This window comes from Tachysurus fulvidraco, chromosome 3, assembly GCF_022655615.1.
Source record: "Tachysurus fulvidraco isolate hzauxx_2018 chromosome 3, HZAU_PFXX_2.0, whole genome shotgun sequence".
NCBI classification, from domain to species: Eukaryota; Metazoa; Chordata; class Actinopteri; order Siluriformes; family Bagridae; genus Tachysurus; species Tachysurus fulvidraco.
The window spans coordinates 31,913,265-31,983,387 of NC_062520.1; the positions used below are offsets into that span (position 1 = coordinate 31,913,265).

General features: G+C 41.1%; 9 protein-coding genes across 10 annotated transcripts; 8 read left to right on the plus strand and 1 right to left on the minus strand.

The window, feature by feature from the left end:
- The first annotated feature begins 7,937 nt into the window (after positions 1-7,937).
- Positions 7,938-11,142, plus strand: LOC113663723 (C-C chemokine receptor type 5-like). The gene is made up of 2 exons (XM_047810750.1): positions 7,938-8,219; positions 8,615-11,142. The coding sequence occupies exons 1-2, from the start codon at positions 8,189-8,191 to the stop codon at positions 9,667-9,669; spliced, it is 1,086 nt and encodes a 361-aa protein (XP_047666706.1). The 5' UTR covers positions 7,938-8,188; the 3' UTR covers positions 9,670-11,142.
- Positions 11,143-13,161: 2,019 nt separating this feature from the next.
- Positions 13,162-15,041, plus strand: LOC113663724 (C-C chemokine receptor type 5-like). The gene is made up of 2 exons (XM_027179147.2): positions 13,162-13,230; positions 13,519-15,041. The coding sequence occupies exons 1-2, from the start codon at positions 13,212-13,214 to the stop codon at positions 14,562-14,564; spliced, it is 1,065 nt and encodes a 354-aa protein (XP_027034948.2). The 5' UTR covers positions 13,162-13,211; the 3' UTR covers positions 14,565-15,041.
- Positions 15,042-19,870: 4,829 nt separating this feature from the next.
- LOC113663705 (C-C chemokine receptor type 4-like) lies at positions 19,871-22,055 on the plus strand. Its single transcript, XM_027179101.2, has 2 exons — positions 19,871-20,110; positions 20,240-22,055. The coding sequence occupies exons 1-2, from the start codon at positions 19,966-19,968 to the stop codon at positions 21,286-21,288; spliced, it is 1,194 nt and encodes a 397-aa protein (XP_027034902.2). The 5' UTR covers positions 19,871-19,965; the 3' UTR covers positions 21,289-22,055.
- Positions 22,056-25,955: 3,900 nt separating this feature from the next.
- Positions 25,956-28,088, minus strand: LOC113662727 (C-C chemokine receptor type 5-like). The gene is made up of 2 exons (XM_027177801.2): positions 27,998-28,088; positions 25,956-27,635 (listed from the first exon to the last, which is right to left on the minus strand). Exons 1-2 carry the CDS (start codon positions 28,077-28,079, stop codon positions 26,629-26,631), a joined length of 1,089 nt encoding a protein of 362 aa, XP_027033602.2. The 5' UTR covers positions 28,080-28,088; the 3' UTR covers positions 25,956-26,628.
- A 637-nt stretch (positions 28,089-28,725) lies between these two features.
- LOC113662755 (C-C chemokine receptor type 1-like) lies at positions 28,726-30,608 on the plus strand. The gene is made up of 2 exons (XM_027177843.2): positions 28,726-28,841; positions 29,204-30,608. The coding sequence occupies exons 1-2, from the start codon at positions 28,760-28,762 to the stop codon at positions 30,166-30,168; spliced, it is 1,047 nt and encodes a 348-aa protein (XP_027033644.2). The 5' UTR covers positions 28,726-28,759; the 3' UTR covers positions 30,169-30,608.
- Positions 30,609-35,127: 4,519 nt separating this feature from the next.
- Positions 35,128-36,856, plus strand: LOC113662733 (C-C chemokine receptor type 5-like). The gene is made up of 2 exons (XM_027177808.2): positions 35,128-35,288; positions 35,652-36,856. The coding sequence occupies exons 1-2, from the start codon at positions 35,261-35,263 to the stop codon at positions 36,698-36,700; spliced, it is 1,077 nt and encodes a 358-aa protein (XP_027033609.2). The 5' UTR covers positions 35,128-35,260; the 3' UTR covers positions 36,701-36,856.
- Positions 36,857-37,017: 161 nt separating this feature from the next.
- LOC113662730 (C-C chemokine receptor type 5-like) lies at positions 37,018-40,245 on the plus strand. 2 transcript variants are annotated; one of them, XM_047811786.1, is made up of 3 exons: positions 37,018-37,611; positions 38,481-38,593; positions 38,841-40,245. In XM_047811786.1, the coding sequence occupies exons 2-3, from the start codon at positions 38,587-38,589 to the stop codon at positions 39,887-39,889; spliced, it is 1,056 nt and encodes a 351-aa protein (XP_047667742.1). In that variant the 5' UTR covers positions 37,018-37,611; positions 38,481-38,586; the 3' UTR covers positions 39,890-40,245. The 2 variants fall into 2 exon arrangements, with proteins under 2 accessions (XP_047667742.1, XP_027033605.1); XM_027177804.2 differs by having other exon boundaries at positions 37,018-38,593.
- An 8,445-nt stretch (positions 40,246-48,690) lies between these two features.
- Positions 48,691-50,791, plus strand: LOC113662734 (C-C chemokine receptor type 5-like). Its single transcript, XM_027177809.2, has 2 exons — positions 48,691-48,927; positions 49,426-50,791. Exons 1-2 carry the CDS (start codon positions 48,900-48,902, stop codon positions 50,469-50,471), a joined length of 1,074 nt encoding a protein of 357 aa, XP_027033610.2. The 5' UTR covers positions 48,691-48,899; the 3' UTR covers positions 50,472-50,791.
- A 5,469-nt stretch (positions 50,792-56,260) lies between these two features.
- Positions 56,261-58,723, plus strand: si:cabz01093077.1 (C-C chemokine receptor type 4). Its single transcript, XM_027177802.2, has 2 exons — positions 56,261-56,502; positions 57,202-58,723. Exons 1-2 carry the CDS (start codon positions 56,477-56,479, stop codon positions 58,232-58,234), a joined length of 1,059 nt encoding a protein of 352 aa, XP_027033603.1. The 5' UTR covers positions 56,261-56,476; the 3' UTR covers positions 58,235-58,723.
- Positions 58,724-70,123: the final 11,400 nt, after the last annotated feature.

Sequence of the window (70,123 nt, forward strand, 5' to 3'; positions counted from 1 at the left end):
GAATAGTGCTATAGACTACTAAACTATGGCAAACTTCTAAATTACTATTCTAACATTAATGAAGTATATCTAAAATCTCCATGTGCACATTCCATGACAAGATAAACAAGATAATAAATATACAAAATGGAATAAAGAACATTTTAATGCTTAACTAATGATTTCATAAAGAATCAGGAAATAATGAAGCATGTGCATTAGTGTTTGAGAAAAGTCTGTGAATATATTTAAGGTGACATGGGCTAATGCTATATCCATGTCACAATGCCAGTGACAGCAGCATCTGACTGAAATCTGGCTCTATAGTTACAAACACATAACAATTGATTTCCCTGGATTGCTCTTTTTACAGCTACCATGTAACGGAGATGGTTGCAGTTACAAATGACACCAAGGTAAAAGAAGCAAACAATCTGGCGAAGATTCAGGACACTTTCTATAATAGGCTCTAAAATTCTCCACCACAGAATATGAACTTCTGTACCGCTGATTATTTTGTCCAGGTCTAATGAAATATGATAGACTGGCTGAGTTTGTGTAGTACAGTATGCTTGCATTTGTGCCATATTATCCATACATTTACAGTATTAGCCCCATGTGCACTAAATGGACTAATCTTCACATCCATATGTGGTTCTTTCCCAAACTGATGACACAAAGTCGCAATCACAAGCATTTCAGCATGACAATACACACGAAATGAGCTCCATGAAGACCTGGTTTGCCAAGAAATCTGTTGTAGAAGAACTTCGAATGGATTGCACAGAGCTAACCATGCTAATGTGATCCAAACCTCATATTCTGAGCTGTCTGAATTGAAGTGAGCTGATTGTGTCCAACGTCATACATACAGTGTTCGAGCTACCTTCTGGAGCAGCCAGAGTGCAGTTAATTTGACAGCTCCATAACTGTACCAATAGAGGACACTGTAACACCATACTACGTTCACTTATGTAATAATCTTTGGACTAGTCAGCACAGTCATCCTGTGCCTTAAAGGGGCAGGTGGTAAAAAATCATCCTAATGCACTAAAATTTCACAACAGAAGTAACAGCTTTTAACCCTGCACTTAAAACTGGTTCTACAGGTAGAGGAACGTTCTACACTGGTGATTTAGAAGAGGCTCTGAAGCTTTTGTAGTGTTAACCCCACGTTAAGGCACCGGTGTGAAGTGAAACTAAACAGAATGTGCCAGATGTCACGTGAAAACCAGGACGTAGCAACACTTTGGCAAAAATTGCTCAGACGTTAGAGTCATGCAACACAGTAAACATCACAGATGTGCCGCTGTAGTGAGGGGGAAAGATGAAACATTGAAAAAACAGCAGAGACCGGATCAGATCGGATATCCCAACGGCTCGGGCCCTCACTCGTTTATGTGGCTAAACATGGAGGAACTTCGCTAAATTTGGGCTGATTGACAAAGTACAGTTCAATTGACTGTATTTCAGATGAAAAACAAGTCATTTTAATTACTTTCTCTCCAGAATTTGGTCCCGGGGTCCCTAAGCCACAGGACACCAATCGTATGTGCCCCCCAACACCACAGCTCATACAACACAACTGGGAGCATCGTGACTGTCAGAAGCACCACCACCACACACGAAGTCACTACTCTCGCTGTAGCTGGCACCCAATTCTGAGTGGAAATAAACAATTAGGGATTTAGACAAGCACACACACACACACACACACACACACACACACACACACACACTACAATTCAGCACAACATGTGCCACCGACAAAATAAATAACATCTACATAAAAACTCATTATGTTTATATAAAAGGTTATATTAAAGCACCATCATTTCTATAGCAACAACAAACGAGGTACTGATTACGTCACCACCGTCTGTAATTCCAAAAAAAAAAGAAAGAAAAGTTTGTGGACTTCAATGGGAGAATATAATGAATTCATTAATTATTCAAGTGATTACTATGTACGCCATTGTGGCTGCATATGACATGCCATGTGTGTGTATGTGTGTGTGTGTGTGTGTGTGTGTGTGTTTACAGCCCGAAGCAGAAAGAAGCCTTGTTGAAAGCTTGATTCCAGGTACAAGGGCATGATCAAACTTGCATGGATTTTTCTTGCTGTTTTGACAGCGCAATGTGTTTTATTAAGACACTTACCAGTAAGACATGTGACAGAACAAGGTGACTGTGTTAAATGTAGATTAAAAACTCATCTCTTTAGTCAGGCGTACACATAATACATCCCATAATATCATGCACCAGTACATCAGACCTGCACATTTTTATGAACAGCAGATATGTTAATCCCTTTCCACTGCTTCTGTCTTTGTACCTATCCCGAGGCATCCAGACACTGTACCAGCTCCCAACGTCCTCTGTGGGACGAAGCCTTTGGACGTCCACTGAGCCGAGGCCGACTCTAAGAATCCTGAGACATCTCCAGTTAGACTCTGTGGTACTCAGGAGATCAGAAGTCCTTGAACCTTACACCAATACAACATTTAACTGACTATATATTACAATCACACCCCCAGTGTCACCCATATGAGGATGGGTTCCCCCTTGAGTCCGGTTCCTCTCAAGGTTTCTTCCTTTACCAATTTAAGGGAGTTTTTCCTTGCCACTGCTGCCTGAGTCACCTCAGACTTGCTCATAGGGGGATAAATACATACACACTGTGAACTATATACAACTAATAATAATCTAGAATTTTTATTCTGTTAATTCTTATTTCTTTTTGTCACGATGTGACACGGTGAGACAAAGGCGAGTGAGGATCCAAATGCAGTTTAAGGTTTTTAATAAACAAAACACAAACAAACAGGCAGGCAACGCGGAACAAACAGGAAACGGGAACATGGACATGCACACACCAACAACGACCAACCACATTGAAGTGAACAGACAGAGTATATATGGTGAACGAGAACCAATCACAAAACAGAGACAGACAAGGACTAAGACAAAACACCTGGGGAAGAGATTGAATGTAATTAGTGTCCATGGTAACAGATAGGTGGGCGGGGTCAACAATTAACATCAGGGAGAGACGGCAGACAGAAACAAGGGGAAAACACAGACAGACACATTACAGAGCCCCCCCCCTACGAGCGGCTTCCAGACGCTCCCAAGTCCACAAAACCCAGTTCAGGCGGGTGGAGCGAAGGCGCAACCAGGGTGGGAGGGCGGGTCGGGTTCGTGTAGTGGTGGCGCCCGCCGAGCAGGAGGCCGGGGTGGCGCCAGCCGAGCCGGAGGCCAGGGCGGCGCCGGCAGAGCAGGAGGCCAGGGCGGCGCCGGCAGAGCAGGAGGCCAGGGCGGCGCCGGCAGAGCAGGAGGCCAGGGCGGCGCCGGCAGAGCAGGAGGCCAGGGCGGCGCCGGCAGAGCAGGAGGCCAGGGCGGCGCCGGCGGAGCAGGGGGCCAGGGCGGAGCCGGCGGAGCAGGAGGCCAGGGCGGAGCCGGCGGAGCAGGAGGCCAGGGCGGAGCCGGTAGAACAGGAGGCCAGGGTGGTGCCGGAGGCAGAGCCAGAGACCAGAGCAGGACCGGAGACCAGGGTGGTGCTGGAGGCGGAGCCGGAGGCCAGGGCGGAGCCGGCGGAGCAGGAGGCCAGGGCGGAGCCGGCAGAGCAGGAGGCCAGGGCGGAGCCGGTAGAACAGGAGGCCAGGGTGGTGCCGGAGGCAGAGCCAGAGACCAGAGCAGGACCAGAGACCAGGGTGGTGCTGGAGGCGGAGCCAGAGACCAGAACGGAGTTGGCAGCCAGGGTGGTGCTTTGGGCCTATGAACAGGGACAGGAGGTAGAAGGGCTGGCAAGTCCAGCGAAGCAAAACACAGGAAAACAGAAACATGCATAGGTTCAGGCCAGGCAGAAAGTTCAGGTAGTTTGGGTGTCATGATGTCGACCGCGTTCTCTGACTCAGTCATTTCGGTCGACCCGGCTGAGTCGGCTGGTTCCGTCAGCTCGGCCGGTTCCTTCGACCCGGTCGGTTCCGTCGACCCGGTCGGTTCGGCAGGTTCCGTCGACCCGGTCGGTTCCGTCGACATGGTCGGTTCGGCAGGTTCCGTCGACCCGGTCGGTTCGGCAGGTTCCGTCGACCCGGTCGGTTTGGCAGGTTCCGTCGACCCGGTCGGTTCCGTCGACCCGGTCGGTTTGGCAGGTTCCGTCGACCCGGTCGGTTCCGTCGACCCGGTCGGTTCGGCAGGTTCCGTCGACCCGGTCGGTTCCGTCGACCCGGTCGGTTCGGCAGGTTCCTTCAACCCGGTCGGTTCGGCAGGTTCCATCGACCCGGTCGGTTCGGCAGGTTCCATCGACCCGGTCGGTTCCGTCGACCCGGTCGGTTCCGTCAGGTTCCATCGACCCGGTCGGTTCCGTCGACCCGGTCGGTTCCGTCAGGTTCCATCGACCCGGTCGGTTCCGTCGACCCGGTCGGTTCCGTCAGGTTCCATCGACCCGGTCGGTTCCGTCGACCCGGTCGGTTCCGTCGACCCAGTCGGTTCCGTCAGGTTCCATCGACCCGGTCGGTTCCGTCGACCCGGTCGGTTCGGCAGGTTCCATCGACCCCGTCGGTTCCGGCGACCCGGTCGGTTCGGCAGGTTCCATCGACCCGGTCGGTTCCGGCGACCCGGCTGGTTCCAGCAACCCGGCTGGTCCAGCTGGCGGCTTAGGGATGCCGGCCGCCCGAGCCGACCTCATCGGGGTATCCGCCAGTTTGGAGACCAGTCGGTTAGCACGGACCTCAGCCGAGCTCGCCGGTACGGTAGCCATGGGAACTGGCTCAATCACGGATGTGCACGGGACTGGCCTGGGCGGAGGCACTGTGGAGCATTCGGGCGTCCGTGGCTGATTCCACTCTGTGGCCCACGGATCCCGATGCTCGCTGCCCCCCCCCCAAAAAATACTTACGGCCGGCTTCTGTCTCTACAGTGCTCAAGGTTAGCGTGGACCCGTCCAGGAGCAACGCCAGGTTGACGAACTCCGAGAATGTTTTGATCTCCCGGGTAGACGGCATCAGATACCGCAGTATATCCCTTAGTCCATGCATAAAAATGTCTTTTAGGGCCTTCTCCTCAAAGTTGACCTCATTGCATAGGTCCACGAATACCTCCGTATACTCCTCAACTGGGGCGTCCTCCTGACGTAGACAAAACAGGAGTTCTGCTGGATCCATTGGGGGTTGGTCGTTCTGTCACGATGTGACACGGTGAGACAAAGGCGAGTGAGGATCCAAATGCAGTTTAAGGTTTTTAATAAACAAAACACACAAACAGGCAGGCAACGCGGAACAAATAGGAAACGGGAACATGGACATGCACACACCAACAACGACCAACCACATTGAAGTGAACAGACAGAGTATATATGGTGAACGAGAACCAATCACAAAACAGAGACAGACAAGGACTAAGACAAAACACCTGGGGAAGAGATTGAATGTAATTAGTGTCCATGGTAACAGATAGGTGGGCGGGGTCAACAATTAACATCAGGGAGAGACGGCAGACAGAAACAAGGGGAAAACACAGACAGACACATTACAATTTTATTATTTGTTATTTCCTTTATCATTAATTATGTTTACCTTCTGCTCTGTGTTTATGTTCTGTAAAGCTGCTTTGAGACAATGTCTATTGTAAAAAGCGCTATACAAATAAAATTGAATTGAATTGAATTGTGTGTAACAGTAACTGTAAGTGTAAATGAAAGACAGAACAGACTGCATTTCTAATGTCGGCTTCTAAAGTCATTTCTAAATACTTGATTCTGTTCCCAGCAGAAGCACAAACACCATAATCCTAGTTACCAGAAGAACACGATCATCGTTAAGAACCCGATTGTTAAATCCAATATTATTTGGACAGTTCAATTTAATTCAATACAAGTTTATTTGTATAGCGCTTTTTACAATTGACATTGTCTCAAAGCAGCTTTACAGGAACATAAACACAGAGCAGAAGGTAAACATAAGGAATAATATAAAGAATTAATATAATAAAAAATTCAAGATTATTATTAGATATATTTAGTTCATAATGTGTTTGTATTTATCCCTAATGAACAAGTCTGAGGTGACTCAGGTGACTGTGGGGAGGAAAAACTCCCTTAGATGGTAAAGGAAGGAACCTTGAGAGGAACCAGACTCAAAGGGGAACCTCATCCTCATCTGGGTGACACTGGGGGTGTGATTATATAACCTCATCCTCATCTGGGTGACACTGGGGGTGTGATTATATAACCTCATCCTCATCTGGGTGACACTGTGGGGTGTGATTATATAACCTCATCCTCATCTGGGTGACACTGGGGGTGTGATTATATATATACAGTCTGATAAATGTTGTAGTGATGTAAAAGATCACATGGAGTTCACATCTCATCTTTAGTAACACTGAATCTAACCGGAGCTGGTAGATCTGTAGATGTCTCAGGATTCTCTCAGAGTCGGCCTTGTCTCAGTGGTCCAAAGCAGGTCTGGTGTACTGGTGCATGATAATATGGGATGTATTATGTGTACGCCTGACTAAAGAGATGAGTTTTTAATCTACATTTAAACTGGGAAAGTGTGCCTGAGCCCCGAACACTATCAGGAAGACTATTCCAAAGTTTGGGAGCTAAATAAGAAAACGCTCTACCACCTTTAGTAGACTTAGATATTCTGGGAACTAGCAGAAGCCCTGAGTTTTGTGATCTCAGAGAGCGTGAAGGATTGTAACGTGTTAGAAGACTAGTTAGATACATGTGAGCTAAACCATCAAGAGCCTTGTACGTAAGTAGCAGCAGTTTGTAGTCAATTCTATACTTAACAGGTAGCCAGTGTAGAGATGATAACATTGGGGTTATATGGTCATACTTTCTTGTCCTAGTGAGAACTCTGGCAGCTACATTTTGGACTAACTGTAACCTATTTATTAAAGATGCAGGACAACCACCTAGTAATGCATTACAATAGTCCAGTCTAGAGGTCATGAAGGCAGGAACTAGCTTCTCAGCATCAGATACAGACAGGATGTTTCTCAGCTTGGTGATATTTCTAAGGTGAAGAAGGCTGTGTTTGTAATATGGTGATATGAGTTTAAAGACAAGTTGCTGTCTAATATAACACCGAGGTCTTTCACTGTCGAGCTACTAGTAACAGTACATCCCTCTAAATGGGAGTTAAATTGTGAGAGTTTCTGTGCATTGGTTTTTGGACCTATGAGTAGTATTTCTGTCTTATTAGAGTTTAACAACAGAAAGTTGCAGCTCATCCAGTCTTTTATCTCTCTAAGACACTGAGTTAATTTGGACACTGTGGCTATTTCATCTGGTTTTGATGAGATATATAACTGTGTGTCGTCAGCATAACAGTGGAAAATAATCCCATGTCTTCTAATAATGTTCCCTAATGGAAGCATGTATATCGAGAAAAGCAGAGGTCCTAGAATTGATCCTTGAGGGACCCCTTAATTAACTGGTAATAAACTGGAGGATTCACCATTTAATTCTACAGAATGGTATCAATCAGGCAGGTAGAACAGAAAGGCTTTGGAAATGTTTGACTTATTTCAGTCACCCACCCAAAGAATGGACTTTTTAAAAAATGCTGTATATTAAAAGGAAACTATTAATCATAAGCATTAATCATAAGCTGTTGTAAATGACTCTTTAATCATGTTTTCCCGGAATGGATGGATACTTGGCTATTGAAGATTTCCTTATTATTCTGTGGAGCTTCCTGATTCAACATGTACTTATCAGTTCAGTGGAAATCACTTATGGGAATAGCGGCTGATGTGAATCATCAGTTCCAGATAAGTGAAAAAACTGAAACACGAATGAATGAACCATTCTTATGCACATCTCGGTACACAATTCAATCGTTTATATCTCTTTTGTCTAGTTAATTGATTGTTTTTCTTTAAAACTTGTACAACTTGTTCCTTATAAGAAAGCAGCAGGGATGAGAGCATTGATACCGTCATTCATTTGAATTTATTATTATATTTGGGTATTCTTGGATATGTTATTTTCTAAAAGATATCATTAGAATCACAGTGTTCTTGTTTATTTTCCTGCTAAAACGATCACAATCAGTACATAAAAAGACATAAGCATGGTTACAGACGTCTGTAGTGTGACTAGGACGAAGCCCCACCTCTACAGCACAAAAGCTCAGGACGGTGTTATATCACTACACACAGCCTTCTTTCACACTCACAACTCGACTGATTAATCATGGCAGAGGTTTCAGAGAGCACAGAGACATGTAAGTGCATGTATTTTTTTAATATGATCAGCAGTTTTAAACTTATTACCGAGTGTCTAAAAACTTTGCTAACTGTGTTCAAACTGTGTTGCTTTTAGTCTTAAAGTACTACACATTACTGTACCAGTACAAATCAGTACCAAATTACTACAGAGATCCTTTGAAATCGTTACAGAATCAGATCGAATTTCTTCATTTTATTCTCTCGTGTTATTGTTTGCACTGATGCTAGTTTTCAGTCTGGTTACATCTCTACATTTGTGTTACAGAATATCTATTGCTAACTATAGACATTTTTCTAGTACAGTAATAAAAAAAGTTTTCTTTTCTGTTATTATCAACTTGTACATGCAGAAATCGTGCAATAAGTGATTTGTTTTTTTTTTCATAATCAGCTGGAAACTATTCTGCTTACTATAACATAACTCCGGAAAATTTCTCACCCCACAACATCAGCAACATAATTGCCTTCAGCAGAGTCTTCCTCCCTACACTCTACAGCATCGTCTTCATCGTGGGGTTCATCGGCAATGGCTTGGTGTTGTGCGTCCTGGTCAAGTTCCACAAAATGTACAACATGTCAGATGTGTGTCTCTTCAACTTGGCGCTTTCAGACCTCCTCTTCCTTCTCTCATTACCTTTCTTTGCTCACTATGCTGCCATGACTCAGTGGACCTTTGGGAACTTCATGTGCCATACAGTGACGGCATTCTACACGCTGGGATTCTATGGAAGCATCTTCTTCATGATCCTCATGACCATTGAGCGCTACAGTGCCATTGTCCACACCAATAACTCTCTCTTCTCTAAGCACCGGTCTGTCAGAGCTATCATAGCCCTAGTTTTGTTTATGTGGACACTTAGCCTGGGAGCTTCTCTGCCAAACATCATTTTCTCACAAGTGAAGAATGCATCAGTGGGATGGACATGCAAAGAGGAATATACAGAAGGAACAAAGTGGAGGTCATTCTATTACATGGAGCTGAACATCCTTGGCTTAATTATTCCTCTGTCAGTGATGGTGTTCTGCTACTCGCGCATTATCCCTATCTTAATGAGCATTAAGTCTCAGAAGAAACACAGAGCTGTCAGGCTCATTCTGGTCTTGGTCAGTGTTTTCTTCCTCTTCTGGACACCTTACAACATCGTCATCTTCCTGAAGTTCCTGCAGTGTCTGGGTTACATGAGCACTCGTGAGCGGTATCGGGACCTGACCATGGCTATGCAGTGGGTGGAAACCATAGCGTTCTGTCACTGCTGCCTCAACCCCATCATCTACGCCTTTGTTGGGCAGAGATTCAGGAATTTATTTCTAAGGATCCTAAAAGAGTGGTTTCCTCTTTGCTTTGGTCGCTTCAGAACAACTGAAAATGATTTCTCAATAAGGACGAACAATACGTTCTCCAGATTCTCAAAGACTTCCAGAACAAACTCAAAATCAAAACTGTAAACTCTTTCGATCAGGAAAAACAAAACAAACAAAGAAACCATGCATAAAAATATTACTCAGGCCTGTTAGAGTATGTTGGCATTATAGTTTAAATGTTATTTACTCTGTTCATTCTACAGAGGGCTAAAACATCTGCATTATACAACATGAGAGCATCCTTTGCCTGTGACTCTAAATTCTCTTTTTTTTACATTCTGTATATTGTGTATTTGTATGTGTTGTATTTGTACAGTGTTGTTTTTTCGCCTGCTCCCTGTTCCGGGTCGCCACAGCACATCATCTGGTTCACATATCTGATTTACCACAGGTTTTACACCCGATGACTTCTGGCACCGTATCTGATTACAGTCTGTCAATTATGCAGTATAACTATCATTATTCAAACTATTTTCCTTCGATTCTAGAGTGATAATCTATCTTAGTTCTAGAATGTTGTGTTAGGAAGGGCATCCGGACTAATAACTGTGCCAAAATTAATATATTCATGGCTTTGTAACCGTGATTATTATTTCATTTAATCGTGCCAATCCAAATCATGCAAGCATTTGACATAAATTGAATTTTCAAGTCTCTTTAATATGTTGATATGAATCTCACATTATACGCATGTTATGACAAGTGAGTTTATATTTCGCTTTCCCCACAAACCCTGATGTTTTTTTCAGTCCATTCTTGTAGTATCACATCTCTGTATCAGATAAGCTCTCACAATCTGTTCACTTTTACTTTGACTTTCTCATTAGTTCTTGCTTTCCTGTTAAGACAGAATTTCATCAGCCAGGTCATTTTCCAGCTTCGCGTTCCTGCTGAAAGTGTCTGTAATCGGATAGGAACAAACGCGATCGTCCCAAATCTCGTTCACTTTAACTCTAATTGTCAAGAAAAGAGCTGATTTCATTAAAAATGAAAGTTAAAGTAATCCGTCTTGTGTAGTAGTTTCCTCAGGCTTAAGGCAGCAGGTGAACCTTCAGTTCCAACAGTCTTACAGTACATTGTCTTACAGTGTGTGCATTATTGCATCTTTTCAAAGTTGAGATGACTGATATAAAGAATCTATGCTTAGTTTCCGCCGGCAAAAATTAGTCACAAGCCGAGTATTTAGTCTCCACACAATAAATCTCACGGCATTATCAGAAATAATATTTAAGGCCACCTTAACAACAACAAAAAGAAAACAACAACCTGATATTACGTAACATACAGTATTGGTGCAGTTATTTATTATTTTATATTTTAAAAGTTTCCTTTATAGGCAAACTTCCATCAGTTGGAAAAAAGCCACACCTCAGACAACATAGCACAAGTATCCAGAATCTGTCTTCACGATCAATCTTGACTACTAAACTACGGCAAACTTTTCCTTCTTCATGACAAGTTTGCATTATTGCCAGATCGGCAGCTGCTGGATAGCCATTAATGGTCATTACTGTTCTAACATTTAGTGAAGTGTATCTATAATCTCCATGTGCATGTTCCGTGACAAGATGACCAAGAGAATAAATATACAAACTGGAATAAAGAATGTATTAATGCTTAACTAATGATTTCATAAAGAATCAGGAAATAATGAAGCATGTGTTTTAGACATAGAGTCCCATATGTGAACAGTCATAAATAATAATAGATTACAATAATATATTAAATAGATTCATTAAAAAATAAATTATATTATATTATATATATATATATATATATATATATATATATATATATATATATATATATATGTGTTTGATGCCACACGAGCTGACATAATGACATCACTGTATTCCAAAATTATTTAACACCATCATCATAAGATCAGGGCGGCACGGTGACTTAGTGGTTATCACGTTCGCCTCACACCTCCAGGGTTGGGGGTTCGATTCCCGCCTCCACCTTGTGTGTGTGGAGTTTGCATGTTCTCCCCGTGCCTCGGGGGTTTCCTCTGGGTACTCCGGTTTCCTCCCAAAGACATGCATGGTAGGTTGATTGGCATCTCTGGAAAATTGTCCGTAGTGTGTGAGTGTGTGAGTGAATGAGAGTGTGTGTGTGTCCTGTGATGGGCTGGCTCTATAGTTACAAACACATAACAATTGATTTCCCTGGATTGCTCTTTTTACAGCTACCATGTAACGGAGATGGTTGCAGTTACAAATGACACCAAGTTAACTTTCTATAATAGGCTCTAAAATTCTCCACCACAGAATATGAACTTCTGTATCGCTGATTATTTTGTCCAGGTCTAATGAAATATGATAGACTGGCTGAGTTTGTGTAGTACAGTATGCTTGCATTTGTGCCATATTATCCATATATTTACAGTATTAGCCCCATGTGCACTAAATGGACTAATCTTCACATCCATATGTGGTTCTTTCCCAAACTGATGACAGAAAGTCACAATCACAAGCATTCCAGCATGACAATACACACGAAATGAGCTCCATGAAGACCTGGTTTGCCAAGAAATCTGTTGTAGAAGAACTTTGAATGGATTGCACAGAGCTAACCATGCTAATGTGATCCAAACCTCATATTCTGAGCTGTCTGAATTGAAGTGAGCTGATTGTGTCCAACGTCATACATACATTGTTCGAGCTACCTTCTGGAGCAGCCAGAGTGCAGTTAATTTGACAGCTCCATAACTGTACCAATAGAGGACACTGTAACACCATACTACGTTCACTTATGTAATAATCTTTGGACTAGACAGCACAGCCATCCTGTTTCCCTTGTGTTATCTTTAATAAGGGATTTAATCAATAAAACAGGCTCTTTATCACAAGAAAGATGTTGCTGAGACAATTTCCTCACCTATCTGATGCACCTGATGTAAATCAGTTCCACTGATTAAGTAATGCCAAAGTGGTGGCAGAGGCCAGGACGATTAGATAAAATCTACAAACCAGAATGTGTGAACTGGTCCATACAGCTCAGTGGAGCTCAGGTTTCTAGTGGACGCCACACAGACTGGATCAATGACAATAGAACAACAAACGACAATAACAAAAAGACAAGATGAGACCACAAGATAACTCATTGAAGTCACTGATTAATAAAGTGACGTTAATCATTCGAGGCCATGAGTTTAAATATTATATTATGGCCTCCATATATTGAGACTATAAAAGTAGTGGTCATTAGATCCTGAGCATCCTGTCTATTAACGTTATTTATGTCTCCCAGCAGCTGATAGGAAAAGTCTATTTGCTTTGAGAATTTGCTTAAGCTTGAGTGAGCTAATGTTACATCGGTGTCACAGTTGCAGTTGACTCCAGCATTTATCCATGTGCTGTTTAATATTATTAAACTTTATCTTATATATATATATATATATATATATATATATATATATATATACTATATTACCTGTAACACGTGTTGTTAACAACTAAAGATTCAATATGTTTTTAAGTTTCAATATGTTTTGTTTAATCTGTAATTTGCTAGAAAGTGACTTATCTGGCAACAGGACAAAGCCCCACCTTATAGGGCTTCCTTTAAAGCACATCATCCTCCTACGGTCCAATATACACTTGGTCTTGGTCTGAGGAGATGCGATGCAGCCCAACATGGCAAGTAGGTGGAAGGTTTACATTTCACAGCTACTTGTTAATAATATTTTTATTCCTAGATTCAATAAACAGTTGGTAAATGTTCTTGCTTCTACAAACGATTAAACCTGATGCTGGGTTCTTTGTCTCTCTCTCTCTCTCTCTCTCTCTCTCTCTCTCTCTCTCTGAAAAGAGCTATTTTCTGATTCGTTGAACTGTATTTATTTATTACTGAGTCTTAAAAACCTTTGTGATTTTAAATGGTTTTGACAACTTGAAAAAGTGTAAAAAAAACTTTTCTCCTCAATAACAGCCAAGAACGATTCTGCTAATGACACGATACCAGATGGTTTCTCACTCTGCAACAACAACAACGTTATGGCCTTCAGCAGAGTCTTCCTCCCTACACTCTACAGCATCGTCTTCATCGTGGGGTTCATCGGCAATGGCTTGGTGTTGTGTGTCCTGGTCAAGTATCACAAATGGTCCAACATGTCAGATGTGTGTCTCTTCAACTTGGCAATTTCAGACCTCATCTTCCTTCTCTCATTGCCTTTCTGGGCTCATTATGCTGCCACCACTCGGTGGACCTTCGGGAACTTCATGTGCCATACAGTGACGGCGTTCTACACGCTGGGATTCTATGGAAGCATCTTCTTCATGATCCTCATGACCATTGAGCGCTACAGTGTCATTGTCCACACCAATAACTCTCTCTTCTCTAAGCACCGGTCTGTCAGAGCTATCATAGCCCTGATTTTGTTAATGTGGACACTTAGCCTGGGAGCTTCTCTGCCAAACATCATTTGGGCACAAGTGAACAATACATCAGAAGTATGGACATGCAGTTTGGAATATCCAGAAGGAACAAAGTGGAGGTATTTCTCTTACATGGAGTTGAACATCCTTGGCTTAATTATTCCTCTGTCAGTGATGGTGTTCTGCTACTCGCGCATCATCCCCATTTTAATGAGCATTAAGTCTCAGAAGAAACACAGAGCTGTCAGGCTCATTCTGGTCTTGGTCAGTGTTTTCTTCCTCTTCTGGACACCTTACAACATCGTCATCTTCCTGACGTTTCTGCATCATCTGGGTTACATGAGCACTTGTGAGTGGTATCAGGACCTGACCATGGCTATGCAGTGGGTGGAAACCATAGCGTTCTGTCACTGCTGCATCAACCCCATCATCTACGCCTTTGTGGGGAACAGATTCAGGAATTTATTTCTAAAGATGTTAAAATTGTGGTTTCCTCTTTGCTTTGGTCGCTGTACAACAACTGAAAGTGAATGCTCAGAGAAGATGACCAATAGGTACTCCTCAGAGATTTCTTGCACAAAGATAAAACTAAACCATTAACACATTTGTTCTACTATTAAATCGTATTATGCCAGGATGGAAAATGTAGCCATGTAATGTGAAGACCTTAATTAACACTGAGCTATAAAATGAACAAAGGTCTGCTGTTATAAAAAATTTAAAATAAGGCACTTAATCCATTGACCCAGAGTGAATGAAACAGATCCACATCCAGACAATGAATTAGCTTGTATATTTATTTTAGAGGCTGCCAAGTATGCATGTTTTTTTTCCATGGAAGTTTAAAGTCAACTTAATAACCAGTCAAACAGTTTCTTTAAAGTCAAAGAAGGATGTCCTTTTTCCCCATTGACTCTACTGTATTTATTTATTAAAAGTGAGGCTTTCCCAAGACAAATCCATTTAAATTTCCTGTACTGTCACATTGTTTTTTTCCATTTTATCCCCTCAGACTAACAATGACTGCATTATGTAAGCAACCACAGCACATTACCGCTAAAAATAAAATATCATGCTATGATAATAAAACATGAGAAGGTTTGTTGTTCTAATGGTTTGTTGTGGTTTTTGACCCTCAGTGAAAACATGAATACTGTTCAGACTTAGGGTGTTGTCATGCTTGTTAAAAAAATGTGAGATAGACAACTGATGGATAGACCACGATCATTGGGAGTGATGTAATTATACCGCTCTCCCACTAAAGGAGTGTGTCCTAGTTTGCACCGGTTAGTGTTGAAAACACAAGATAAACTATCAAAGTCGGTCTTACCTTGAACGCAGGTGTCCTTCGAAGTCCCCTAACAAAGGATCCTCTTCAAGTTCCGTGAATCTTTAAATGAAGGAGTCAGACTTAGACCTTTTTGTCTTTTCAGGGTCCTCACAATGGGAGGCCTTATTTTTATTAAAAGTAGAGTAATACAGACAGATGTGTGTAATATATTTAAAGTAAAAAGAAAATTACAAATAAAAACTCCTTCAAATAATCAATCAGTATTAGAATAAGTAAAAGTTATTAGGATGGGTTAGGGTTAGAAACACTCTCTAAGTGTAAACTTGAGGTTGTTCTATGATGCACACAGGATATAACATGCACTGAGCTTGTCTACACTAGAATGCACAAAAATGTAATTCAAGTTGAGCTTTTATACATGCTGTATAATTACTGATGCCAGTTGGATTTGGCGATTAGAGCGAAAACACTGCGAAATTGAGATTGTGGGGATGTTATAAAGATCTCATGTTGCTTGCATTTTGCTTTATGTTCTAATGCTTCAACATTGAATGTGAATTCTTTTCTCTATATACATTTCTATACTTCTTGATTTACTACTTGATTTCAGGTGTAAAAATCCCTTCAATGGCCCTTTTAAAAAATAACAATAATACAAAAAAGATGATTGTTCATGTTTAGACTATTGCATTATTTGGAATTCTCTGAAAAGTCTAAAACTTGTGTGCAAAACTGTCCATATGAATATCATCTGCACCTCTTCAGTCCAACCAAGCAGGAGTTGCACTGATTTAATGATCCAGATGACTGATGGCATCATTCATTAGTAAATCACTTCCACAGGAACATATCAACACAGGATGTACGAACACGGGGCATCTGCGAATCCACAGCCTTATTCACACAACAATTCAGAATAACAATCCGTGTAAGTAACCTGTACATCTCTTGAGTTAATTTCCAGTTTCCTGAAGCCTCCAAGTAAAAGCAATCCCCAAATTCTTCTAAAGCAGCAGTTGTTAAGCCGGGCATCATGACCGATGTGATAGGAGGGTCATGGGAAAACGTATTTAAAAGAAGTGCACAAAATGGCACCACCTCCTGGTGACATGATAACTAATTATCTATATAGATTGTAAGATGTCTCAAAGACTTAGCAATTTGTGGATTATCGGTCATCTCCATGATTAGCTTCCTCTGGCCATAATGATTTCACACTAATTTCTCTGGGAAGCTTTTTACAGTACAACAACAAAATACATTAATGCCATATCAGATTAGCAGCTTTGTAGAAATGTGATGCGCCACTAGAGAGAATTCTGCTTTCGTTTTGTGCTTAGACTTAATCAGAATGAAAACACTGATGCTGCCTATAAAACCAAAAACAGACCAGCACTATTCTACCTCAAAGATCTCATCACTCCCCACACTGCACCATGATCTCTCAAATCTTCCAGCACTGCTTGACTTGTACAAGGTGGGTCTGCGTTAAGATTGTTGAAGGAAATTGCAAAAAGAATAAGCTGTGGAGTGAAGCTACAAATGATTTGCATAAGAAGGAACATAATTCAATTCTTATAAAGAAACAGAGCGAGGTTAAAAGGGCTAGAAGAGAAAAGTGCACAATAAAGAAAGATAGACAAAGGGACAGGAAAAGATATCAAATGAATATAGATGAAAACCTGATTAGGATAGAGGCCCTAGTGGAGGAAGTGAGGAACTTAAATATTAATATAAAATAAAATGTTCCTGACAAATGAAGACATCGTGAATCAGACACTTTACCTAGACAGTTGGAAAAAGCATGAAGAGCCCGACGAAGAAGATCATACTATGTTAAGTTTTATTTTTCAGAAGTTCAATAGAACACTGAAGCATTTTCTTTTATTACTTTTATGTAACTTTGTATAACCTGATATAAACTTTCAGAATATACAGTATATAGGACTAAGTTGCAGCCATGACTTAGATGAGCTCATGATTATCCTGTGCATTCACGGAAGAGCAAGATATCTTAAGCGCAGGATTAAAAAAAGAAAATGTATATGACTAATGCTTCCTTAGAAGGGACATGTAACCACAGCTTAGCAGGAAGAAAATGTAAGCGTGTCGGATACATAAACATAGTAGGTCGTTTAAGTGTTTTGAATGATAAATCGGAAGAGGCTCTGATGTACGGAGGGTATGGCTGACAGGAAAATACATTGGTGACAGCAAGGGTTCATTACCACTGAGTAATGCAGAACAACAACTGACATGGTAGTAAAAGTGTATAAAAGCCAATCTTGAAATGTACTCGGTGTGCATTCTAGTGTAGACAAGCTCGGTGCATGTGACACCCTCGTCTTCAGAACCCTCGTGCATCAGAAAACAAATGCAAACTTACACTTAAAGAGTGTCTCTTGGTTTGTTATTATCTTTGCATTCTAATTACTTGTACTTATTCTAATACTGTTTGATTATTTGAAGGAGATTTTATATGTAATTTTCTTTTATTAAACTTTACATACTGTATATTACACACATGTATCTGTATCGCATTGATTTCAATAAAAACAAAGCCTCCCATTGTGAGGACCCTGAAAAATCCTGAAAGGACTCCTTTATATAAAGATCCAAACAATAGATTGAGTAGGAGAACTTGAAGAGGATCCTTTGTTAGAAGACAGAGGGACTTTGAAGGACACCTGCGTTCAAGGTTGCTATTGCTTAGTGGGATTGTGGAAGGGTTTCCTAATCCGAATACACGTGTCACTAAGGGACACATATGTCAGTATAAATTACTTCAAGATGCCTAGGTGGTGGAATTAACTTATACGAATGCAAAACCTTAAACCATCACCTCTTCAGTCCGTTCATTTGCTCATAAAAAGATACGTTTTTATGCACTTTGTCCATGAATTTGTGATTAACAGCTAAAAACCACTCTGACTAATGCACCTTAAATAATGACCTTTAGAATCTTCTTCACTTCCCTCCACATTGAATACTCCTTGAGGGATTCAATGTCAGGTATTTTGGGAGTTTCTCTTCCTATCATTATTTTCTCTTAAGTAAATAATAAATCAAATGGATAGACATGGGAAGAACGAAATCCCGATGAAACAGCAAGTCATTCTCTGACAGTGAGCTGAAGTTCCTTGGCTTAATTATTCGTCTTTCAATTATGGTGTTGTGCTGTTTGCACATCACCCCCCCCCCTGTTTGCACATCACCCCCCCCCCCCCAATGGGTGTGGAACCTCAGAAGAAACAAATGGCTCTCAGACTCTTGCTGGACTTGAAAAGAAGTTTCTTTCATCTTCTGGACACAACATCGTCATCTAAGATTCAGTTCAGTTCCCACATAAACTGGACTGCTTTTAGACCCTGCTAGTAAGTAAGCTTCTACATTTCTTTCAGTATTATCAAGTTTTCATGTTTTATTTGACTCATTTCATTATCGGATAAGTCAGGAAAAGTGTTTTTATTTATTTGTACTACATTTGTGGTTAAGAGACTAAGAGAGGATTGTTGAAAAAAAAAAAAGATCCCGGATCATTTTCTGTAATCCGTAAGAATATTTTGGTGTCTGGTCTGTAGTGAACTGCTGTCTTTGTAACATAACACTATTGATCCTTCTCAAAGTTCATTTTATCTTCAGGAACAGCCAGCAAAAGGGAAAACATTTCCTTCACCATTATTAAACATGGTTTGTGGATAAAAGGATCGAAAAGAGAAGAAAATTAATTTGACAGATGGTAAATGAATCCCAATTTGATAATAGGGCTGTGTTTTGATGAACTATATAATTTGCAAATGATATGCAAATCAAATACATCATTTTTATTTTTATTCTTAAATATCGTACTACTGGTATATCAGGTTTATTGACCGTTTACTACTTGTAGAATTCAACACATACCTTGAATTCAAAACAGTAAATTTTAGTAAATTGCAGTGTTATTATATCATTTCTCTGTCTAGATATCTGTTCACTTATCCATCCATCTATTAATCTGTCTAATTATCTACATGTCCAAACATGTTTATGTGTGTGGAGTTTGCATGTTCTCCCCGTGCCTCGGGGGTTTCCTCCGGGTACTCCGGTTTCCTCCCCCGGTCCAAAGACATGCATGGTAGGTTGATTGGCATCTCTGGAAAATTGTCCGTAGTGTGTGAGTGTGTGAGTGATTGAGAGTGTGTGTGCCCTGTGACGGGTTGGCACTCCGTGCAGGGTGTATCCTGCCTCGATGCTGGATGACGCCTGAGATAGGCACCTAGGCACCTAACCCTAGGCTCCCCATGAAGTGAGAAGTTCGGATAAGCGGTAGGAAATGATTGAATGAATGAACATAAGACTTCTATCCTAACCCTAACCCTAATATATATATATATATATATATATATATATATATATATATATATATATATATATATATATATATAATTGGCTTAATATGGCAAAACATTACCAATTTACTGAAACACTCCATGCTAACAAAACTTTTATTCTCTAGCACCTTAAAAATAAATCCTTAGACTTGGCACTGCATTCAATCCTGTGAAATGTGTCATTTAACTATTCATTATTTGTTTCTCTTTAAATGAAAGCACTGAGGATGAGGACATAATGCATCTAGGGCTGTCCTGAGTTAATTTCAGGTGCCCATCATTAATTATACATGTTAACACAAAGGTATAATAAATCTAAGATGTTGCTGACTACTGCATGTGTGTAGGTTTACAGTTAATTGTAATGCATGACTTTCAGCAGGATAAAGCCCCACCTCACAGCTCCACATTTTCATATGCATGCAGCGACTTACACAACCTGACTATCAACTCAGGAGTCATGACAGAAGTATATAACACAAGTAAGTGCAATTTTCCCTTTAGCCTTTTTGGTAGCATTAGCTATGTTTAAATCTTTTTGGTATAGACTATTGGATTGAACTTGATCTGTCATATGCTACTAAGGCCATTTTTCTTTCTTTCACAAACAGCCGAAAACTACACAGAATACGACAACCTAGATAAAGAGAACATGCACCAGCCCTGCAATAACGACAATGTAAGGTCATTCAGCCGAATCTTCCTGCCCACCCTCTACAGCATTGTCTTCGTTGTGGGCTTAATTGGAAATAGCCTGGTAATGTCTGTGTTAGTCAAGTATCATAAAAGATCAAACGTGACAAATCTGTGCCTTTTCAACCTGGCGCTTTCAGATCTCCTCTTCCTTCTATCATTACCTTTCTTTGCTCACTATGCTGCCATCACTGAGTGGGTCTTTGGGAGCTTCATGTGCCATGCAGTGACGGCGCTCTACATGCTGGGATTTTATGGAAGCGTCTTCTTCATGATCCTCATGACCGTACACCGCTACACCATTACTGTTCATGCCCGTAACTCCCACTTCTCCAAGCAGTGGTCAGTCAGAGCTAGCTTATTGCTGGTTTTGTTTATGTGGACACTTAGTTTGGGAACTTCTCTGCCAAACATAATATTTGCCCAAGTTAAAGTGGCAGGTAAATCAAATGCCTCAACATGCAAAATGGAATATCATGGAGCATGGAGGTCATTCTCTTACATTGAGCTGAATGTTTTAGGATTTATTGTTCCTCTCTCGGTGATGGTGTTCTGTTACTCTCATATCATCCCTGTCTTGAAGGCCATGAAAACTCAGAAGAAACACAAAGCTGTCAGGCTCATCTTTGTCTTGGTCACAGTGTTCCTCCTCTTCTGGACACCTTACAACATCGTCATCTTCCTGAAGTTACTGCAACATTTGGGTTACATAAGCACTTGTAAGTGGGATCAGGACCTGACCATGGCTATGCAGTGGGTGGAAACCATAGCGTACTGTCACTGCTGCCTCAACCCCATCATCTACGCCTTTGTTGGGGAGCAATTCAGGAATTCAACTCTCAAAATCCTGAAACAGTGGTTTCCACATTGCTTTGGTCGGTACTCAGCAACTGTCAAGCAGTTCTCAGAGAGGAAGCGCTTTATGTCCTTACGCACCCTCGAAAATTCCAGCTCAAAGATTGTGTAGCCCGAACTGGAAAAATTAAAACTGCACTGCCGTCACAATAGTTATGACTAGTAAATTTGTGGATCAATTTGTAAAAAATCTGAAGTTGGATTCTCCTTTTACAAAAGAAATTTTAATTGTCATTACTTTACTTCTTAGTTAATGACATTTTTGTTTTGTTTATTCTTGTGTTGCCAAGATGGCAAGTGGAGCCACTGTTGCCATCCCCAAGTCAATCATTTTCTAAAAAATTGCGCATTTATTATTTATAGCTTAACGTTGTTCTGTTCCTGTTATCACTTAAATTATAACAGCTAGAAACATTTATTTCCTGAAACAAATGTTTTTTTTTTCCCCAAGTTGTTAACCAGAAATTATTTTTTTTTACCTCTCAAAAAGTCTGAATATATTCAAATATCCAGAATAGGTAACAAAAACTAGCTCATAGCTCATTTAGCTTTTAACAAAGGCATGTATCCAGGTTTCTAGGCTGCTTTGCCTACAAACCCGGATGTTTGTAGGCATGCTAACATAATCACACCACCGCGTCGTAAAAAATGCATGAAATACTGCTTATAATTTTGCATATGCAAATACACAGTGGGTCTGTCTATAATAACAGCCCACATAAACAGCCTGTACTGTAAGACTGATGCTTATTTTGCTTTTCCAGCTACCTTCATTTGCATTCTGTGATTGCTGTTTGTAATTGAAATGCTAGTTTGTACTGTATGTGATACACATGTGACACATTAAAGCTTTCTGCATGAATCTAGCTGACCCTAAAGTGTCATATTTTATAAATTTATATACATTTTATAAATGTTTAGAATACTAATCATGATATGACTAATAATGATATGAGATTGTGTAACTGTTATATATCTATAATATCTACAGTATTTAGCCTTTTTGTGACCAAACCTCCTTAAAAATTGCTTCACGTCAGTCTTCAGCCTTGGCACTACTGTTTCCAGTGTGCACTTATATTTAACCACTAATTACATAATAGAATATTCATGAAAAGTGCTTCTTAATAAATTAAATCAATGGAGATAATGGCCAATAATGCGTATACAGTAAAAGCGTAATATTTGAAATAAAACACGACAACACCTCCATTGGTAGGTTCTGCTTTTTAAATCTTTAATTTCTTGTTTTCCATTTTCCAAGTGACAATTTACATACATGTTTTTTAACAGGAAGATGTTGAGGAAAGAGTTCAGATCTCTCTTGAAACATCTTTTTTTGTCAATATTGAGAATTTTTGTAATAAAAATAGTCTAAAGAATAAGAATATTTAAGTTTGAGATGAAGTCTGAAATGTCTATGGTGTTAAACAGTATATAATGTGTCGTTTCACCAGAATTAAGCTTAAGCAAGGCGAGGTAATGTAAACACGAATTCTTAATGTCACACTCCTTCAAGTGAATGCTTTGTTTCTTGGATGACCACAATTCTGCCTTTGGTGCAAGGATGGCTCTGCTGAGATTGATTTCAATGCTTGAATGTGAATGGGGAGACCATTAGGAGAAGTTTTAAACCTTCCCAAGACTTGGCCGGTTAGCTCAGCTGGTTAGAGCGTGGTGGTAATAACGCCAAGGTCGTGGGTTTGGGCCCCGTACGGGCCATTTTCTTGTGGGGCAAGTCGTGGCCTAATGGTTAGAGAGTCTGACTTGTAATCCTAAGGTTGTAGGTTCGAGTCTTGGGCCAGCCATGACTGAGGTGCCCTTGAGCAAGGCACCGAACCCCCCAACTGCTCCCCGGGTGCCGCAGCATAAATGGCTGCCCACTGCTATGGGTGTGTGTGTTCACTGCTGTGTCTGTGTGTGCACTTTGGATGGGTCAAATACAGAGAACGAATTCTGAGTATGGGTCACCCTACTTAGCCGTATGTCATGTCACTTTAACTTAGAAATGGAAGATGTTATGATCTCCAAGACTCTTTCCAGTGCTGGCCATGTAGCCAAAACAGTAATAGAGCTAGAAATGCCTTGGTCCTGGAGGTAACCAAGAACTCATTTGCCATTCTAACTTCAGAGCTTCAGAAGTCCTCCATAGATATTGGAGAAACTGCAACAAGAACAACCATCTTTATCAGATGATCTCTCCAGTAAAAACAATCTACATCGGATAATCAAGGACAACCATCAGAAATAGATCAGAACGTAATGCTAAATGGAAGTAAGTACTAAAAAAAAATCAATGTAGCAGGCACTTAAAGTGATCCGAGTGCTTTAAGAAAAAAGATTCTGTGGTCTGATGAAACCAAAATTGGTTTGAACAAGTCTGAAAGTCTTTTAACGTAGAGAATCAAAAATAGACTGTATACAGGTTTGTTAGATCTATGTATTTATGTACATGTTTTCTTACCATGTACAGTAGATGCCATTTAAATAATAGCTGTCAGTAAAATCAAGCCCCACTTCAGGAAATCTCAGCACCGCAACTCATCATAAAACGTGACATACGGCTAAGTAGGGTGACCCATACTCAGAATTTGAACACACACCCGGAGCAGTGGGCAGCCATTTATGCTGCAGCACCCGGGGAGCAGTTGGGGGGGTTCGGTGCCTTGCTCAAGGGCACCTCAGTCGTGGTATTGCCGGCCCGAGACTCGAACCCACAACCTTAGGGTTAGGAGTCAAAATTTCTAACCATTAGGCCACGACGTCCCCCAAAGACATGGTTCTGAGGTGATTTCCAGCACTGAAGCCAAAAGAGAAAATAGTTATTGTACATAGATTCCTTTTTCCATTTTATTTATATTTAGTGTTATTTGTGCATATTTTGTGTACTTTATATGCTTACCTCCCCGATTTCAAACTAATTCTATATGTACTGTTTCAGAAAACAATTAAGCCATGTATTTTCTACCAATTACTGCAGTGTGAAAGCATGTAATCACATTATACATTATAATAAAGGTTAAATCGCAAGTGTAAATATTTGTTTTTGCTTTACGCTTACTTTTTGCACTAAGATTGTAACGTCCTACTTTTTTTGCACAGTATAATTGTTTAAGGAGTCTCTGTTTCCTTGCACAGTAACATTGACATTTCACGCTATTTATATATTTAAAAGTTCATTGCATGCAACTGTGAAAAAATCCACCTTTGTGACTGACACACTTCCTGGGGCCTGTTGGTGGCGCTATACCCGGGACTCACAATAAGCACATCGATGCGATCGGAATCCTTGGCTGAACATACACACCGCGTGTCATCACAATAAGACATTTTTTGCCTTAGATAGAAGACACTTCCTGTTTCTCTGAATTCGCCATAACTTTGTCGCCTCGCCATGGCAGCACCATTCGAGATATCAAAAATCCCTTCACAATTTAGCAAGTGCAATGTCTCGGCATCATGTTCACCATGTTTGATGTCAATCACATGAATTCCCTAGAAGGAGTATTTAAAAGTTCACCGCACTTATAAAACAATCCAAAATGGCCGACTCCTGTTGGGCGGAGCTCATAGTTTAGAACGTGAAAGTTGTTCGGGTCGATGAGATCTATATGCGTACCAACTCTTTTATATGTGCGTACATAATTGCCCGATCTGTGCACAAATGTTTGTTTTTGCATTACAGGGGGCGCTACAGAGCCCTCCTGCCACGCCTACAGAGCCTAGTGCTGCACGACTCTGACGTGTGTGCCAAATTTCAAGAGTTTTCGAGCATGTTAAGGAACCCCAATTGGCCAATGTGTGAAATTAAAAAATAATAATAATAAACCAGAGCAAAAACAATAGGGCTTCGCACCATTCGGTGCTCGGGCCCTAATTAAGGATTGGACTCTGGCACTATAGGACAATGCATGGAAAAATCAATATAAACACTAAACTGACTTACACATCAGTTTACACAAATATTACACAAATATACAAAATGCTGCGGCCACAATGATTAAATCAGCCAAGAAAACGGACCATGTGACACCTTTATTGAGATCCTTAAATTGAGTACACTACAATATTATTGGTTTCCAGAGCCAATGAAATGCAGTTAGCATCTAACCAGAAGTGCATAGATGGCTTATTTACAAGTGGCAGAGTAATAAATAAGGGTATGAGGTCATACAGAAGGTGTAGTAATATTATGTACATGTAACTGAATAAGGGTTTATATAGTGTGGTGTTTATATAAGTATGATACAGTATGAAGTGGTATGACAGATATAGCTGTACAAAAAGGAATGTCATTATGAATATATACAGTACAGACCAAAAGTTTGGACACACCACCTTTTCAACAGGACAATGACCACCAAACACACCTCCAGGCTGTGTAAGGGCTATTTGACCATGAAGGAGAGTGATGGGGTGCTGCACCAGATGACCTGGCCTCCACAGTCACCGGACCTGAACCCGATCGAGATGGTTTGGGGTGAGCTGGACCACAGAGTGAAGGGCCAACAAGTGCTAAGCATCTCTGGGAACTCCTTCAAGACTGTTGGAAGACCATTTCAGGTGACGACCTCCTGAAGCTCATCAAGAGAATGCCAAGAGCGTGCAAAGCAGTAATCAAAGCAAAAGGTGGCGACTTTGAAGAACCTAGAATATGACATATTTTCAGTCGTTTCACACTTTTTTGTTATGTACATATATAATTCCACTCGTGTTCATTCATAGTTTTGATGTCTTCAGTGTGAATCTACAATTTTAATAGTCATGAAAATAAAGAAAACTCTTTGAATGAGAAGGTGTGTCCAAACTTTTGGTCGAACCCCCAACCCTGGAGGTGTGAGGCAAACGTGCTAACCACTAAGCCACCATGCCCCCCTGATCTTATGATGATGGTGTTAAATAATTTTGGGATACAGTGATGCCATTGTGTCAACTTGTGTGGCATGAAACACATTCATATGGAAAGCAAACTAGAAACTAATCTGGTTGATGGTTTAATCACAAGTACAAACATTAATTAGTACTGTATATGACATTAGGTCACCTCATCTCAGTCAGAACATTTAATTGTGTAATACAAAGTTTGTGGTTCTCTCAACACACAAGGGTGATTATTTTCTTGTAACAATGTGAGAGAATAAGTCTTGTGGTATCAGAATTACACCGTGCAAATGATTAGTAATAGTTTTTAAAATTCTAATGAAATTCTACACTGTTAGCAACACAAACATTATTTATACAGAACGGAGAACAAAGAAACACAATCGGCATTAAACGATAAAATGGTTCAAAAAATGACGACAAAATAACCATCAACCACTGAAGGGGGGGGGTCTCTAACAATAGTATTATGGAGTTATGGAATCTTCTTTTTTTTAACAAATTGAAATATATGTTAATGACAATATTAGTAATAAAGATTACAATTTTGATGATGTCATTAAGGAGGAAGTTACTGTGTAGTGTGCATAGTGGAAATTCTCACGGATAACTCAGTTGTTGGGCACAGGACAAAGCAACGAGGAAACCACTCTTTGAGGATCTTTAGAAGTAAATTCCTGAATCTCTGCCCCACAAAGGCGTAGATGATGGGGTTGATGCAGCAGTGACAGAACGCTATGGTTTCCACCCACTGCATAGCCATGGTCAAGTCCTGCTCCCACTCACAAGTGCTCATGTAACCCAAATGCTGCAGAAACTTCAGGAAGATGACGATATTGTAAGGTGTCCAGAAGAGGAAGAAAACACTGACCAAGACCAGCATGAGCCTGACAGCTCTGTGTTTCTTCTCAGATGTCATGCTCATTAAGATAGGGATGATGCGTGAGTAGCAGAACACCATCACTGAGAGAGGAATAATTAAGCCAAGGATGTTCAACTCCATGTAAGAGAAATACCTCCACTTTGTTCCTTCTGGATATTCCAAACTGCATGTCCATATTTCTGATTTATTGTTCACTTGTGCCCAAATGATGTTTGGCAGAGAAGCTCCCAGGCTAAGTGTCCACATTAACAAAACTAGGGCTATGATAGCTCTGACAGACCGGTGCTTGGAGAAGAGGGAGGTGTTGGTGTGGACAATGACACTGTAGCGCTCAATGGTCATGAGGATCATGAAGAAGATGCTTCCATAGAATCCCAGCGTGTAGAACGCCGTCACTGTATGACACATGAAGCCCCCGATGGTCCACTGACTGGTGAGGGCGTAGTGAGCCCAGAAAGGCAATGAGAGAAGGAAGAGGAGGTCTGAAATTGCCAAGTTGAAGAGGCAAACATCTGACATGTTGGACCTTTTGTGATACTTGACCTGGACACAAACAATCAGGCAGTTGCCGATGAACCCCACGATGAAGACGATGCTATAGAGTGTAGGGAGGAAGACTGTGCTGAAGGCCTTTATATTGGCGTTGCAGGGTGTGTACTTATCTGGAACTGGGTCGTAATCAGGATAGTCCTCAGCTGTTTATGGATTTAAAAAAAGAAAATGACAATGTATACAAAAGCAGCAATAGCTAACAGGTTTATATATGTTTATGTATCTTCAGTTGCCTTTTCTGAAATGTAATAAGCTGACAAACTTACTGCTGCAGAAATAACAGAGATGAAATATAATTACTGATCAATATAAAGAGACAAAATAGCACACAAGTTCACTTTTTTTGTTCCATTAACTTCTTCACAAAAGAAAAGGAAATTGTAAAAGTGCAAGTCATTAAATTCTTCATTTGAAAAGACAGAGGAAGAAAAAACTACAATAACTACTGCTAATTACAGGAGCGGCCATTAATGGCCACCAAACCGTCATAAAAAATTCGACCTACTTGTGATGTTGGAGCGCATTGTTGTACATGAAGTCTTTCCATGTAGTTTCAGAGTGACTGTGAAAGCAGAGTGACTGTACATGGGGTATGGCAGGCTATATACGGTAAAAGAGGCTGAACTATGATTCCCTGAGGTGCAGATTTTTGTGAGAACTAGCCAGAGATGTGCAAAAACAAACATGGACTTGGAACGAAAATGGAAAATGTTAATGGATATGCATTTATTAAATTAACTATTAGAAATGAGTGAACAGGGTGAAACTGTCCACTCATTTTATTAATTAAATATTTATTTTCCAAATCTACAGGGAGCCGCAGCAGAGGGATGAAAGAGCCACTTGCGGCTCCGGAGCCGCGGGTTGCCGACCCCTGACCTAGACGGAGTGTATACCGACAATAAATCTGAAAGATATGTTGGCGCCAAATTATGTAGTGCTTTAATGACCTAATGGAAAGCAGATTGGCAGACGGAAGTTGGAATTATTTGCGCTATATAAATAAATTGTCATTGTCATTGTCAACAATCAGAAGTATTTTCTCCCATATCTTTAGTAAACCCTTAGACAAAGGCAATGCAGTCAAAGCAGTTTCACTCTGTTCACTCATTTCTAATCGTTAGTTTAATAAATGCATATCCATTAACATTTTCCATTTTCATTCCAAGTTCATCATTGCATACATCTCTGGCTAGTTCTCACAAAAATCTGCACCTCAGGGAATCACAGTTCAGCCTCTTTTACTGTATATAGCCTGCCATACCCCATGTACAGTCACTCTGCTTTCACAGTCACTCTGAAACTACATGGAAAGACTTCATGTACAACAATGCGCTCCAACATCACAAGTAGGTCGAATTTTTTATGACGGTTTGGTGGCCATTAATGGCCGCTCCTGTAATTAGCAGTAGTTATTGTAGTTTTTTCTTCCTCTGTCTTTTCAAATGAAGAATTTAATGACTTGCACTTTTACAATTTCCTTTTCTTTTGTGAAGAAGTTAATGGAACAAAAAAAGTGAACTTGTGTGCTATTTTGTCTCTTTATATTGATCAGTAATTATATTTCATCTCTGTTATTTCTGCAGCAGTAAGTTTGTCAGCTTATTACATTTCAGAAAAGGCAACTGAAGATACATAAACATATATAAACCTGTTAGCTATTGCTGCTTTTGTATACATTGTCATTTTCTTTTTTTAAATCCATAAACAGCTGAGGACTATCCTGATTACGACCCAGTTCCAGATAAGTACACACCCTGCAACGCCAATATAAAGGCCTTCAGCACAGTCTTCCTCCCTACACTCTATAGCATCGTCTTCATCGTGGGGTTCATCGGCAACTGCCTGATTGTTTGTGTCCAGGTCAAGTATCACAAATGGTCCAACATGTCAGATGTTTGCCTCTTCAACTTGGCAATTTCAGACCTCCTCTTCCTTCTCTCATTGCCTTTCTGGGCTCACTACGCCCTCACCAGTCAGTGGACCTTCGGGAACTTCATGTGCCATACAGTGACGGCGTTCTACACGCTGGGATTCTATGGAAGCATCTTCTTCATGATCCTCATGACCATTGAGCGCTACAGTGTCATTGTCCACACCAACACCTTTCTCTTCTCTAAGCACCGGTCTGTCAGTGCTATCATAGCCCTAGTTTTGTTAATGTGGACACTTAGCCTGGGAGCTTCTCTGCCAAACATCATTTGGGCACAAGTGAACAATAAATCAGAAATATGGACATGCAGTTTGGAATATCCAAAAGGAACAAAGTGGAGGTATTTCTCTTACATGGAGTTGAACATCCTTGGCTTAATTATTCCTCTCTCAGTGATGGTGTTCTGCTACTCACGCATCATCCCTATCTTAATGAGCATGACGTCTGAGAAGAAACACAGAGCTGTCAGGCTCATTCTGGTCTTGGTCAGTGGTTTCTTCCTCTTCTGGACACCTTACAACATCGTCATCTTCCTGAAGTTTCTGCATCATTTGGGTTACATGAGCACTTGTGAGTGGTATCAGGACCTGAACATGGCTATGCAGTGGGTGGAAACCATAGCGTACTGTCACTGCTGCATCAACCCCATCATCTACGCCTTTGTGGGGCAGAGATTCAGGAATTTATTTCTAAGGATTCTAAGAGTGGTTTCCTCGTTGCTTTGTCCTGTGCCCAACAACTGAGTTATCCGTAAGAATTTCCACTATGCACACTACACAGTAACTTCCTCCTTAATGACATCATCAAAATTGTAATCTTTATTACTAATATTGTCATTAACATATATTTCAATTTGTTAAAAAAAAGAAGATTCCATAACTCCATAATACTATTGTTAGAGACCCCCCCCTTTTAGTGGTTGATGGTTATTTTGTCGTCATTTTTTGAACCTTTTTATCGTTTAATGCCGATTGTGTTTCTTTGTTCTCCGTTCTGTATAAATAATATTTGTGTTGCTAACAGTGAGAACCACAAACTTTGTATTGGACAACTTTTAACTTTTCCTCATTACATTTTTACACAAATATCTGTACTTTTTACTTCTTACATTTCCCAAACAGACTCGTTACTTTTAGTATTATTCCTTCTCATTGGACGCTGTTTCCAGCCTATCATCCTATCATTGTGCGGCTTTTTCCCCATGTGACTGGTGTACTGTATTATTTACTGGCTATCAGACATAGACTAAGGATAGCAGAGCTAACAATGAGCAGCGCCTACAAAAGGAATGGCTAATGTTCATTCAGAGTAGTGATGGGAAGTTCGTTTCTTTTCCGTGAAAAGGTTCTTTCGGACAGTTCGATTTAATGAACCAGTTCAAAAATCCAGTTCACCAGTTCTTTTATGTCCTGACGTAATGACGTCATTCACAATGACGTAATGATGCAAATTCCATTATCCCGCTGCCGGCAGATATTAATACAATCAATTTAACACATTTGAAAAGTTCTTTGTAATCATAACTTTAGTCGAATACGTTTCTTACATTTAAGTTTTGCAACTAAAACACGCAGTACAGGCATTTATGTGCAAACGTGGATGTTTTACGTGTCTTAAAGATATAAAGTTAATAAACTAATCTTCATCAATTTACAAAAAGCGGCATATAAAAATACAGACTAACCTGCACAACAGTCAATAGTAAAATTAACTGACATATATTGAGTGACATATATTGATTTTTTTTATAAAAATGTTTAATAGCCTATAACTAGTTACTATGCATATCCCAATATGTATAATTTGCTCTGAAGGTTCACGCATGCGCAGCATCAACAGTATGTCGGACGCGTCCGAAACAGTTCTCAGTTCAGTATACTGATGATTCGCTGTATCGGTTCAGTAATTCACGCATGCGCAGTATCAACAGCTCACAGTTCTCTCAGCACAACATGTCAGTTCAGTGTACAGGAGTTACATATATAATGCTTAATTTAATTAACATTAATTTTGTCATTTGTAAAACATCACAATAATTTTGAGTTGTTTTCAGGCACAGAGCTGGAATCTCCCTACAGTTTGGGATATGGCCTTGGTGACACACTTGGTATACATTATATTTCCAAAAGTATTGGGTCACCTGACCTCTCCTGCTATATGTGGTTGTTTTCTGATCTCATCCCTACTGAACACCTTTGGGATGAATGTGAACGCTGACTTCAGGAGGTCGTCACCTGAAATGGTCTTCCAACAGTCTTGTAGTAGTTCCCAGAGATGCTTAGCACTTGTTGGCCCTTCACTCTGTGGTCCAGCTCACCCCAAACCGTCTCGATCGGGTTCAGGTCCGGTGACTGTGGAGGCCAGGTCATCTGGTGCAGCACCCCATCACTCTCCTTCATGGTCAAATAGCCCTTACACAGCCTGGAGGTGTGTTTGGTGGTCATTGTCCTGTTGAAAAGGTGGTGTGTCCAAACTTTTGGTCTGTACTGTATATATTCATAATGACATTCCTTTTGTACAGCTATATCTGTCATACCACTTCATACTGTATCATACTTATATAAACACCACACTATATAAACCCTTATTCAGTTACATGTACATAATATTACTACACCTTCTGTATGACCTCATACCCTTATTTATTACACTGCCACTTGCAAATATGCCATCTATGCACTTCTGGTTAGATGCTAACTGCATTTCATTGGCTCTGTGCTGTACATGTACCTTGCACAATGACAATAAAGTTGAATCTAATCTAATCTAATCTAATCTAATCTAATCTAAAGCTTGACTGATGTTTGCCGGTCTATCGTCAGATGGCACCTTGTTATTACATTTCTTTGATTAAAATGGCAATAAAATCAATAAACATATCACTACAATTTAGCAACCTATAAATATTGTATTCTTTTACCAAATGATGTGGATATCGCTGTTGTATCAGAGTATAAACTAGACAATATTTTTCCCCCACCAGTAACTTAGGAAACAAGCTGTGGCTAGAATGAGGAAATATTCACGCACACACACACACACACACACACACACACACACACACACACACACACACACACCCCGTTGACTTGACAGTAAAGCTTTTAACAGACATTGGAAGCGAACAACTTTTTCGATCCTAAATATAGATATCAGCTGCATTCCCAACAACTGCGTCATGCCCGTCCCTTAACGGAAACACACATGCCTTCTCCTCCACGTTACGTAAGCATGTTTTTCATCTGGGGATATTAAAATTCAACAGACATTGTCAACGTGCAATAACTGCCATAACTGTAAATCAAACAGGAAAATCTAATAAAGCTCAGAGAGGAGGGTGTAACCACAGAAACCGATAAAGAACTAAACTGAAATAAGATGGAAGCAAAAAGAATCCAGTCAAGTGCCAAAATAAACAGTGGAGAAAAACAAGAAGACAATTATAATAGCAGCACTGAGCTGTACACATAATCGAAATGTACCATGCACAATAGGGATTCATGGCAGTGTCCTTTAGCAGCCAAATTTTCCTGCCATGTTTTTGGAAATCCAGGATAACAAACCCGACTCTCCTACAGTTGAGCATTTTGATTTTTGACTGCCCAGAAAAATCGGGCTTTACTTTGCTTCCTCCCACAATAGAAGGAACCTGCATGGCTGATCCTTCTGAACCTTAAGGATATAATTGTCCTTTCTTCTGTTCCTACTGACGACCGCTTGTTTCCTTGACCGCAAGATACCCGAGCATCGGCACATGTTCCTGGTGGTTTTCCCTCGGAAAAGACATATCTCAGAATATTTTATGGATCACTAGCCAAAGCTCCTAAAAGCTTTTGGGCCACTTGTGTATTAGTGGAATATGTGCTTTGAGGCTAAAGGTCTGAGGTCACTTGCAGCAAAGCATCAGTTGATGAATGCATGCCAACTAACTGCACAAACAATCTTCCCAGGCTTTTGACTGTGCTGTAAAATGTCAGGGAGAAAATAATTCACTATACTACACACTATAAAAAACTACTACACTCAGATGCTTGACATTTCTGTACTATAAATCATTTCTTCTATTATCTTATGAAGTCTTCTAAAGTTTTAAATGAGTTTTGAGCTATAATAATCTAAAGAAAAAATGTAAATATTTAAAATATTAAACAATTAATTAATTAATTAATCTAAAACATATAGAGTTTTTAATGTTTGAATTAAATTCATTCATTCATTCATTCATTCATTCATTCCCTACTGCTTATCCGAACTTCTCGGGTCACGGGGAGCCTGTGCCTTTCTCAGGTGTCATCGTGCATCGAGGCAGGATACACCCTGGACGGAGTGCCAACCCATCGCAGGGCACACACAAAGTGGGTGGAGAAAAGTGTCAGGAGTGTTATGTGACTAAAGAGAATCAAAGGAAAGGTGTAGAAGACAGTAGTGAGAGCAGCTCTGCTGTATGGGTTAGAGACTGTAGCAGTGATGAAAAGACATGAGGCAGAGATGGAGGTAGCAGAGATGAGGACATTGAGGTTATCTTTAGGAGTGGCGAGGATGGATGGACAGGATTAGCAACGAGGACATCAGAGGGACAGCTCAGGTTGGCTGTTTTGGGGACAAGGACAGAGAGACTAGATTGAGATGGTTTGGACATGTACAGAGGAGGGAGATGGCTACAGTATATTGGTAGAAGGATGTTGGAGATGGAGCTGCAGGTAAGAGGTCAAGAGGAAGGACAAAGAGGAGATATATGGATGTGTTAAATGCATTCATTCATTCATTCATTCATTTTCTACCGCTTATCCGGACTTCCCCGGTCACAGGGAGCCTGTGCCTATCTCAGGCGTCACCGGGCATCGAGGCAGGATACACCCTGGACCAACCACTCTCAGGGCACATACACACTCTCATTCTGGATGTGTTAAATGAGGACTTTTAATTGGTGCGAGAGTAAAGGATAGATGCAGAGGATAGAGTTAGGTGGAAACAGACGATTCTCTGTATCGACCCCAAGGGGAAAAGCTGAAAGTAGAAGACTCTCCGTAAGCAAGCGACAGATTAAGGAGCTCAGCAGTCTAAAATGACCTCAGAGCGGAGCCTCAGAATAAAGAGGAGCCAGTTGATGGGTTTTGTACATCTCACAAGAAAACCCCTAATCAGCTAATATCAGACATGTCCTCACGGACAGAGGACCCAATGAGAACATGGGAATATTAGAGAAGATTGTTCTTTACAGTAACTTCTCAACTCAGCTCTTCCAATGTACAAAACTCGAATTTTGATTGCTTTGGGTTTATTACATAAATGATTTCGGTTTTGTTTACATAAGTGCATAAATGTGACAACAGATGGCAGTGTAGCACAATGCAAAAAAAACAACAAATCAAGGGGGAAAAAAAAGCACTAAAGAGGCCCAGTATCATTTTCACTAAAACCACAAAGATATAAAACAAATGTATTATATATACTGTGGCACTCGCACTGTCGTACTGTTTAAATCATTCATCAAAGAAAAGTGAGATTTTTTTCACTGAAAACTGTAATTTCAGTACAATATCACTTAAAAAAACCTTGCATATAAATGTTTATACTGCAGTGCATTTAATTAGTCGATGTCTAATCAATCACAGATTTAATCACCGAATGTCCGAGAATCGGAACTCACATGAGCTTAAAACTGGGAGATTTTATTAGTGAACTTTGACTTCGATATGTACTGTATATGACATTTGTACTGTGTTAAAAGGTTGTCATCAGGCTGAAGTCCCACCTCAGGAAACTGTAGCTCAAGCCTAGTCATACTGCAGCTTCCACAACCTGCTCTCTCAATCACACTCTGACTGAGGAGACATGGCAACGACAAACCACAGCATGACAAGTAGGAGAGAGTTTTCTACTTTCAACATCACTTCTGAATCTATGAACCGTTTAGTTGTAATGAGAGGGATAATTATTTTTAAACTATTTTTAGACCGTTTAGACGAGAAAGCTCCTAATAGCTGGTGATCCAGCATAGTAGAAAAAAAACATCTTATACAATCACTTATAAATTATTCAGAAGATTTTTAAAAAAAAAAAAGAAAGCAAAATGTATTATAAACTGATATTGTAATTATTATTTCATTGTAAGGTTTTGTGCTTTGTTCTTATGAGAACAATTTCTACAACTGCTTTCACACGGTCTGGTGTAGATTCTAATCAGATCTTGTTCTAATGAGATCATTGTTTATTTCACAAACAGCTGACGATTACTTCGAGTACTATAGTGCAACAGAAAGCGTCGGCTTTCAGCTCTGCAGCAACAGCAATGTAAGTGCATTCAGCCAAGTCTTCCTCCCTACCCTCTACAGCATCGTCTTCGTTATAGGCTTCGTCGGCAACGGCCTGGTGTTGTGTGTCCTGGTCAAATACCACCAACGTTCAAATGTGACAGATGTGTGCCTCTTTAACCTGGCGCTTTCAGACCTGCTCTTCCTCATCTCGTTGCCTTTCTGGGCTCACTATGCTGCCATCAGCGAGTGGACCTTCGGGAACTTCATGTGCCATGCAGTGACAGCACTCTACATGCTGGGATTCTATGGAAGCATCTTCTTCATGATCCTCATGACTGTAGACCGCTATGCTGTCATCGTCCACGCCCATACCTCCCTCTTTTCCAAGCACCGGTCTGTCAGAGCTAGCATAGTCATGGCTTTCTTTATGTGGGTACTTAGCATTGCAGCTTCTCTGCCCAACATCATTTTCTCCCAAGCGAACAATACGTCGGAAGGCTGGACGTGCAAAGAGGAATATCCAGAAGGAACATCTTGGAAGTTATTCTCTTACATTGAACTCAACATCCTTGGCTTAATTATTCCTCTCTCAGTGATGGTGTTCTGTTACTCGCGCATCATCCCTATCTTAATGGTCATAAAGTCTCAGAAGAAACACAAAGCTATCAGGCTCATCTTGGCTTTGATCATCGTATTCTTCCTCTTCTGGATGCCCTACAACATCATCATCTTCCTGAAGTTCCTGCATCAGTTAGGCTACATGACAAGCTGCGAGTGGCAAAATGACCTGAACATGTCTGCGCAGTGGGTGGAAACCATAGCGTTCAGCCACTGCTGTCTCAACCCCATCATCTACGCCTTTGTGGGACAGAAATTCAGGAATCTGGTTATCAAGATATTAAAGCAATGGTTTCCTGTTTGTTTCGGTCGCTGTACGACGATCGCCAGCGAGTTCTCAGAGAGAAAGGGCTCGATGTCATCACGCTCCTCAGTGGTTTCCAGCACAAAGATTGTGTAGCCAAAAATATATCCATCAAAGACTAAAAGAATATAAAAAAATATTGCTTTTTTTTAAAGTGCATTTAAATTTGTAAATCATTCAACATAATTACGTAATTACTTTTTTCTGTATAGTTTGTGAGCGTATACAATACGCTCGTTTCAATATGTAATCCCATGAAAATCATTCTTATTAAATCCTAAAATGATTAAATGTTTCCTTGTCATGTATTTGTCACAGTTTCCACAGTGATTGTGTACCTGAAACCATGATCTTGAGGTGTGAAATTTCACACCGCTATACATACGAACATCGCTGGAACCGTCACTAATCTGATGAACAGCTTCAATAAGAATTTGTAATATTGTAAATGCCAGAAAACCTTTCATGCATGTTTTTTATCGTATCCTACAGTAAGTAGTGACGGTAAAAGAAAAAACTTCCTCCAGCTCTTGTGATATTAAACTGTGAATAATTTATTAAAAAAACAACATTAGTGTAAAATAACAATGGTGGTCTGATGTGATGTGGCCTGAAAGGAAGCAAAGTCTTTTAGCAATTTAATAAAACATGCAAAATAAAATAATCTAAAAAAAAATCTGCCAAACTAAGCAAGGATAAGAATATTTAAACACCTACTGTAGTGTTTTTGTGATTAAAAGTAAATAGAAATGTAAACGGAAAGGTGACGGACAAACGGGTATCGTAGTTGTGCTCAAATACTGAATGTTAGTATTAATTTTTTTAATCAATGATCTTTTATAGTTTGTAATAATAAACTAAAGGAATGGAATTATTCAAAAAATATTTTCAACTTGAAGTTTTTTTTTTTTTGTAAGAGTTAAAGCCCTTTTTTTTTTTTCAGCAATTTTCACATGGATTATATTCTTGGAAAGTCTGATGTCGCGGCATCGGTGGACTCTTTATGAGTAAGTTTATATTCTTAGAACCAAGACAAATCCCCACAGAATTTGTGTAGAGTTTTGTCTTGAGTCATGTCTGAGGTTCCACTGGGTAGAAGATCAAGGCTGAAGAATTGTGAAGCATGTCGAGGTAAAGATTCATGTTGAGAAAACTTTTTTTTTTCTTTGCACATCGTGATGTTCTGCGGCACCGTCGGAAAAATTGAACCTCTTTGCATGCATTTGAATAACAACCAAAAGAAGCTTATTTTACAGGATAGGATGAGATGAGGAGCTTGACGATCTGAGAGATTGTTTAAAAGCTTTGGTTTCTCTCGTGGATTGTTTTTTAAGGTCGGTTCATACAGTACATGTAGCAACAGGTGGCACTGCAACACCTACAGTATATACCAACCTTATGGCTTCGTACTTTGAGGTTTTAGAATTTCTCTCATTGGATATAAAAAAAATCGTCAGTAATCTGATGATCTAAAATGTCAGTAATCTGATTTTATGCTAACATAAAATTTATTTTCCTGGATCTTTGAGTATATCATTAGCCTCATTACACTTTCCAGACCAGATGCTCTCCTAGACTTTCCTTTTAATCACAGATTTAATCGTTGAATTTAATCCCAATTGAATTACTTTGCAATCATTCCTGCTTCTTGTTAAACGTTTGTAGTGTACGTACGGTTACACGACATCAGGCGTCTGTCGTACACACGGGTTTAAATGATCGGAAGAATTTGAACCAGATGTTCCTTTAATTTTATTTCAATTTCATTGTATATCACTTTGTGTGTGTGTGAGATACATTTCTAAGTTTTAGAAGTTAATTATTTATTTATTTTTTCTCTTTCCAATGTATGCCATTAATAAAAGTTTTGTCACAGATAAAAAGCTCCACCTCAGGAAATTACAGCTCAGCCTCATGTAGGTGTTTCCACCGCATGCTTTCACAAGTCAGCTTGGGACTGATGAGACAAGGCCACGATAAATATGACAGGTAGGTTTGACTTTTCTAGTTTTCATTAATTATAAAACTGCATAGCGTTTAACAGTTATTACTCCAATTTGTAAAACAATGTCTAAAAATTTCGAAAACCTCTTTGGCACTGTTTGGAGTAGATTCTTAGTGCTCGAAGACATTTATAGCATCCAGTAGATGGTGATCTGGCGTAGTAGCAGAATGTCTGATGTAAAACCACAGACAAGTTTTGTTCTAATGAGATCATTGTTTCTTTCATAAACAGCTGATTACTATGCTGATTACCTTAATGCAACGGAAAGTGATGGCTTTCAGCTCTGCAGCAACAGCAATGTAAGTGCATTCAGCCAAGTCTTCCTCCCTACCCTCTACAGCATCGTCTTCATCATAGGATTCGTGGGCAACATGCTGGTGTTGTGCGTCCTGGTCAAATACCACCAGCGTTCAAATGTGACAGATGTGTGCCTCTTTAACCTGGCGCTTTCAGACCTGCTCTTCCTCATCTCGTTGCCTTTCTGGGCTCACTATGCTGCCATCAGCGAGTGGACCTTCGGGAACTTCATGTGCCATGCAGTGACAGCACTCTACATGCTGGGATTCTATGGAAGCATCTTCTTCATGATCCTCATGACATTGGATCGCTATGCTGTCATCGTCCACGGCCATACGTCCTTCATCTCCAAGCACCGGTCTGTCAGAGCTAGCATAGTCATGGCTTTCTTTATGTGGGTACTTAGCTTTGCAGCTTCTCTGCCCAACATCATTTTCTCCCAAGCGAAGAATGAATCAGACGGATGGACGTGCAAAGAGGAATATCCAGAAGGAACCGCATGGAAGCCTTTCTCTTACATTGAGCTCAACATCCTTGGCTTGATTGTTCCTCTCTCAGTGATGGTGTTCTGTTACTCGCGCATCATCCCCGTATTAATGACCATAAAGTCTCAGAAGAAACACAAAGCTATGAAACTCATCCTGGCTTTGATCATCGTATTCTTCCTCTTCTGGATGCCCTACAACATCATCACCTTCCTGAAGTTCCTGCATCAGTTAGGCTACATGACAAGCTGCGAGTGGGAACATTACCTGAACATGTCTGCGCAGTGGGTGGAAACCATAGCGTTCAGCCACTGCTGTCTCAACCCCATCATCTACGCCTTTGTGGGACAGAGATTTAGGAATTTGGTTATCAAGATACTAAAGCAATGGTTTCCTGTTTGTTTTGGTCGCTGTACGACGATCGCCAGCGAGTTCTCAGACAGGAGGAGCTCTATGTCGTCACGCTCCTCAGTGGTTTCCAGCACAAAGATTGTGTAGCCAAAGGTTTGGACATGAACATTCACGAATCTCCACAAGTATTCGTTTTCCACTTTGATTTCAAAAGAACTTTTTTGGTTACAATTTTTTTCTCTCGACAATTTACTGCTGTTTTATGTTTTAAAACGATATTTCGGACTGAATCTAAAATCCGAGTCTATTATATGTAATAACATTAACCGATATTAAGACTAATTGTTTTCGTGTTACATATCAGTCATACTTTTTATCGCTGTATATAGAACCCGTCTATTTTATATTATTTTTTCGATTATGTTCCTAGACGTTTGAGATTCGAACACAACATTTCCATGTGCGTTGAAAAAATAAAGTGTAAGCAACAAACTGAAAGAAAACGACATGTTGTAGTAAAACTTTATCAATGATGAGGTTATTTTTAGCATGGTGAAGATTTTATCTAAATGACAGTTCGTTTCCTTCCAGGTAGTTTATTCCACAGCGGCCACCTTTCACTTATATTATCGATTCATATAATTATATTGAAATGTAAATTAAATCAAATCGTAATCGAATGTAATGTAATGCGTATTGGTCGTCCATTGCAGATACAGTGAGGGATGTGCAATTTTAAATACTTTTTACAAAATAAAATACCACATGTAAAATGTGAATGATTTTCACCTTTGTACATTGAATATAAATTCAATAAATGAATCAAATACTGGCAAGTCACAGATACTGGGAAGTCCGTCTGTCCCCCACTCCCACTCCCCCCAGTGCGTTCAGATTTTACTCAGTTTCCACTAAATTGTGTCAGAACTTCAAACTCTGCACTTCAGTGATCTCTAGAAACTCTTTACCTAGAATAAATGTCTGAATTGTTACTACTCCTAGCTGTCAGTAGAGGGCACTGCAGCACAGGTTCCTGAATTCTGTCGATGACAAAAACAAGCAGAGGATTTTTACGGTTCCAGTTGAACAGAAGGTGACCTGACTGGACACAGGTGACTGAAAGGCTAAGATAACTTAAACTACCAATCATTACAAGAGAAGAAAAGCACCTCAGGATGCTGTGGTCATCCATCTGAAATGTAAAACAGGAGTTGTTTATTATCTTTTGTGTATTGCATTTTTTGTACATTTTGTATTGTCTTGTAACTTTATGTCTGCACTGTCTTTTGTCCTGCACTGTCTTGTTTGTCTTGTCCTGCACTGTCTTGTTTGTCTTGTCCTGCACTGTTTGCACCAGGTTGCACAGCTGCACTTTATGTGGCTAAGACTAGCTGACTAAGTCCTTATAGCCCTGTCTTTGTTTTATGTAGCACCTTGATCCTGGAGAAACGTTTTCTCATCTCACTGTGTACTGCAACAGCTATATATGGTTGAAATGACAATAAAAGCTTCTTGACTTGACTATATCGTGGCTGTCGGGCCAAATCCTCGTATCTCCAAAACCATTATTTTTCAGGAAATTAAAAAACGCTGTATCTTATCTACAATGCACAGGGATTAGTCCGCATCGCAGTGGATCGTCTTGCGCTAAATTCCTGTCCTCAGGCGAGCACCAGAACTAGCGGGGGTCAAGATTTTTTTTCTTTGAGCCCAGTGTTTTGAAGACATTTACCTCAGAAGACGTGTCGATTCGTTGCGACTCTTAATCTCGAGGAGAAATACGCCGCGAAGCTCTCCCGCGGAGTGAAGAAGAGGTGGACGGTTGAAGCGTCCGACGGAGTTAAGAGATTTGTGCTCAAGCTATTTTCAAGACTTTAGATTGGTTAATAACTTGTAAAAATAACAGACCCACGTGGGGACGGACCGATAGCATCGATATGTGAAAAAATATGAAATCGACAAAATCTGGACATACGAGGTTTCCGCCCGACGGCGACGATATGGTTAAGTTTGTGGACACTGACGACCACATCCATATGTGTTTGCTGAACATCCCTTTTTGCACCTTCACAATTCTGAGAGGTTGTTTAACTACTGTAGATTTTGGAGCATATATGTGGGGATTTGTTATCATTCAGCCATAAGAACATATATCGAGGAGGCCCGAGGCAGTCGGAGATGCATTTTATCACAAAGGTGTTCAGCAGGGTTGAGTCAGAATCAGGACTCTTGAGTTCTTCCCCATCCGACAATAAACTACGGAGCCTGATTTATGCACAGGGACAACGTATGCTGTTTCAGCATGACGAAGACAACCGGTTTCAGCATGACGAGGACATTCCATACAATCTTGTGTCCAATTTTGTCTGGATGTGACGGTCAGATTTCCACATACATTTCCCATTTAGTTTAGCTACGACAGTGAATCAAATGATATTTTATACTAAGTGCAGGTTCACCATCATAATGAAATCATCAGATCATGCCTTGTGACAAATGTACCTGTACCTCTCCAGTTCTTGGCTAACCATAACATAAAGGCTTAAGATTAAACAGCTAACTAAATGCTAACTAGTCACAGACTATCGATGTTGGCTAATATGTTCCATTTACGTTAACTTATGAGCTAACTAGAATGTAAATAAGGATTTGACAGTACTTACTGCTTAACAGGAGCTTTCACTGTTATAGTAAAATTCCTTTGGGACAATCTTGAATCTACTTTTCGACTTTCAGAATGAATTAAAAAAAATAAAAAATTGGGATCAGCCGAAACATTAATTATAATATACAGTCAGGTGGATTTTACTTGCTAGATGGTGTTAATGTGCTTGATACATCCTGCATGCAGAATAATAACAAAACAGCAAGACCACATGCAAAAGTATAGGAGTTACTGCAACAACCAAACACCATCTCAGCAATAGCATGAGAATAAAAAACACAGGAACTTACCGACTGTTGCTGGTCAGGGTGAAACGACGTCTGAGTCCCCTTAGTGCCATCCAGACTCTCGTAGATCAGACTGGATTAGACTTTTTAAAATCTAAAGTCTGGGAAAACAATTGTCCATTTTCATTTTGTTTAAAGAAGCAGGAAGGAGAAGTGGTGAACGAGGCATAAGATACTGTAGTCTTCAGAGTTTATAAACCAATGCAAGCCACAGTACTGTACATAAGTGCCTTCTGTGGAACTACAAGCTTCATGGGGGTGGGGGGAATATCCTCTTGGGGGGTGTGTGTGTGCCCCCTCTCACTGCCAAAGGTCATGTGATTATTGTCATCATTGTTTTAATCAATGCTTGTGCCAAATTGTCTGGGTTGCTGTTTCAAATTAATGTGTGCGTGTGTGTGTGTGTGTGTGTGTGTGTGTGTGTGTGTGTGTGTGTGTGTGTGTGTGCGTGCGTGTGTGCGCGCCGCACGTGCGGTTCAGAGAGAGGTCTCGCAATACACTTTTCAAAGCAACGGTGAAGCATCGCCTGTGAATGATTGGGGGAGGGGTTTTATATACTGTATATATATATTTTAATTAAAAGGATTTCTATATTTTATCCACTCAATAATCTACAATATAAAATCCATATAAATGTGGTGTAATTATAATTATAAAACTTAGTGGGATATTCAGTGATATTGGCTGTGCAATGTCGACTTTTGTGATTGGCCGATACCAGCAGACTGGAGCCAATGGAAATGCTTCTCTCCTTCGGTGCAGCGCGTCTTTATTCCTCTGAGAACTTCAAAGCGCTTGACCGCCTGAGGTAAATGATCTGGAATGATTAGTATATTAATTGATTTACGAGGCCTACCTACCCAGCGAACACACGACGTACTAGTGACGTCATTTATTGGTCATTTTTGGTAATTTCATGACTTACGAGCTGGCAACATAACCGTTACGTCCTAAGGAGGAAATTTCATCACTATTACAATGATATCAGAGAGTCAAGAAATGATGATGAAAATAATTATTATTAATTCTTCAGTAAAGTTCATTACATCTATTCTGTTGTTAGTGTGGTCTCTAAACTTATGGACTGTGTATGTACTGTGTATGTACTGTGTATGTACTGTGTATGGACTGTGTACAGTATGGACTGTGTATGGACTGTGTACAGTATGGACTGTGTATGTACTGTGTATGGACTGTGTATGTACTGTGTACAGTATGGACTGTGTATGTACTGTGTATGTACTGTGTATGTACTGTGTATGGACTGTGTACAGTATGGACTGTGTATGTACTGTGTATGGACTGTGTACAGTATGGAATGTGTATGTACTGTGTATGGACTGTGTACAGTATGGACTGTGTATGTACTGTGTATGGACTGTGTACAGTATGGACTGTGTATGTACTGTGTATGGACTGTGTATGGACTGTGTATGGACTGTGTACAGTATGGGCTGTGTATGTACTGTGTATGGACTGTGTACAGTATGGACTGTGTATGGACTGTGTACAGTATGGACTGTGTATGTACTGTGTATGGACTGTGTATGGACTGTGTATGGACTGTGTACAGTATGGGCTGTGTATGTACTGTGTATGGACTGTGTACAGTATGGACTGTGTATGGACTGTGTATGGACTGTGTATGTACTGTGTATGGACTGTGTACAGTATGGACTGTGTATGTACTGTGTATGGACTGTGTATGGACTGTGTACAGTATGGACTGTGTATGTACTGTGTATGGACTGTGTACAGTATGTACTGTGTATGGACTGTGTACAGTATGGACTGTGTATGGACTGTGTATGGACTGTGTATGGACTGTGTACAGTATGTACTGTGTATGGACTGTGTACAGTATGGACTGTGTACAGTATGGACTGTGTATGGACTGTGTATGGACTGTGTATGTACTGTGTATGGACAGTGTACAGTATGTACTGTGTATGGACTGTGTACAGTATGGACAGTGTATGGACTGTGTATGGACTGTGTATGGACTGTGTACAGTATGTACTGTGTATGGACTGTGTACAGTATGGACAGTGTATGGACTGTGTATGGACTGTGTATGGACTGTGTACAGTATGTACTGTGTATGGACTGTGTACAGTATGGACTGTGTACAGTATGGACTGTGTATGGACTGTGTATGGACTGTGTATGGACTGTGTATGGACTGTGTATGGACTGTGTATGGACTGAAAGCTGGTACATGAGGAAGCAACAATGCAGTAAATAATTTAAGTGCTCGTTAAGATACCAGCAGACAAATCCAGCACAAATTAGTGCATAAACGGTCACCAAAACGAAGTATTTGAACCTCATAATTAAATACAAAAGGAGGAGAAAAACTGCAAAAAGGTCCACTTAAAAAAAAAAAAAACACAAGGTTGGCTACTGTAATGTGTCTGTCTGTGTTTTCCCCTTGTTTCTGTCTGCCGTCTCTCCCTGATGTTAATTGTTGACCCCGCCCACCTATCTGTTACCATGGACACTAATTACATTCAATCTCTTCCCCAGGTGTTTTGTCTTAGTCCTTGTCTGTCTCTGTTTTGTGATTGGTTCTCGTTCACCATATATACTCTGTCTGTTCACTTCAATGTGGTTGGTCGTTTTTGGTGTTTGGTGTATGCTGTTCTCTGCTCCTGTTCTCTGCTCCTGTTCTCTGCTCCTGTTCTCTGCTCCTTTTCAGTGTTATGACCTGTGTTGCCTGCCTGTTTCTGTTTCGTTCCGTGTTCTGCCTTGTGTTGCCTGCCTGTTCATCTGTGTATTGTTCATTAAACAGAAAACTGCACTTAGATCCCCACTCGCCTTTTGTCTCACCGTGTCACAGTGTGACAGAACGACCAACCGCCAATGGATCCAGCAGAACTCCTGTTTTGCCTACGTCAGGAGGACGCCCCAGTTGAGGAGTATACGGAGGTATTCGTGGACCTATGCAATGAGGTCAACTTTGGGGAGAAGGCCCTAAAAGACATTTTTAAGCATGGACTAAGGGACATACTGCGGTATCTGATGCCGTCTACCCGGGAGATCAAAACATTCTCGGAGTTCGTCAACCTGGCGTTGCTCCTGGACGGGTCCACACTAACCTTGAGCAGTGTAGAGACGGAAGCCGGCCGTAAGTATTTTTTGGGGGGGGGCAGCAAGCATCGGGATCCGTGGGCCACAGAGTGGAATCCGCCACGGACGCCCGAATGCTCCAAGTGCCTCCGCCCAGACCAGTCCCGTGCACACCCGTGATTGAGCCAGTTCCCATGGCTACCGTACCGGCGAGCTCGGCTGAGGTCCGTGCTAACCGGCTGGTCTCCAAACTGGCGGATACCCCGATGAGGTCGGCTCGGGCGGCCGGCATCCCTAAGCCGCCAGCTGGACCAGCCGGGTCGCCGGAACCAGCCGGGTCGCCGGAACCTGCCGGGTCGCCGGAACCGACCGGGTCGACGGAACCTGCCGAACCGACCGGGTCGACGGAACCGACCGGGTCGACGGAACCTGCCGAACCGACCGGGTCGACGGAACCGACCGGGTCGACGGAACCTGCCGAACCGACCGGGTCGACGGAACCGACCGGGTCGACGGAACCTGCCGAACCTGCCGGGTCGACGGAACCTGCCGAACCTGCCGGGTCGACGGAACCTGCGGGGTCGACGGAACCTGCCGGGTCGACGGAACCTGCCGAACCGACCGGGTCGACGGAACCTGTCGAACCGACCGGGTCGACGGAACCTGTCGAACCTGCCGGGTCGACGGAACCTGCCGAACCTGCCGGGTCGACGGAACCTGCCGAACCTGCCGGGTCGACGGAACCTGCCGAACCTGCCGGGTCGACGGAACCTGCCGAACCTGCCGGGTCGACGGAACCGGCGGGGTCGACGGAACCTGCCTGGTCGACGGAACCTGCCGAACCAACCGGGTCGACGGAACCTGCCGAACCGACCGGGTCGACGGAACCTGTCGAACCGACCGGGTCGACGGAACCGACCGGGTCGATGGAACCTGTCGAACCGACCGGGTCGACGGAACCTGTCGAACCGACCGGGTCGACGGAACCGGCCGAACCGACCGGGTCGACGGAACCGACCGGGTCGACGGAACCTGTCGAACCGACCGGGTCGACGGAACCGACCGGGTCGACGGAACCTGTCGAACCGACCGGGTCGACGGAACCGACCGGGTCGACGGAACCTGTCGAACCGACCGGGTCGACGGAACCGACCGGGTCGACGGAACCTGCCGAACCTGCCGGGTCGACGGAACCTGCCGAACCTGCCGGGTCGACGGAACCTGCCGGACCTGCCGGGTCGACGGAACCTGCCGGACCGGCCGGGTCGACGGAACCTGCCGGACCGGCCGGGTCGACGGAACCTGCCGGACCTGCCGGGTCGACGGAACCTGCCGGGTCGACGGAACCGGCCGAACCGACCGGGTCGACGGAACCGGCCGAACCGACCGGGTCGACGGAACCGGCCGAGCTGACGGAACCAGCCGAATCGGCCGGGTCGACCGAAATGACTGAGTCAGAGAACGCGGTCGACATCATTACACCCAAACTACCTGAACTCTCTGCCTGGCCTGAACCTATGCATGTTTCTGTTTTCCTGTGTTTTGCTTCGCTGGACTTGCCAGCCCTTCTACCTCCTGTCCCTGTTCATAGGCCCAAAGCACCACCCTGGCTGCCAACTCCGTTCCGGTCTCTGGCTCCGCCTCCAGCACCACCCTGGTCCCCAGTCCTGCTCTGGTCTCTGGCCCCGCCTCCAGCACCACCCTGGTCTCCGGTCCTGCTCTGGTCTCTGGCTCCGCTTCCGGCACCACCCTGGTCTCCGGTCCTGCTCTGGTCTCTGGGGGGGGGGGGCCTCTGTAATGTGTCTGTCTGTGTTTTCCCCTTGTTTCTGTCTGCCGTCTCTCCCTGATGTTAATTGTTGACCCCGCCCACCTATCTGTTACCATGGACACTAATTACATTCAATCTCTTCCCCAGGTGTTTTGTCTTAGTCCTTGTCTGTCTCTGTTTTGTGATTGGTTCTCGTTCACCATATATACTCTGTCTGTTCACTTCAATGTGGTTGGTCGTTTTTGGTCTTTGGTGTATGCTGTTCTCTGCTCCTGTTCTCTGCTCCTGTTCTCTGCTCCCGTTCTCTGCTCCCGTTCTCTGCTCTCTGTTCCTTTTCAGTGTTATGACCTGTGTTGCCTGCCTGTTTCTGTTTTGTTCCGTGTTCTGCCTTGTGTTGCCTGCCTGTTCATCTGTGTATTGTTCATTAAACAGAAAACTGCACTTGGATCCCCACTCGCCTTTTGTCTCACCGTGTCACAGCGTGACAGCTATGGACCTGAATTAATACAGGAAAAAACTGTACTGTGAAACATTTAGCATGTATTTGGCCCAGGGACAAGATCTTGCTCTCTGACTGTCATGGCCTGGGGTTCGATTCCTCGGGTTATCTTGTGACCCCGATGGTGCTGCTAAAAGGACAACAGCAACAACGTGAAATATTTGGCCATGTTTGTGAAAAGACTTAAGAATTATTTATAAATTGTTGCCACCTTTAACTTTGCACAATGATGTTTAAAACAAAAAAATGATGCTCTGTCGCAACTTCCCTCTAAATTCCTAGAATTGCCAACGACGGTAAACGGGTCGCGTTCTTTGTCATAATAGTAAAATTTAATAGTATAAATTAAAAACAACAACAACAAAAGTCCACCTCAAGACAGCTACAGGATCGATCATCTGTTGCCGTACATTTTAACAAACGATGCCACGAGTTAAACAATGTGTTTTTAATCAACAGGCAATCTGAATAACTTAATAAAAAACCCTTTGAGTCAGTAACAGGCATAACATTTAATTGTTTAATAAATCAGAAACACAAATACATTGTTTTGCATTTGAGATGCTGGGTAAGAAATGCTGAAAAATGCTCCCAGTAGCTACCTTTATAATATATAACCCGTGTGCATCTGCATTCCTGCAAACTTCAAAACATTAAGCAAATTTCTCATTAAACAAACCAAAGAAAGAACACAGGACACTTTTTGTTTAGTTTCTATTTTACATGGGTTAGGCAAGACTGGTTGAGACACATTAACTCATATTCTGCATAGAATTAAGATCTGCCTCAGGAAATTGCATCTTGATCTGTTATCAGATCGAGGTCTGTACACAACCTTATTTGACAGTCAGCTTTTGAACTAATCAGACATGGCTATGGCAGTCTCCAACCATACGAGTAAGTACAAGTTGCTTTTTTTTATTTTCATGATCGTTAAAGCTAGCTCGTAATGATTGCTATTAGGGATTTGTTTTTAAAAATGTCTTCAATGTGAAAACGCATGTACAGTAGGTTTAGCTAAAAAACAACAACAAAAAAAACAAAAAAAAGAGAGAATAAAAATGAAATACCAAGTACTTTGCTCCTCAAACTATTTCAAACAAAAATCGTCGATTTCTTTGACCCATTTTGAGGCTTGGAATTGAAATCTGGCTTCCATACAGTTTAAAACTTTTTTCAAACACATAGCATACCTGACTAAAACTAGGACATGTCGAGAACTGTCGAGATCAGATCCCCTGGTCTGGAGTAGATATCTCTAGCCGGAACCATAGGGCACTATATCAGGTTACTGAATTTTCCGCAGAAACACCTTCATTGCTTCTTATAATATCAAAACTACAGTATATTTGATGCTGTATTATAACAAAGCCGACGTTTTTCTTTATTAAACAGCTCTAGACTACTCAGCCTATTATGACTTAGTGGACACTGAGAAGCACCAGAGCTGCAATATCATCAGTGTAAGGAATTTCAGCAGAGTCTTCCTCCCTACACTCTATAGCATCGTCTTCATCGTGGGGTTCATCGGCAACAGCCTGGTGTTGTGCGTCCTGGTCAAGTTCCACAACCGGGCCAATGTGACAGACGTGGGCCTTTTCAACCTGGCGCTTTCGGATCTCCTCTTCCTCCTCTCATTACCTTTCTGGGCTCATTATGCTGCCACCACTCAGTGGACCTTCGGGGGCTTCATGTGCCATGCAGTGACGGCGTTCTACATGCTGGGATTCTATGGAAGCATCTTCTTTATGATCCTCATGACTGTAGACCGCTATGCTGTCATTGTCCATGCCCAGACCTCCCTGTTCTCTAAGCACCGGTCTGTCAAATCTGCCTCTGTGATTGCAGGTTTTATGTGGGTGATTAGCTTGGGAGCTTCTCTGCCCACCATCATTTTTTCCGAAGCGAAGAATGCATCAGAGGGATGGACATGCAAACAGGAATATCCACTTGATACAGCATGGCAGTCCGTTTCTTACATCGAACTGAACATCCTCGGCTTAATTATTCCTCTCTTAACATTTGTGTTCTGCTACTCGCGCATCATCCCTATCTTAATGACCATGAAGACTCAGAAGAAACACAAAGCTGTCAGGCTCATTCTGGTCTTGGTCAGTGTTTTCTTCCTCTTCTGGACACCTTACAACATCGTCATCTTCCTGAAATTCCTGCATCATAAGTACCTAAACACCTGTCAGTGGCACAGGGACCTGACCATGGCCATGCAGTGGGTGGAAACCATAGCGTACTGTCACTGCTGCCTCAACCCCATCATCTACGCCTTCGTAGGTCAGAGATTCAGGAGGTTAGTTATTAAGATTCTGAAAGAATGGTTTCCCGTTTGCTTCGGTCGTTGCACAACACTCGTCAACGACTTCTCAGAGAGGAGAAGCTCTATGCACTCTCGTTCCTCTGAGATATCCACCACAAAGATTTTGTAGCCACAGGATGCTGTTGGCAGTGGTGTTCTTATCAGATTTATCAGAGGAAATCATAAATCTGCAGAGCGATTCGGTATAAAGCACTGCATTGTACTGAAAGTGTGTCATTGCTTTTTTCTCTGCTTTGGCTTCTTTTTTTTTTAAGTTGGATTCTGTTTCGAAAAAAATATGTTTTACTATATTTTCATGTGGTTATGCACTGTTTTTGCATGTTTTTAGATTTGCAGTTCATTTAAAATTAATACTGTATAGCTTGCATGCAGCAAAAAGTATTGATCACTTTTCTGAGCACCTGAACCATGCTTAAAAAAAAAATAAATATTAAATATGTAACTCAAAGCTTCTACTGGACTAATCATTTATTAATCAGAGCATCTTTATTATCCAATGCATATGCAACACTTTACAATTTCATGGACTATTAATGTCTCCATACTTCACATGAATACGTACTACCCAAGTACTACTAATGAAATACCTCAGATTTAATTATATGACCTGTAATAAATTCAAACAACTCTACTGGCTACTAAAGACCAACTATACCAAAAGGTTTTCTAAAGCATTTTTCTTTAAAATTTCTTTATTACTAGATTACCATATTAGGGCCTTTTTACACCCGGTCACTTCCTGTGTTGTCTCTGATCCGATAGCTATCTGATCTGTTAAAACTGTCCCATTTACATCAGACCACATAAACACGTCTCGGCGAATCGGATATCGATCCGATCTTTCTACTCCCGCCGACAATGCTAATATATTTGCCCTCATTTCCGGGGTAAATGAAACAGAACACACTTTGGTGTACGTGGTTTTCAGAACGCGATCAAAAAGAAGATGTAAAAACTGGTTACGACGTTTATGCTACAAAAAGCAGCGTTTACTGTTTGTTTCTGTAGCGATGCGCGACTCGTGAGTCACCTGCGAGTGACGTAGTTCCGTTTGGGAGGAGTTTAGCGCTGACGTATGTGGCTCGAACAACCACATTCATTTACACCTGTCCAGTTTAATCTGAAACACGTCCCAGACCACCTCCTGAAGGGGTTTGTACCATCGGGTTTATATCCGTCTCCAAAACGTTTCGGAGGGCATTTAGACCTGGTCTTTATACCGTTGGGTAGATATCTGATCACAGAAAGGAAGGAAGTCACCCGGTGTAAAAACCCCGTTAGACTCGCAGGAAGTACTGTAAGGGAAGACACGCTTTAACACAGAGGGGACATGCTACAATGCAAGGACATCGTTGACAACCATGGTACAATCGAAGTAAAACTGTAAAAAGTACAAAATAAGCGTTTTACACAATTCTATTGTTTGGACACGTTTCCCGATGAATAAATTGTGTTTAAATACTGATGAAAAACAAAAATCCATCACCTCAGCTGGTCACAAGCAGCGTCACAAAGAATCACAGTAATGCTATGAGAAAAGACATGAAACCATTCTGTATAAGCGATATAGGGGAATTTACAGTTTATACTGAAAGCACCAAAAATGTGTAGTACAAGTGAGACCGTGTAGGTGTTGCGTTGTAAATTAAATGAATCTTTCTCATTTGTCAGAACTTAAAATTGCAGATTTATAAAAAGTATAAGTGTGTGTGTAAAATGAAGGTGTGGAAGGAAGACTGGAGGAAGTGAATCAATACACACTCCACCCTAGAGCTTGTGCAAGCAAAGCAAAAAATATATAAGTCAATTAACACCCTGTAGCACCAAGTTGCTTAGCTAGAATTATTGATCAAGATCCTTCATGTCCACATAAAGGTTAAAATCGACAAAGATTCTTGCTTTTATTAGCCTTTAACGACAGAACTACAATAAAACCCAGAAGTTGTCCCAAAGTGTGTGTTCTTTGATTTGATTTTTGAATAAATGCCTGAAATAAAGTCTGTAATTAACACAACCTCAGGATATTTTCACAATTTATTTTACGTTAAACACAGTAACACCCCATGTGTGAAGTCATCAGGCAGAATAGGAAACTACATCTACTACATCTTCATTGTGTTAATACCAATAATCTCTTAAAACTTCCAACTCATCTACTGTATCTTCATCCTAAAATGAGCACAGTGTCTTCATCAGGAAATGTTTTTTTAAATAAAAGATTGGAAGCGTTCTGAAAAGTTTACTGCGGTTTATAGCTTCGCTTTAATTTTGTTTTTTCTGCTGGTGGAAAGGAAAAACTCCCTGAGAAACCTTGAGAGGAACCGGGCTCAGAAGGGAACCTCATCCTCATCTGGGTGACACTCTACAGTAAATAGTGTAAATAATGTCATTTCTACGACAGTTTATAACAGTGCAGCCGAGAGCTCCTGAGGAACTAATGGGTCATCGTAAACTGTCAAAAGTCTTCAAACGATTGCTGATAAAGAGCAGGTCAAACAGCTGACTGATGCGGACAATGGTTCAAAGAAGGTAAGAATGAATGAATAAATGAATGAAGTCAAAAACAAACAATCTATTTGGTGGTCCGGTTTCTCCTGTTTCACCTAATTATAGCTAATGTGTTCCCGCCTCCCTCTGAACGCGCTGTTCATATGGAAATGAACTGAGGTGATTCAGGTAACCACGTACACGCCCCCGAGACACAGGGGTAAGAGGCAGGACACTCCTTGGAAATGCCCGGCATGTGATGTTCACTCAGCTGAAAAGGAACTGTTTCCTAGAATGGCACAAAGATGTTCAATTCTGGGTGCTATGTGACAGAGTAGGTTAGTGGGCTTCTATAAACCTCACACCCTTCTGTATCTTGCACTCTTCCTGTTGACACCTTTGTTTTGTTGCACAGTTTTGCCCTGATTGTGTCGTCTGTGTTATTACTAACTTCTAAAGTGATTTTGTGTGATAGTTAAATATATTTTAATTTAACTACAAACAAAAATTATACACATTTATTTCATCCTCACTTTCTTTCTTGTATCTCCTCTCTCAGTCACACACTTACCTGTAAGGCTCATTATGCAGCTCATTATGCAGCTCATTATGCAGCTCATTATGCAGCTCATTATGCAGCTCATTATGCAGCTCATTATGCAGCTCATTATGCAGCTCATTATGCAGCTCAATATGCAGCTCATTATGCAGCTCATTATGCAGCTCAATATGCAGCTCATTATGCAGCTCATTATGCAGCTCATTATGCAGCTCATTATGCAGCTCATTATGCAGGCCTTTGTCTTCTCAGGTGTGAATTACATTAATATTCCTGATAGTTGACGCCTACTCACATACGCTGTTTACAAACAAAAAGTGTCTTAGAAAATTTAAACCAATATATTGTTTTCTGTGAGCGAGTAAACAAGATGATTTTCACATCATTTTGAAGCAAAAACTCTAGGCTACAAGATCCAGTTCTCAAAAGTCCTGTGAACCGACGTTCTGTATGTGTTTTATGGCCTTATTCAAGTGATTTATAATGTTTCATTTCTCACTAACCATGTATAAACATGTACATACATGCTGCTCACGTATTATTGTAGTCCAGTTTGTGCTGATTACAGTCATATTAGACTTTACTCATTTATATCTTTATAAGCAACTGAAAAAAGCACAAATGTCAGGGTATGTCAAAACTTCTACAAGCCCTAAAAATATCCTTAGACCTCAGAGGGTTAAACCACTGTATGGTCTTGGCTACTGTGCTGCAGCTCAGTTTCAGTGTCTTTCTTATTCAGATCCTCAGAGAGTTCTTTGTCATGAGGTGCCATGTTGAACTTCCATTGACCAGTATGACAGAGTGAGAGCCATAACACCAAATTTAACACACCTGAGGCCTTGTAACACTAACGAGTCACATGACACCGGGAAGAGAAATGGCTAACTGGGTGCAATTTGGACATTTTCACTTAGGTGTGTACTCCAGCAGTTTAGACATTAATGGCTGTGTGTTGAGTTATTTTGAAAGGACAGAAAATTTACACTGTTATACAAGCTGAACACTCACAACTTTACATTGGAGCAAAGTGTCATTACTTCAGTGTTGTCACATAATAAAATGTTTACAAAAATGTCAGTGGTGTAATCACTTCTGTGAGATACCGTATGTAACTTCGAATGAGTTAAACATATGTGTAGATTCTTGCTTGATGATTAAGATCAACTGATTTTTGTTTAGCTCCGGAAACAGACACCGTCTCCATATGGTGAACCCTGTGTGAGGACACAAAGCAGCTAGCAGATAGTCAGATTAGCCTGTATGTCTGCTCCCTGGCCACAGATTGTCACAGATTAACTAGGTCTGTTCTTAAACGATGTGCTATGCTGCAAAAAATGAGAGCAGCGCACTGAACAAACTACCGCATCGGACATCACCTCGGCTAATTAAAACCCCTCTACAGTATTACTACAATCGTAGTAACCTCTGACGGACGAAGGTGTTTACCTGCTATGTCCGGCGGGATCCCCATAAAGGCTTAGATCATTTCATCAAGCCTCAATCCCTTACTGTATACAGAGCTCTTTCAGGTGATAACAAATATGAAATACTGTGTGAAAGCCACTTGCGATTTCAACATGACCATGAAAACATTGTGTGGATGTTTTCACAGATATATTTACACTTTAAGGGCTTGTGTAAGTCACCACATGCCAAAACAAGCTCGATCACACACAAACACTTCTCACAACACACACTCATGATGAGAGAAAAAGTGAGATAGATCAGACGAAGATAAGGGACATTTACAGTAATGTGTGGGAATGCCTTTATCTAAAAGAATTGTTAACTGCGAGACAAAATGCATATGAATACATATTAGTAATCGATGGTATTTTTTCCAGCCTAGATGAAGTCTTATTATAAGAAGCTTTCAGTTCAGGGTAGAGAGTTGTTTATTTTGTGCATCAAAAGCTTGTCTAATGAAAGGAAAATGCATGTGGAAAGAAATTTGTCTGGCTTTGAAAAACAGCCAAACTGTACATGACTGTCGAGTGGGATTTTGTCTGTAGCAAAAGACACGAATGCCAAAAAAAGCACTGGTTTCCTACTTGTATGTTAGCCTTCTCTTAATGGGCTGATAGCCAAGAGTTCTGGCCAAACAAAGATAAAGGCTGAGCATGACCCTTAAACTGTCTGATCCAAAGGCTGGGACATGTGAAAGGGACATGTGGCCCTTAAACTCTCTGATCCAAAGGCTGGGACATGTGAAAGGGACATGTGGCCCTTAGATTAAACTCTCTTCCCAAGCTGTGACATGTGAAAAGGAGAGAACTTCACTGTGCTGTAATGAATACTGTAAGTAACATCTTCTTCTTCTTCTTCTTCTTCTTCTTCTTCTTCTTCTTCTTCTTCTTCATTTGATAACAGCCATGTAAATCTATAATTGAAGGTTATTTGAAAGTCCTTAAACAGTTAACTTTCTTACTCAGTTTCAGTCAGAAAAAAAAACAAGATATAAAAGGGTGTCATTTAGCGTTTCGGTCGCATTGCCAATAATGCTGATGAAAATACCGTATCATTTTCAGTGATGTTTGTCATACAGAGATGTGAGTAAACCTGCGAGTACGGCTTCTGATATGCAAGAAATAGCACGATGAGCGCGTTGTAAAGGTCACAATGAAAAGGATTTTTAAGGCATTAGCTATGAAAGAAGTCTATAGTGGGTGGCCTTTGACTTTTGACCATATCATTTACTGTTCTAAAGCAGTGATGCTGTGGGTGGGGGAGCTTAAATAACTTTTGGGTAGAAAACGCTGCCTGAGCAAATGAGTCACGCGCCATCTTATCTCGGCTGCTGGGATTTCTGCATAGCATCCAGACAAGATAAAGTACGTATGGCAGGAAGTATCACCTCATCTTCCCCTGTACATCTGAGCGATCTAGAGAAAAACACACACATACACACACTCACACATGCACATACTCATACAGGCCACATTTTACAGGAAATTTGCTCGTGCTAGAGTCGAGAAAAAAACAGCAAGTTGAAATGCCCTCGTCTCAGTCGCATGTGTGCATAGGACAATAAAGAACAACAGAAAGAACGCCAGATTATTTCCGATATGGAGCAAACTGGGAGTACAGAAAGGTAATTCTAAATTCGTATCTCTTGCCTTAAGCCGCAGGTGTGTCAGTTGTCGAGTGATTATAATCGTGGGGACAATCATATAATAACAGGAACTACAGATGAAACCACAAATGTTTTTGAGTAGAAGGATTGTGGTGGGTTCTTTAAGGGGTATGTGGTTTAGAGAAGTAGCATATGTTGTGGTCTGATACGCACAGCTGTAAATGGAGAGATATACATGTTTTTATACAGCACAAGATTACAGATCTGGGCCAATTCGCTTCCAATAATAATAATACGTAATAAGCATTTTAATTTAATCGATAGTCGAGTCGACATACAGTATATGCCGAAGGTCATCCTTCATATCCAAATAACAAATTCGTCTGATTTAATGAGATTTCAGGAAAATCTGGTGGTAAAATAATATATATGTAGTTATATAAAATTCTTAATTCAAAATAAAAAAAACATGCTTAATAAATCGTATTTATTTTACATTCATCATTTATTTTTTAACATTTGACAGAAAGATAAAGGATTATTTAACGTAGTGTTTCAGTAAGTCATACAGAACCTTTTTCCCCATGTGTAAAAAAAACCTTTTGTTTCTGCTTAATATGCAAAAGAATGACTCAAGTATGAAGTGGTTTTCCCCCAATTTCTCCTCACTACACTTCCATTGAATAACAATCTGTATAACATTTCTGTTCCTTTCAGAATGACCACTACAGAGATGAACACAAACAGCCCGTATTATAACTATAATTATAACTATGACACAGAGCCTTGCTATGGCGAGAATGATTTGAACCCGACGATCATGGTGACCATCTTCTACCTGGTCTTTGCCCTCGGACTTCTGGGTAACAGCACTATACTGTGGATGCTACTGAAGATCATGCGCATAAAGACCATGACCGACGTGTGCCTGCTGAACCTGGCCATTTCCGACCTGATCACGGTGTTTTCGCTGCCCTCGTGGGCACTTTACAACAAGGGCCATTTATCTGAAGCTAATGCCATGTGCAAACTCATGGTGGGTACATATCAGCTGGGCTTCTACAGCAGTATACTTTTCGTGACACTCATGAGCATCGACCGCTATTTGGCCATTGTCCACGCAGTGGCGTCATTAGGAGCACGGAATTTGCGTTACGCCGTCATAGCCAGCAGTGTCATTTGGACCGTCTCCTTCTGCGCCGCCCTCCCAGGCGCCCTTTTCCACAACATGATCAAATATGCAGAGAACCACACACAGTGTGAATGGGATATCGAAGACGGATCGGTCAGGAATTGGAAACTGTTCCTGAATTTCAGCCAGAATACATTAGGACTCTTCATCTCGCTGCCAGTCACAATCTACTGCTACATCAGGATCCTGCTGGTGCTCAGGAGGACAAAGAACTCCAAGCGAGGACGAGCCATGAAGCTGATTTTTGCCATCGTCATCGTCTTTGTGATCTTCTGGGTGCCGTACAACGTGGCTGTGCTTTTTAAGTCCCTGCAGGACTTAGATATTGGCGATTCATGTGAAAGAAGCCACCACGTAAATACCGCCCTGTCTGTGACCGAGACCATCGCGTTAGCCCACTGCTGCATCAATCCCGTGATCTACGCTTTCGTTGGGGAAAAATTCCGGAAATGTTTAGCCAGAGAGTTTTCAAAATGGCTGCTTTGCGTAAAGATTTACAAACCGGCATCGATGCATTCCAAAACGTCTGAAAACGAAACATCCAACACGCCTTTATAGGAGGACAGTTTCCGAACTCTGTATATATTTATGGATTTATGCAAGTCGTGACTAAATTCAAGAATTTGCTCAAACTTTTTTTTGTTCTAAACAATTTACTACTGTATATTAATGTAACTGAGCTGCGTTTGCGTCTTGGGTTACTTGTTTCCTGGCGACCTTCCAAAAAACACACCCTAAGAGATGGACAGATTTCTAATCGAGGGTGTTTCTTCCCAAAATACGCGCTATATAAAGTACACCAGAATATCGCAGTTACTAAAAAGGATCGAAAGCTTCCATGTTTGGAAATAACGTACTTTACTATATTAATATTAAATGTATTATATTAACAATACGCAGTCATAGGACGGCTAACAAGCAATGGTTTTGATTGACTTCGGTATTAAGAAAAAAACTGTAACAACAAACAAACACATTCACAAATACATTCATGAAACATCTTGTAAACTGAAAATGCTATTGGGAATAAAATAATACTTTAGCGTTGACGTTAGTGGTCTAAATTTAATCATGTCATGATGTAACCCTTCGACACGACATAATACAGCTTAGGGTTTAACACCCTGTGATTTGGTGTCATTGTTAAACGAATGACGTACAGTATACGAGCGATATTAACTATGCAAAAGTAAATTTATAAATCATTTAATTATCCAGGAAAGTACAGTACAGTACTGCATTGTTGCAGTGTCATGATTAATTATCAAGATGCACACTTTAACCAATCCTTACAAACAAAGCCACAAAGGCGTGTGTTTTGTAAGATATGCTGTAGAGCATGAAACTGTGAGGACCGGATTTCCTGCTTATGACTTTTTGCTCTTACAAAAAAAAAAAAAACCTTTGTGGTGTGCGTGTAACAAAATAATGAAGGGGGAGACCGACAGAAAAATCTAAAATCTGTTAAAGTATTACGCATGTACTGTATGTACTGTATGTCTGTCTGTTATTGTAACATAATAAAATTGTCAGTTTGTAAATAGAACGCCACTTGAGCGATCTATCAGTCGGTTCCTTCTGTGTTAGATGTGTGTGTGTGTGATGCTGTTCACCAAGCACGACGGTCCACGGCGGCTTTGTGAGGTGCTAAGCAAGATAATGACTGCATGCATCCAACCCACAAATGTACATTGTAATAACACACAGAAAAACATGAATGAACTGCGTTCGTCAATGAAGACCGAGCACTTCGCATACGGTACAGGACGCTTTTGTTTTCCTGTCAGATTTGGGCAGAGATTTGGATAAAAGTACATACGATTTAAAACAATGAATACAAGTGTGCATTTAGAGCATCGGGTTATCTGTGCTATAAAAAACGATCTTTATTTCACAGGATGATGTTTCAGGAAACAGGTCGTACTGTACAAATATTGTCTGGTAGCAAGGTTTAGGTTCTGATTTATGCTAAATGTACAAGGAACATCTCAGGCAACTGCATCTGTCAGTCGGAAACTAACCAAATGCATAAAAGCCACCAGATTAAAGGCAACAATTCTAAGGAAATTCATGATTTTAGATTGAACGTTAGTTCATTTTTTATTAACCCTCTGAGGTCGAAGGGTATTTTTGTGCTTTTTTCAGTTGCTTATAAAGATATAAATGAGTAAAGTCTAATATGACTGTAATCAGCACAAACTGGACTACAATAATACGTGAGCAGCATGTATGTACATGTTTATACATGGTTAGTGAGAAATGAAACATAATAAATCACTTGAATAAGGCCATAAAACACATACAGAACGTCGGTTCACAGGACTTTTGAGAACTGGATCTTGTAGCCTAGAGTTTTTGCTTCAAAATGATGTGAAAATCATCTTGTTTACTCGCTCACAGAAAACAATATATTGGTTTAAATTTTCTAAGACACTTTTTGTTTGTAAACGGCGTATGTGAGTAGGCGTCAACTATCAGGAATATTAATGTAATTCACACCTGAGAAGACAAAGGCCTGCATAATGAGCTGCATAATGAGCTGCATATTGAGCTGCATAATGAGCTGCATAATGAGCTGTATAATGAGTTGCATAATGAGCTGCATAATGAGCTGCATAATGAGCTGCATAATGAGCTGCATAATGAGCCTTACAGGTAAGTGTGTGACTGAGAGAGGAGATACAAGAAAGAAAGTGAGGATGAAATAAATGTGTATAATTTTTGTTTGTAGTTTATTTAAAATATATTTAACTATCACACAAAATCACTTTAGAAGTTAGTAATAACACAGACGACACAATCAGGGCAAAACTGTGCAACAAAACAAAGGTGTCAACAGGAAGAGTGCAAGATACAGAAGGGTGTGAGGTTTGTAGAAGCCCACTAACCTACTCTGTCACATAGCACCCAGAATTGAACATCTTTGTGCCACTCTAGGAAACAGTTCCTTTTCAGCTGAGTGAACATCACATGCCGGGCATTTCCAAGGAGTGTCCTGCCTCTTACCCCTGTGTCTCGGGGGCGTGTACGTGGTTACCTGAATCACCTCAGGTCATTTCCATATGAACAGCGCGTTCAGAGGGAGGCGGGAACACATTAGCTATAATTAGGCGAAACAGGAGAAACCGGACCACCAAATAGATTGTTTGTTATTGACTTTATAATTTATTCATTCATCCGTTCATCTTCTACCGCTTATCCGAACTTCTCGGGTCACGGGGAGCCTGTGCCTATCTCAGGCGTCACCGGGCATCGAGGCAGGATACACCCTGGACGGAGTGCCAACCCATCACAGGGCACACACACACACTCTCATTCACACACACACACACACACACACACACACACACACACACACACACACACACACACACACACACACTACAGACAATTTCCCAGAGATGCCAATCAACCTACCATGCATGTCTTTGGACCGGGGGAGGAAACCGGAGTACCCGGAGGAAACCCCCGAGGCACGGGGAGAACATGCAAACTCCACACACACAAGGTGGAGGTGGGAATCGAACCCCCGACCCTGGAGGTGTGAGGCGAACGTGCTAACCACTAAGCCCCCGTGCCCCCCCACACTTGTTTTTGACTTGAATTTGTTTATTCAAAAGTTTATTGTATGTATATAATTATCTTGTATTTGAGGCAAGTATTCGCCGAGATTCGGGTTGTTTTATTTACGTGTCTGTGAAGACTTACACTCTACAGCCAAACACGACTTAACCTTCACTTTTCTGGAAAGACTTGGAGAGGTTCGAGTGTGGATTTGTGATCATTCGTCTTCATGGAGCTCATTTTCTACACACTGTCATACTGGGAGTATTGAAATGATTAGGAACTTTGTATGTAGCTGGTGAATACTAGCTACTGTTTGCTAGCTGTCATCTTCGGGACATTAAGAAGTAACTAACTTCAGGAGATGGTTTAAGTGGAAAATAAAATCAGCAACTTTGAGTCTGTAAACAGAACTCTGCTTTGTGTCACCTCGTCATCACACCACCCTTCCGTTAACACGTTTTTTTTTCCAGCATTCTGCAATTCCAAAACATACAGAAATTTAATCTTTGTTTTCTGGCATTTTATAATGCAAAATAAGCATCAGAATGACTGGCATGGAAATACCCACAGCAGACGACTCTACACAAGCTAAAATGATGCCAGCAGATAGAGAGAGAGAGAGAGAGAGAGAGAGAGAGAGAGAGAGAGAGAGAGAGAGAGAGTGTTTACCTGTACCAGTGCCTTCATTTGATAAAGATGGAGCTGTAGATTAACAGACCACCTCACTGATTTTTATCAGCATAGCTACGTATCTGCACCAGAGACCTGATTTTCATGACGTTCTGAGAAGTCGGTGGTGACATGTTGTTATTCTGAAGAGAAACGAATCAATACTCGAGTCACGGAGTTAAACAATAAGCTTTAAAATAGATTCTCTAGACTTCTTTTATTTGAAATACAATCTGCAGAAATTCTATTTTAATGAAGCTGATGATCGTTAGGACTTAAACGCAGAAGTTCTGACGTACGGTTTGTAACCCGTTAGAGATATTTATCTGCATCGTCGTGGCCTGTAACTTGTTTCACACCAAAAAAGTGACAAACATTGATCTCACTTTTCAGCTAATCTCACTACAGACATAACAATAAAGTCAAAAATAGAAATATCAGGGTAAGATTTTCCATTAAAAGTTTAAGAATAATTGTTTTCCAATAGTTACTCAGAAGATCCGGACACCATGACACTTTTCTACAGCTGTCACACTCACACAGCCACCCTTAACCACATCCACCTACGTCTTCCTTTTACACTTTTATGCACTGAACAAATGCTGCACTTTACAGTATTTACCTGATGACACCTCACTTGCACTTGGCACCTCATAGCACATGCAAATTGATGCTAACTACATTTACCGTGCATTATTTTTCATTATCATTGAAAACATGCAGACTAAGTATTTCATACTCCAAGGCCCTTGTGCATATGATGGAGTTCTTAAATGTCTTATAATAACCTTCAGTAGCTTGCAGTAGCTTGACTAAGCCTCCAAATTAGCGCTTGATGGTATGTAAAGTAAGTAGGTTACATGTTAATATGTTAATGAGGTCAAATGTTAATACAAATGCTAACACCACGCTAAATGGTGTCAATTGTTTGTTCTTGGCCTACAGTGGACAGAGTGGGAGACTAGAGGTCTTCTCGGGTCTAAAGAAATGTTACCCGACCCGAAGTGACCCGAATCACTTTTTACCCGAACCCGATGTGCATAATTTTTTTTTTTAAAGAAAGACCCGACCCGAGACAAACCCGAAAAAATGAGACCCCGAGTCCGACCCGACGGCAATTTTGTTTTAACCCGACTGGACCTGAATGTTGCGTAACTCTACACTAAAGTAACCGCTACAGAGTGGATTCAGAATTGATTGACAGGTCTGTTTCAACGAAAATTAGCTCACCGCCAACCACACGTCACCAGCAACACGATGTCGCAAGCGGTCTTGGCAAACAGAGGAGAGGTTGGAAAAGGACTCGAGTCGAGGCACACACGAGATACAGTAGTTCGGGTCTTCTCGGGTCCGTTCGGTAAAAACACGTTCATTTTAAATGACCCGAGACCCGACGCAGCTATTATTATACCGACCCGTGTCCGAGGCACACGTGAAACTTTTAGACCCATTTATTCATTTATATTTAACTCTATTATAAACAGAAGCAATGGAGGGGGTCACGGTGGCTTAGTGGTTAGGACGTTCGCCTCACACTTCCAGGGTCGGGGGTTCGATTCCCGCCTCCGCCTTGTGTGTGTGGAGTTTGCATGTTCTCCCCGTGCCTCGGGGGTTTCCTCCGGGTACTCCGGTTTCCTCCCCCAGTCCAAAGACATGCATGGTAGGTTGATTGGCACCTCTGGAAAATTGTCCGTAGTGTGTGAGTGTGTGAGTGAATGAGAGAGTGTGTGTGCCCTGTGATGGGTTGGCACTCCGTCCAGGGTGTATCCTGCCTCGATGCCCGATGACACCTGAGATAGGCACAGGCTCCCCATGACCCGAGAAGTTCGGATAAGCGGTAGAGAAGACAAAAAAATTTCCTTTGGGATTAATAAAGTTTAGATTTTTCAAGTCAGCATTCTTTCTGCAAACTTTTTTAAGTATCCGTTTCCATAAGGGAATTGAATTTTATTTCTTTCAGAATGCAAGATTTGAATCTATAATATATTCCGTTTGTTTTGAATTCTGGATCATTGGCACTGATGAATCATTTATAATTTATAATTGAGTTTATATTCTTTGATTGTAAGCCAGATTTTTTAATGGGCTTTAATCCATGGCTTTAGCACCACAACTACAGTATAAGTCTCTGTGTGAGTACTGAAGGAATCGGCGAGCATTTCATTATCGAAAGTTCTAGTGTTTTGAATATAACCCTGGAGTTTTCCATTGCCAAATAACCCTGGAGAACAACTTATTTACAGTAATTCATACCACTGTTTTGAGTGAATTTCCACTGGAAGTGCTTAAAATAAATAGCGATGTCATGGGGTGTTGAGATTATTTTGGAAAAAGACATGTATTTTGTGGAGGTTTCTGGTTGAAAGTTTGCATGCATACCAAATCTTTGAAGAGCCTTACAGTATATACAGAAAGGCCAAACCTTTTCAGCATCTAAACTAATAGGGCTTCCAGTATGTCCTGTTGGATGTTCAAGGTTCTTTATTGTCAATTCCACCATATGTTCAGACACACAGAGGAATCGAAACACCATCTTTCTTTTCTCTTATCGAGTGTTTACATTGTCAATGCAATAGATAAAGTTTGTATAATATCAGCAGTTGGTGCAATTGATGACGATTCTTTCGATCTTCCTCACATTGAGGAAGAGATTGTTGTCCTTTCACCCCTCGACTGTTCGGCACAACTCGCTCCTGTAGTTGACCTCGTTGTTGTTGGTGATGAGTCCCACTGCAGTCGTGTTGTCTGCAGACTTGATGATGTGGTTGGTGGTGAACAGGGTGACGAGAAGTGGGCTGAGCATCCACCCTGTGACTGTTTGACTCAGCGAGATGTTAAAGATGTCAGTTAGTAAGTTCTTTATCACAGTCCTTCAGAACCAGGTACTGTACTGTATGTTGTCTGGTCCGGCTTTATGTATGTGCTTTAATACGTGCAAAGACAGTCTAATATTATTGTGTGTCTGTCTGTGAGAAATAAACCTGGTCATGTTCTAAAGGAAGTTACAATGACGTCATCGACAACTTCCACGAAGCAGCACAAGAGAAATATAGAGGTGAGCTACAAAAGTTCCAGCTGAACTTCTACCAAAGCGTTGAGGATCTGCACATGATGAACTTAGAGGGGTGTTGTTAATGTAGAGGCTTGGGCTTGCATGGCTGCTTCTGGAACATTCTCATTAATCTTTATTGATAATGGTACTTCATTCTGCAGTACAAGAGTTCAAGTCTACAGAATCATTCTGGCTGCATAACAGAGAAATGCATCCAATCTAATTAAGAGGGTCTTGCGACATGCAATAAGATAATGGCTCAAGACTCTCTACTCTTGGAGAAAAAGTGGAAGGTTTTAGACTGGCCAAGACAACGATCAGACCATAATCAAAATTCTGTCAGGACCACTTTGGGTTCTGGGCAAGAATCCACGTGCCCCTCCGTGCGCATGCATGGACCGAGCGGGGAGAGCAGCGACTAGAAAATAGAATAGACCCCCTATAACAGAACCACTAAGCATGCATGGTATCGATATGCTCGCTTACGTGTTTTTGGAAAGTAATAAATGAATGGATAGATAGAAATTAAATAATTAGAGAGAGAGGGAGAGAGAGAGAATAATATGTGGAGATGTATGTCGTAAACTGGTACGGCGAACACGGGTTCCGGCGTGGTGGAGTCGGGGTTGGAGGAGGGAGTTTAGATCGCGGCAGCAGCGAAGCGCTAGAACGGCTTTATGAATGGGAGTTTAAATGGTCGGGTAATACGGATGTCGTAACCGGATTAGTGTGCGTCGTGGACGGCTGATTAACAGCTGATGCACGCTTTACGTCTAACGTCATGGTTGATCTAATTAATCTGGGTTTTTTTTTTTTTGCTTGGATTTGCAAAGAAATATCGTGTTAACTACTTTATTAATCTGTTCCTATACCTTTGCTTACCCAAATAAAATAAAAAAATAAAAAAATAAAAGGATGGGGTGTCCATGTGCGAGGTTGAAAAAATCTACGAAAATCTCAAGTGTAATTTAAAGAAAAAAATGTTTAATCAAGAGTCAAGAATCAAGAAGCTTTTTATTGTCATTTCAACCATATATAGCTGTTGCAGTACACAGTGAAATGAGACAACGTTTCTCCAGGATCAAGGTGCTACATAAAACAAAGACAGGGCTAAGGACATGTAAGTAGTCTTAGCCACATAAAGTGCAACTGTGCAACCTGGTGCAAACAGTGCAGGACAAGACAAGCAAGACAGTGCAGGACAAAAGACAGTGCAGGACAAAAAACAGTGCAGACATTAAGTTACAAGACAATACAAAAAGTACAAAAAATGCAATACACAAAAGACAATAAACAGTAACAGAAACAGCGCCGACCGACCAGAGTGTATACTGTGTGTGTGTGTGTGTGTGTGTGTGTGTGTGTGTGTGTGTGTGTGTGTGTGTGTGTGTGTATATTGTGTGTAAATACTGAATGTTCAAACAATATTTTGTGCAGTAAAAGAATGAACAGCAGCAGGTTCTTAGCAGCAGGTCCTTTGGATTATATATGGAGTTGTGCAAAAAACAGCAGATGACTGAGATATTGTCCAATATGTGCAAAAACAGCAGAAAAGTGTGCAAAACAGTGTGTGTGTTTTGTGAGGGTCTGTGCAGTCCATACAGATGATGTGTGTGTATGTTGTGCTCAGTATAGTACAGTTCGGTTATTGAGAAGTCTGATGGCTTGTGGGAAGAAACTGTTACGCAGTCTGGGCGTGAGGGCAGACGGCAGGAGGGTGAAGAGTGTGTGTGAGGGGTGTGTGGGGTCATCCACAATGCTGTTGCCTTTGCGGACGCAGCGTGTGGTGTAAGTGTCCATGATAGAGGGAAGAGAGACCCCAATGATCTTCTCCGCTGTCCGCACTATCCGCTGCAGGGTTTTGCGATCCGAGATCGTACAGTTCCCAAACCAGACAGTGATGCAGCTGCTCAGGATGCTCTCAATGGTCCCTCTGTAGAACATGGTCAGGGTTGGGGGAGGGAGATGTGCCTTTCTCAGCCTTCGGAGGAAGTAGAGACGCTGCTGGGCTGGGCTAATAATGAAGATAAACATATAAACACAAATCCATTGGTATCCAGATTCATACAGTACGTGAGGCCTACGGTTAATGCGATCCAGACACTTAACATGATGTACAAATGGTACAAACGCTATGGAGTATGTATGTATGTACAAATAAACAGGTCACAGGTCTCTGGCCAAGCTTTCTCTGGTACGACACCAACATGTGTTCACTAACTTTTACCCAGAGCTGATACTGAGCATATGAGTTTTATTTAGTACTCTATACTGTAAATAGGGTAAAAGTGGACATTGTTGCTCAGGTGTGGTCTGAAGCAGAGAGATGGGGCATACAGTAACACTACTGAATACCCTATTTAACCGACACAAAAAGTGTTTACTGCCCTCCAATGGATCATATCTTAATAACAGCCAGAAATAAAAGCTGGTCACATTTAAACTTTGACACACTTACAGTAACCAGACTGACTTGATTTGAGATTATTGTCAGTCTAAACATTTTTAACTACAACAACATTTTTAAATAGCTTAATATAATAAAGTACTTCAGGAAAAGTTATTTAAGTTTTCATATCATGATTGTGACATTTTAAGAGAAGTTCTTCTGATTATTATGCTAGAGTCTTAACTACACCACCACTTCCCTTTAGAATCTTGATGCTTGCTATATCTTTGTACACTGAGCAAGGGTGGAGCCTTAACAGTGTGAGCCAACACTTCCCTAAAAGTCTTGATGTTGCATCACCTGTACCCTGAGAGATGGTGGGACCAGACAAACGGTGCTAGAAGGTCAGATGGAGGGTGCACATGGGCCTGGACAAGAACCTGAGTCACCTGTGTGGATAGAAATAGAATCCTTCGGACGTTGAGTAGAAATTCAGTCAGTGCGAGAGGAAAAGGACAGGTGGATCATCCATGGTGAACTCAATGCTGCTTGCTAGGACAGAAGGTGTAAACTAATCAAGCTTCTTAAAGGAATGAATCACCTGGGATCTCTTTGCTGGGATCCCTCTGCCATTCTTCATCCAGCTGTGAGCTGCTTCATACTGATATACTGTACCCGTTTATAAAGAGTAATAAAAAAAAGTAAGCTCAAATTCATCACATACACATTATGACATGCAGTGAAATGCTTTTAGTATGGTTATTATGAGCCCTGGGGTCAGAGCACAAGGTCAGACATAGTACAGGTGAGGAACAGGTGAGGTTAAGGGCCTTGCTGAAGGACCCAACGTTGACGTCTCAGCAGCTCGTGGGCTTTGAACCCCAACCTTCTGATCAGTAACCCGATGCCTTAACCACCGAACCATCACGCCCTGTTTTAATGTGCTCACTCACAACGCTGAATACGAGCCTTATCATCTTTTCAGCTAAATTGTCGTTTCATATTACGAAAAAGCTTTTTGCGCAACCACTCAGTAGGACACTTTGTTTTTATATTGGACAAAGATAAAGGTTTTGAGAAACAATATGGCAGGAAGTGCACAAACATCAGCTGCTACAGTAAGCGTACATGGTTTAACGTTGTGTGAGGACGGTGTCGATACGCATGTAGAACTCCTAAGCAACTACCTTTAACAGGTAGCTCGATTTAAAGCTATGTTAGCATATAAATCTTAGCTTAGGTTTATGACAGACTGGTTCTGACTGGTAATATCTATAATCCCACTGAAGCTCAACAAAATAACAAATGGGGAAAATAAATAAATAAATAAATCGAATGAGTGCATGATTAAAACCGCTTTATTAGACCATTGACTTAGCTCATTAATTAGATTTATTTCATAATCTTTAATTTCTGGAGAAATATATTGAAAATACTCGAATTTGAATTTTTAAGAATTCCCATTTACTCATTCGATTCAAAAGAATCATTTAACCCAATGTCTCATCGATCCAGAATGCTTCGTTTGTTTATAACACTTGCTTTGTACTTCCAATAATCCTTATTCCTACATTCCTTATTTTCAGGTCCTAAAACCAAATATATAAATCAATGATCCATCAATGGTGCCTTAGAAATTTTAGATTGTGAAGCACATTTAAGGATATTATCACTAACCGACCGAAAATTCAATCCTAGATTGATTTTCACCATTAGGCTTAACCCAAGAAAACCCTAACCCTTGCCCAGGACATTTGTTAAAGCACTGACTAAAAAAAATCTTATGACTTATCACTTATGATTTATGTCTTTTAGAAGACATGACATTCAGATTTTCAAGTTCAAGTTTCGAGTTTGATGTCGTGTCTCACAGGTCAAACGGCACAACATCCATCATTTTCAACATGAATCATTTACAAGAACTGAAAACAGACAGTAACAGGAGACTCTATGTGAATAAAACAAGAAGAACCAAACAATGAGCCACTTGTAATAGTGAACTAGTGCCTCTTTTCCACCGGAAAGAACCGGGTGCTGGTACAGAGCTAGCAGTGGTGCTGGTTCAAAGTACCGGTTTGCCTTTCCACCGGCTAGAGAGCATCACAGAGCCGAGTGTGACGTCACTGTATACACTGTAACGTTAGCGCAGCAACGACAAACACAACAACAACAACAACAACAACAACAATGGTGGATGTTGCTTTACTGTTAATGCTCATGGCTTTGTGAACCTACATTAACATCCAAATGCGGCGAATAAAACGTGTACGTGCAGCTCCGTGTAATCTGTATAAACGGAGGTTGTAATCGATAAAGTACATAACGTTATTTTATCGTTAACACAGAAAAAAGTTAGCCTTAGCATGTAGCTACCTACTATCATGTGTGCTGATAATGTATCATATCGCGGTAAAGTAAAAGTGTATTAAACATTAGTATACTTAAGGTACATTATCAAATGCGCTAACATTAGCCCCGCCCACAGCCCCGCCCACAGCCCCGGACACAAGCGGTTCTTGAGTATAGACCAGCAACGTTTTGGTGCTACTTAAGAACCACTTTTCCTGGTTCAGAGCCGGTGCTTTGGCGGTCGAAACAGAAAGAACTGGTTCTAAATTAGGCTCCGAACCTGCACTCAAACTGCCTCGGTGGGAAAGGGGCACAACTTTTAAAAAGAGTTCCGTTGTCCCTTTAAAATGTCCCACTGTCATACACATGATTATTGCATCTTTTCACCTGTCAGCACTCATCTGACACCCTGCAATAAAAC

What these genes read in the sequence shown, in the direction of transcription:
- LOC113662734 (XM_027177809.2), top strand. Translation starts at nt 48,900, where the DNA reads ATGGCTATGGCAGTCTCCAACCATACGA. An exon ending in GGCAGTCTCCAACCATACGA is followed by an intron (nt 48,928 to 49,425) that starts GTAAGTACAAGT and finishes TTTATTAAACAG; the next exon opens with CTCTAGACTACTCAGCCTAT.
- LOC113663705 (XM_027179101.2), top strand. Translation starts at nt 19,966, where the DNA reads ATGTGTGTAGGTTTACAGTTAATTGTAATGCATGACTTTCAGCAGGAT. An exon ending in GACAGAAGTATATAACACAA is followed by an intron (nt 20,111 to 20,239) that starts GTAAGTGCAATT and finishes TTTCACAAACAG; the next exon opens with CCGAAAACTACACAGAATAC.
- si:cabz01093077.1 (XM_027177802.2), top strand. Translation starts at nt 56,477, where the DNA reads ATGGAGCAAACTGGGAGTACAGAAAG. An exon ending in CAAACTGGGAGTACAGAAAG is followed by an intron (nt 56,503 to 57,201) that starts GTAATTCTAAAT and finishes TGTTCCTTTCAG; the next exon opens with AATGACCACTACAGAGATGA.
- LOC113662755 (XM_027177843.2), top strand. Translation starts at nt 28,760, where the DNA reads ATGTACAGTCACTCTGCTTTCACAGTCACTCTGAAACTACATGGAAAG. An exon ending in AATGCGCTCCAACATCACAA is followed by an intron (nt 28,842 to 29,203) that starts GTAGGTCGAATT and finishes ATCCATAAACAG; the next exon opens with CTGAGGACTATCCTGATTAC.
- LOC113662733 (XM_027177808.2), top strand. Translation starts at nt 35,261, where the DNA reads ATGGCAACGACAAACCACAGCATGACAA. An exon ending in GACAAACCACAGCATGACAA is followed by an intron (nt 35,289 to 35,651) that starts GTAGGAGAGAGT and finishes TTTCACAAACAG; the next exon opens with CTGACGATTACTTCGAGTAC.
- LOC113662727 (XM_027177801.2), bottom strand. Translation starts at nt 28,079, where the DNA reads ATGTACAGTCACTCTGCTTTCACAGTCACTCTGAAACTACATGGAAAG. An exon ending in AATGCGCTCCAACATCACAA is followed by an intron (nt 27,636 to 27,997) that starts GTAGGTCGAATT and finishes ATCCATAAACAG; the next exon opens with CTGAGGACTATCCTGATTAC.
- LOC113663723 (XM_047810750.1), top strand. Translation starts at nt 8,189, where the DNA reads ATGGCAGAGGTTTCAGAGAGCACAGAGACAT. An exon ending in TTCAGAGAGCACAGAGACAT is followed by an intron (nt 8,220 to 8,614) that starts GTAAGTGCATGT and finishes TTTCATAATCAG; the next exon opens with CTGGAAACTATTCTGCTTAC.